The 68,244-nt window shown below is 42.7% G+C and overlaps 9 protein-coding genes across 12 annotated transcripts in view; 5 read left to right on the top strand and 4 right to left on the bottom strand.

Annotated features, from left to right (window-relative positions):
- LOC106660080 (protein SMG5) overlaps window positions 1–997 on the bottom strand; it is a 4,360-nt gene extending 3,363 nt beyond the window's left edge. The window contains exon 1 of the mRNA XM_014382914.2: window positions 583–997. Within this exon, the coding sequence (XP_014238400.1) occupies window positions 583–629 (47 nt within the window). The 5' untranslated portion in view covers window positions 630–997. The remainder of the gene's footprint in view (window positions 1–582) is intronic.
- Window positions 998–1,526: 529 nt separating this feature from the next.
- LOC106660063 (DNA repair endonuclease XPF) lies at window positions 1,527–6,308 on the top strand. 2 transcript variants are annotated; one of them, XM_014382894.2, is made up of 18 exons: window positions 1,527–1,809; window positions 1,874–2,001; window positions 2,069–2,185; window positions 2,252–2,403; window positions 2,572–2,644; window positions 2,729–2,908; window positions 3,030–3,210; window positions 3,272–3,424; window positions 3,502–3,615; window positions 3,705–3,853; window positions 3,922–4,076; window positions 4,133–4,572; window positions 4,645–4,950; window positions 5,025–5,246; window positions 5,319–5,492; window positions 5,554–5,694; window positions 5,760–5,960; window positions 6,036–6,308. In XM_014382894.2, the coding sequence occupies exons 1-18, from the start codon at window positions 1,780–1,782 to the stop codon at window positions 6,201–6,203; spliced, it is 3,084 nt and encodes a 1,027-aa protein (XP_014238380.1). In that variant the 5' UTR covers window positions 1,527–1,779; the 3' UTR covers window positions 6,204–6,308. The 2 variants fall into 2 exon arrangements, with proteins under 2 accessions (XP_014238380.1, XP_014238379.1); XM_014382893.2 differs by lacking the exons at window positions 1,527–1,809; window positions 1,874–2,001; window positions 2,069–2,185; window positions 2,572–2,644 and having other exon boundaries at window positions 2,281–2,414.
- Window positions 6,255–8,171, bottom strand: LOC106660065 (zinc finger protein 277). Of its 2 annotated transcripts, XM_014382896.2 has the most exons (8): window positions 8,085–8,171; window positions 7,789–8,014; window positions 7,523–7,712; window positions 7,254–7,456; window positions 7,016–7,181; window positions 6,727–6,936; window positions 6,481–6,623; window positions 6,255–6,415 (listed from the first exon to the last, which is right to left on the bottom strand). In XM_014382896.2, the coding sequence occupies exons 1-8, from the start codon at window positions 8,092–8,094 to the stop codon at window positions 6,304–6,306; spliced, it is 1,260 nt and encodes a 419-aa protein (XP_014238382.1). In that variant the 5' UTR covers window positions 8,095–8,171; the 3' UTR covers window positions 6,255–6,303. The 2 variants fall into 2 exon arrangements, with proteins under 2 accessions (XP_014238382.1, XP_014238381.1); XM_014382895.2 differs by having other exon boundaries at window positions 6,257–6,415; window positions 7,789–8,163.
- A 2,175-nt stretch (window positions 8,172–10,346) lies between these two features.
- LOC106660051 (daple-like protein) lies at window positions 10,347–15,821 on the top strand. The gene is made up of 3 exons (XM_014382871.2): window positions 10,347–10,858; window positions 11,497–11,585; window positions 11,676–15,821. Exons 1-3 carry the CDS (start codon window positions 10,805–10,807, stop codon window positions 15,190–15,192), a joined length of 3,660 nt encoding a protein of 1,219 aa, XP_014238357.1. The 5' UTR covers window positions 10,347–10,804; the 3' UTR covers window positions 15,193–15,821.
- A 371-nt stretch (window positions 15,822–16,192) lies between these two features.
- On the bottom strand, window positions 16,193–17,994 carry LOC106660221 (lethal(2)neighbour of Tid protein). Its single transcript, XM_014383144.2, has one exon. The coding sequence runs from the start codon at window positions 17,480–17,482 to the stop codon at window positions 16,193–16,195; it is 1,290 nt and encodes a 429-aa protein (XP_014238630.1). The 5' UTR covers window positions 17,483–17,994.
- A 46-nt stretch (window positions 17,995–18,040) lies between these two features.
- Window positions 18,041–26,109, top strand: LOC106660220 (death-associated protein kinase 1-like). Its single transcript, XM_014383143.2, has 17 exons — window positions 18,041–18,918; window positions 19,695–19,773; window positions 19,869–19,981; window positions 20,069–20,229; window positions 20,296–20,416; window positions 20,487–20,787; window positions 20,861–20,909; window positions 21,475–21,591; window positions 21,665–21,937; window positions 22,040–22,222; window positions 22,298–22,412; window positions 22,497–22,936; window positions 23,006–23,395; window positions 23,468–23,650; window positions 23,729–24,022; window positions 24,094–24,416; window positions 24,492–26,109. The coding sequence occupies exons 1-17, from the start codon at window positions 18,870–18,872 to the stop codon at window positions 24,652–24,654; spliced, it is 3,354 nt and encodes a 1,117-aa protein (XP_014238629.1). The 5' UTR covers window positions 18,041–18,869; the 3' UTR covers window positions 24,655–26,109.
- Window positions 26,110–26,716: 607 nt separating this feature from the next.
- LOC106660097 (tropomyosin-2-like) lies at window positions 26,717–28,593 on the top strand. The gene is made up of 5 exons (XM_014382941.2): window positions 26,717–27,168; window positions 27,257–27,390; window positions 27,470–27,734; window positions 27,800–27,932; window positions 28,012–28,593. The coding sequence occupies exons 1-5, from the start codon at window positions 26,929–26,931 to the stop codon at window positions 28,092–28,094; spliced, it is 855 nt and encodes a 284-aa protein (XP_014238427.1). The 5' UTR covers window positions 26,717–26,928; the 3' UTR covers window positions 28,095–28,593.
- A 625-nt stretch (window positions 28,594–29,218) lies between these two features.
- On the top strand, window positions 29,219–30,458 carry LOC106660144 (tropomyosin-2-like). Of its 2 annotated transcripts, none has more exons than XM_014382996.1 (4): window positions 29,219–29,458; window positions 29,541–29,863; window positions 29,952–30,160; window positions 30,244–30,458. In XM_014382996.1, exons 1-4 carry the CDS (start codon window positions 29,219–29,221, stop codon window positions 30,324–30,326), a joined length of 855 nt encoding a protein of 284 aa, XP_014238482.1. In that variant the 3' UTR covers window positions 30,327–30,458. The 2 variants fall into 2 exon arrangements, with proteins under 2 accessions (XP_014238482.1, XP_014238481.1); XM_014382995.1 differs by having other exon boundaries at window positions 29,219–29,464.
- A 237-nt stretch (window positions 30,459–30,695) lies between these two features.
- On the bottom strand, window positions 30,696–66,855 carry LOC106660025 (Down syndrome cell adhesion molecule-like protein Dscam2). The gene is made up of 22 exons (XM_023460377.1): window positions 66,509–66,855; window positions 55,617–55,967; window positions 54,290–54,719; window positions 53,864–54,025; window positions 52,093–52,521; window positions 50,490–50,641; window positions 49,710–49,982; window positions 49,145–49,429; window positions 42,191–42,310; window positions 41,845–42,018; window positions 40,449–41,369; window positions 40,200–40,369; window positions 39,909–40,047; window positions 39,547–39,664; window positions 38,275–38,729; window positions 37,912–38,093; window positions 36,209–36,752; window positions 35,868–36,038; window positions 35,508–35,719; window positions 34,848–34,992; window positions 34,664–34,766; window positions 30,696–33,854 (listed from the first exon to the last, which is right to left on the bottom strand). The coding sequence occupies exons 1-22, from the start codon at window positions 66,543–66,545 to the stop codon at window positions 33,593–33,595; spliced, it is 5,835 nt and encodes a 1,944-aa protein (XP_023316145.1). The 5' UTR covers window positions 66,546–66,855; the 3' UTR covers window positions 30,696–33,592.
- Between the last annotated feature and the right edge of the window lie 1,389 nt (window positions 66,856–68,244).

Raw genomic sequence — 68,244 nt, 5'->3', positions numbered from 1 at the left:
TATAAACAACCAGATGATTCGAATTTAAATTAACACTTCAGCGCTAAGTATTTTAATTTCAATTTCATTGATATTTCAACAATGAACAAAAATAAGAACAAAATGAAAGTTGATAGAGAAGAAATAGTATATTACATATCATATAGGTCGTTAAAAAAGGAAAAAAGAACGGGTATACGTATTATTGTCAGGTAAGGTTGATAAGCACGTGGTTCGAGGATTCGTTTTCTAGAAACCGGAATGCACGTGTGATATTTTTTGTAAATACTAGAATATGAATGTCTTTTTTTGACTGCAGGCCCAAAAATGTTAATTAAATCTGGGTCAGTAAGAAGGTTTAGATTACCTATTGATACACATTAATGCGCATAAATATTTGTATGTATCGATAATACGTAAATAACGTTATGCAATTTTAATGAACTTTCATAGTCAAACAAATATCAAATCAAAAAAGGTTATGTGAGAATTACCTATGTAAGCTATGCAAAACCAGAAAACATAAGAGTAGGTAATAATCTCGACAAACAACAGAAGAGATAAAGGTGTCGAAGATGATACGTAGAAAACAAATAAATTTACCTATGCAACCGTTTAGTATCGATAGCGTTGCTTGAAAAGTTGTTCATCTTGGTTTGATCGTTGGATCCCTATTATTTTGTAGAAAAATCCAACGTGGTTGAGTCACATATGTAATTCACTTTTTTAACTAATTTATCACGAGTAAAATTTTCTTCTATCGTAGACAAGATTGACTTGATAGTGTGTTTTGGTCCATGCAATGCGATTGTTGACAAAAGTTACTCTAAACATGGGTATCGATATGGCTGACCCTGAGCACTGGTCTCGATTCATCGATGGTGTTTGTAACACTGACTAAAGATCGCAGCCACAAGTCAGAATTTATATTGGACCGAACATTCGAGTGACAATGGGTGGCGTTGCGGTACGCTTCCACCAGTTACCCGCCAAATTTAAAATGCTCAGAGTTGGCTGATTACAACAAGTTGAAAAATATATCTGCTTGAAAATTGCTTCAACTACCTTTATTATTGATCGTAAAATTTTTTAAATTAATAAAAATCTTTGCTAACAAGAAACTTTACGGAACGAAGAAATTTTACGGAAATTCCCAATTTTTAAATTAATGTTGAAAAAAATTATTTCAATTAAGTATAAAAAGTATATTCACGTATAAAAGCTACATGATAAGATCAAAAAAATTTTCAACAAAAAATACAAATGACGATATCAAAATAAAGTTTTGTTTTTAAGTAAAGTTTTGGTCGACAGACACCTGTCAAGTTTATTTACGTCTAACATTTATATGTTCACACAATTCTTACCTGATCATTTTCACCCGATTTACTTCATAATAAGTTGATGTAAGAATCATGTGAATATCTAAGATTCAACCCCTCTCTTTTGATCTAGACTAGAATAATGCTTGTCGAGCGCGCGAATCACGACGTGCGCCTCGTCCCGACTAAACGCGAACGCACGCACACATTCGCAATACTACAATAATATAGTATGCGCGAGAGACGCGAATAAACAGCGCTTGAACAAGCGAATCGAATAAAATTTATCTTGTCGTGTTCTTGTCGGCGAAGCTACAAGTTCAATCCGATCTTATATTGCAAATGTTCCTCAATCATTTAATGTATAAATAGCATTTTACAAATGAGCATCTAGTCAGTGCGAGTTAACCGTTTGCCACACGATATTTATTTAATCATAAATTTAATAGCTGTGCTAAGGGGATCATGTTTTAATAATATGAAGAGATTTTTCGTCTTCTTAGTTTTTGTAAGTGAACGTTTTTTGTATTAAGGGTGAACAATTTGTTCAATCTTTTTTCACCTTTTTTTAGGTATATTTAGATACTGTATTGGCTAGTGAACATCTTCTTCACAATGTCATTGATGAAGTACAATCCGGTTCTTATAAATATTACAGTTTGACATACGATGGCCTTATCAAAATTCGACTGACTACCCAGTAATTATTGCACTGAAATAAATTTTTTTTTTATCATTTTAACTAAAAATTTAAAATATTCCATCAGGTTGGGGGATGCAGATATTTATGTTTCTCAAACTACTACCAAACCTACTTATGAACCAGATAATTATTGTTTGCAATCTACAACTTGTGGAGAAGACGTTGTCTATATACCACATAGGTAGTTTTTAATTTTTGGTTTACACTAAAAGATTTTGTAAAATTATACGTATATATCTTATTTTAGCTTTGTAAGACCAGTGAGTATTGGCGTGTATGGTCATCCGTCTTATGATACGAGTCGATATACTCTCTTGGTATATCAAGTAACAAATCCATCGGGAATTTATTTAGAATATCAAAATTTTCCAGATGATAATTTACCCACTCCAAAAAACCAGAACCAAAAAGTACGTTATAGATTAATTATTGTAAATTTTTTTGTGTAGCTTGTTTCTTGTAACTCAATTTGATTTTTCAGAGAGAGAAATCATCTTTTGTGCTGTCTTTGTTGTGGTCAATGATTGATATATTGTTTCACATATTGTTTTAGTAAAAATTATTTTTCAAACATGTTGGAGTACGAAAATCAAATGTTTTTGGAAATACTCCAAGAAGATGGGCTTGTTATTGCAGCAAAGTAATTTAACACCATCCTATATACTATAAATAACCCTTGTTTCATCTTATTAAATTTCAAGAATTGCATTAAACTTTGTTCTAGGGGCCTAGGGCTTGAAACAGTTTTCATGAATATACTTAAAGCTTACTCAGATCCAGGGCATCTTGTCCTTGTTCTAGGAACAGATGATTTTGAGGAAACTTTTTTCATCGAACAATTGAAAAATCAAGGTGTTAAACACTTACCTAGAGTAGTTTCTGCTCAAAGCCCAGCAGAAGAAAGGTATGATGCTCATTATTTTCAACTGATCACTTTATAGAAAAATATTGAATGTTTTAGTTATGTCACTTGAAGCAAGATATAAGAAAAATATGTAATTACCAAAATTTTTAACCCGTTACAGAGATATAATGTACTTAGAAGGAGGTGTATTATTTATATCAGGAAGAATATTAGTAGTAGATCTTTTGAAAAATAGAGTACCTTTAAATCTACTAAGCGGAATTCTTGTTTATAAAGCTCATTCTATTTTAACTTCTCATCAAGAATCATTTGCCCTTAGACTATACAGAAAAGGCAATAAGGTATTTACTTTTATTTTATAAAAAAACTTCATTTACTAAAATTTATAGTTTTGGATTTCAGACTGGTTTTGTTAAAGCATTCACGAATTCAGCAATTGCATTTACTGTCGGCATGTCTCAAGTAGAACAAGTGATGAAAAGACTATATGTTAAAAAATTAAATCTATGGCCTAGGTTTCATAAAACAGTTAATACTTGTTTAGCAAAGCACAAAGTGAGAAAAAATGATCTGCTGTTTAATTTCTTTTGTTTATAATGTTTCATCAATTAACTTATTTCTTTTCTTCATAGGTACAAGTTTTTGAGTTACACGTTAAACTAACTCCAAAAATGTTGAGTATACAGTCAGGACTTTTAGATGTTATGAATTCAATGGTTCAAGACTTGAAACGAAATAATAAATACGTAAGAAGTATTTATTGAATATCATAAATAATTTTACCATTTTTTTGTTTTTTATTATAACTCATGATGCTTCTGTATTTTGTCAACAGCTTGATTTAGATGAATTGACTGTAGAAAATGCTGTGGCTAATAAGTTCCATAAACAATTACAACTTCAATTAGATCCTGTTTGGGACCAATTAAGTTATAAGAGCAAACAGCTAATATCAGATTTAAAAACTCAGAGATCTTTACTGATGTAGGTCTCAATTTAATTAATTAATTTTCATTTGAAAATTGAGTTATACCAAAAATTTACTTTCGTAGGTGCTTAACTCATGATGATTCCGTTTCATTTTACGCGATGTTAAATAGTCTCCGAACTATGGAATATGCAATGAGAAGTAGTGGATGGACCATGTTAGATGTCGTTGACGATATGTTCAAAAATGCTAAATTACGAGTCTTTGCTGAGAATGGAGGTACGATAATTAAACTGTAAATCAAAATGTATACTTTATTTGTTGCTTTATTAAAGATCTAAAACCGGAACCTAATCCAAAGTGGACCGCTTTGTCTGAAATACTGCTAGAAATTGAAACAGACAGTGCAAAAAATAAAAAAAATAAAATCGTTCCAAAAATACTTATATTAACGAGGGATGGTAAAACTTGTCGTCAATTGAACAACTATCTGACTATGGGATCGAAAGAATATTTATTATACGAAGCGATGAAAAAATTGAAGCCAGATAAAATTCAAGCGGCAAAAAAACCTGAAATGAAAAAAAAAGAGACTTCAAAAAATGCGGAATCTAGTTGTGAAGCAGAATCTATCGAAAATTCAGAAGAAGAACGAGAAAGCTACGTGTTGACCATGACACAAAAAGCTGTCGATGAAGAGGACGAGGACAATGAAAAAAGCAACAGCTCTGATGGAAAAATTAATTCCAGTCAATGTTTTGAAGAGTGCTCGAAGGTGCCATATTACGCCATACTTGTAACAATAATATTATGAATATACATTTATTATATTTTTTAAAATTTTTAGCTTGAAGATTTAGATTCAACAACTTTGTCGGCAACTCAACCTCTTCTAGTTATCGAATCAATGAAGAGAAACGGGGATTCCATGTCTTTGCACAAACGTCTCGATGAAATGTCACCAAATTATGTTGTATTATATGCGGCCGATATTTCTGCTGTACGACAACTGGAAGTTTATCAAAATAAAAATCCATCTATTCCTCTCAAGGTTTATTTTTTAATTTATGGTGGTTCAGTTGAAGAGCAAGCCTATCTTACTTCTTTGCGAAGAGAAAAAGAAGCTTTTGAAAAACTTGTTATGGCCAAAACTGTAAGTTTTCAAATGAGTAGTCGAATGGATTTTCCAATAACATTTTGTTTGTAATCATGTTTTCTGTTTTATAGACCATGGTAATATCAGCAGAACAAGATGGAAAGAGTGAAGAAACAACTTCAACTGACCACGCTATAGAAGAAGAATCGAATAGTAGCACAAGAAAAGGGGGATTGAAAGAAGATCAACCAGAGGTTGTTAATAAAATTATTGTTGATATGCGAGAATTTAGAAGTGAACTTCCTTCAATGCTTCATCAACGTGGTATGGAAGTTGAACCGGTTACAATAACTGTAAGTCTTTTATTTGTATGAATTTAAAACTTGAATGATTGAAAAGTATTCATAGTATTATTTCATTTTTAGATAGGAGATTACATCTTGTCTCCAGATATTTGCGTAGAAAGAAAAAGTATCGCGGATTTAATTGGATCTCTTAATTCCGGAAGATTGTATAACCAGGCTGTTGCAATGACCAGGTACTATGCAAAGCCCATGCTGCTGATTGAATTTGATCAGAATAAACCATTTGGTCTGCAGGTAATTAAATAAAGTTTTTTAGATTAAAAATATGCATTTAAGCCAATCTATAACTTTTTAGGGTAATTATTATATTAGTAGAGGTATGAGGAGCCTCGATATAACTAATAAACTGCAACTGCTTACAATGCACTTTCCAAGATTGAAGTTAGTATGGTCGCCTAGTCCGACCGCTACTGCCCAACTTTTCGAGGAATTGAAGGTATTTGATTAATTTCGTTTATTCTGATTAAATGTATAAACCTATTTATTATGTTTGTTTATTAGCAAGGAAGACCACAGCCAGATGCAGCTAAAGCAGCACAAGTTGGAACTGAAGACGATATTGATGATGAAAATACAATGGCTGAAAAATATAATGTTCACATTCAAGATTTAATAGCAAAGTTGCCAGGTGTACATTCAAAAAATTTACGTGCGATTCTTAACAAGGGCATATCATTGGATCATTTGCTGACTCTTTCAAAGGTAGGGCTGTACAAAAATCATCTTTATTATGTTTTATACCTAGATTTATTTTGTAATGGGTTTTTAATTTTTCAGAGCGAGCTCAGTGAAATAATAAGCAATTCAAGTGATGCTGATTTATTATATAATGCTTTACATTCAAAAACTAAAGCCCCTAATGATGGTTCGTCTGCCAGTGGGATCAAACCCAACACTTCAAAAGTGAAAAAAAGAGGTCTATTTTTCAAGAAGAGAGGAAAATAAATTTGCTGCTAGAACTATAGTAAAAGTGAAAGTTAATAGTTTAAAATTGTTTAATTCTTCAATTTATAAAAATTACATTATATAAATAAAATTCATAAAATTATATTTCAATATTAGATATGTTATTCTTAAGTTCTGTTTCTATTTTTTCATCACTATCAGTATCTAAGTCACCTAAAATTTCATCGTTTTCTATAATTGGAAAAAAATATCTGTAACATAAAATCATTTGGTCAATAAACGTTATTTATTGATTTTCATATAATAGCTTACTTACTCAGGGAAGACCCAAATCTTTTCAATTGGTAATTTAAAATGATTTTGTTCTTTCATATGTGAGAGACAATCTGTTTGAACTTCTTCGCAATACATGCATTTTGATTCTCTCATTTGACGTCGTATATAATTAACTATTTTGACCTACATTATTTTATTGTGGCAATGAAATCAAGGAGTAATAAAAATTTTAAAATAAAACAATTGTGACTAAAAAATTGATAAAATTAATTGAAATTGTTCTCACCTTGTCATAATAATCGCGTCCTTGTGTTGCATCTTTCAAATCAAAATTGTGAACTAATTTCATATGATCCAAAATTGCATGAAAATCATCTGTTGTATGATTACAAAATAAGCAGTGTCTCACTTTGATGTATTCAGTTTTCCATGTTTCCCACTCATCACTTTTTTCTTCTTCACTTTCCTCATGTAAATCTTCATTAACTTCAACGTCCTGTAAAAAAATTTAATTTATCTTTCTAAATTTTAAAAGTTTCAACAAGGTTTAATATTAAAAAATCAGTATTGCTTACAACTTTGTTATGAGTCTGCCGATTGTCTGTTCGATAGTAACTTGTAAGATAAAATTTGTCATACACTTTGTTATTTGGATTGACTTTTTTGTGAAGTTTTTTGCGCATGTGTTCTTTCAATACAAGTCTATCTTTGAACTTTCCTTCGCAATAAATGCAAGTTAAACTAAAAATATTTTATTTAGTAAATCAAATTGAAACAAAATATTACTAAATTTTAGTGTTACTAAAATCTTACTTTTCAATACATTCTTCTAATTTATCAAGATATTCATCGATGAAAACTAGATTTTCTAGTTTCCCAAATATAATATTATGTTTTGAAGTTAGATGCTTTAAATATTCAATTCGAGAGCCAGCAAAATCTGTCCTGCAAAACATACATCCTCTTTTGAATGATGTATCCGACCTTTCTTTGACTTGTACAGCACAAACATATTCCTAAAATGTAATTATCATTATAATTCATCCTTCTAGCTACAATTCAATTAAATTAAAAAATTGTACCAGTTTTGCTCTACTTAATTCATCTCGTAATGCCTTATCTTCTGCCAAGCAGTCCGAGAGCATAAAATAATAGTCTGTTTTAAGTTGATTATCACCAGAGGAAGAATCTTTAGGTTTATCTTCTTTCAAAGTTGTACAAAACGTTGTAAGAAGTTGTCCTCTGAATCTCACTTTCCAATATCTAATATAGCTGTAAATAATTTCCAAAAATCAAAAAACTGCATTTAGAAATTGAAATATGATATTTCATTAGATTGTAAACTTACGATTTAAGACTAGCTATTTTATCAACATCTCCTATAATTAAGCTATGATCTTTCATTAAATGCTCCAAAAACTCCTGTTTATTTGTGGGTAATAAAAACATAGAATCACATAGTAAACAAGCCATTTCAGCCGGATTATCATCCAAATCGATGAATTGTGACTTGCAGGGTGTCGAGTGATTTTGCATCTTTGCTAATTTTAGAAAATTCTTTTCTCCGAAGTCAACTGGGATAAAAAATTGAATTATTATCATGAATAATCAACATCAGATTTTATAAATAATCTAATCTATTACGATTAGACATTAAAGAGTACACGTGCAGCCAGATACAACAATAAGCAGACGAAAATCAGCTTTTTTGAATGCCGATGCGATGCGCTGTGGCTTGATAACTAACCCTGAGTCAGCTGCTTGTTCTTCCAGTGCTGATCAAAAACAGCAAGAGTGAGCGCGAAACTCAAATTCTTGTAAAGATGTGTAATTTAAAATATCTGTTGTAAAAGATTTTTTAATAATTAAAAATATGATTACCACTCTAATATTTTATGCCAGCAATTATATTTTTAATTAAATGAATGCCAAAAAAAGTTTACAACTGATATTTTAGATCACATCTTTGCATAAATTTGAATTTCACACTCGTTTTTGCTGCTTTTGAGGGACAAGCTGGCTCGTGCAGACTGCAGTCCCATGATGTGTCACCGCTGAGTTTCATTAGTTGACAGACAGCGGTTTTAGTGATTAGACAGCAGACTCTAACCAAATAAAAACATTGCTATATTTGTAAGAATTATAACAAATAATTGAATACAAAATTTTAATGATAGAGCAAATAGAAAAAAAAAGTACGCAAAAAGCTGATAAAGCAAATGGAACAAAAAGACGCAAATACATGAAACGTTGAGTCTTTGTGAAAAGTGTATATTTTTAACAAATTACGTTCAGTTAAGAAATGATCCTTTTCAAAACATTTTGTACATAATTAATTTAGTTTACATTAAAAGTAATTTAAATATTAACATTATTATATTTTCTTAATTTTTTTCATTGCATCATCAACTGGAGCTTGTTAAACGAAAGACAATTCCTCTTGATATGATTCCAAACGGGGCTTTACCCCATGTTTCGTTTTAAGAAAGTAATAATAATAAAAATATCAATATTTTTATGGGAAAAAATCTGTTCTCAACAAGATAACGATTGCGCCTCATGAAATTGATGACACTCTGTTTACATCAGATGAACAAGCTGCAGAGTCTCTTGTCTCTTGGTTTCATTGAAAAGCAAGATCTAATTTTGAAAGAGATGCAAACTTTGAATGAGCAACTTCAGCAGAAATTGCTGAAGTCATCGAGACGAATTTGTAAAAACAATTCATGAAAGAAAAAAGTAATTTTAAAATTTTTTTTAGCCTGAATAACACCATTTTTCCCGTTTTCAAATATCGTTTCTTCGATAAAAAGCTCTTCTTTATCGATGAGAAATATTCCCAAGTGATTTTATATGAAAAAAATAATCCTGAAATGCTTTATTTTTAATTGTTGTACAACGACAATTGCGTGCATACATTTTTTTTCAGTTTTACTTATTACGAATCGATAATCGTGTATTGAGAATTCGTGACTGAGAAAGTATTTCCTTAAAACATGTCCCAACACATTGTTTTAAAGATATATATTTCATCAGCTTTAATATGTTTTAACTTTTTTTAATTTTCGAAGGCCTTCACCCGAATTTGAAGTTCCTATATCCCTCGTGAGTCCAAAAAACTACAGAAGTGTTCTCTAAAAAAATGAATTTTTTTATAGCAAAAAATCAAAATTTCACGAGACCATGTATTTGTACTTATTATCATCTTTTCACTACCTTTGATGCGATAAATACCAAACTGTCAGTTTCCATGAATAATCAGTTCCCAAAAGGAAGTTTTATCTCTAAAGAATTAACACGTTACTAAGAATAAGCGTTTGAAGCGATAGCGGTGTTTTTTTTTTCTTGAAAATTAGTCATTTTTTCGTAGAGTCACATAAGTTTTTTATACATTTGTTCATAAATTAAAAATAGCTAAGGTTCGAACGATAAATCGTTACGCAGCTAATTTGAATATTTTATTGTAATTACAAATGCAGTGTCGAAAGATGAGAGTCGTTTTAACTGCCTAATTTATATCAAATATCCATTACTGAATTTCTTGTATGTGTGAAGGATCAAGTTTTTACGATCATTTTAGCGAAGACCCGAGCCGCGGCAGCATGTTTACATGTATAGTAATAATTGTCATTAACTGTCGGCTTAATTACCATAATCATGATATACCGACAGGCCACGTGCGGGCCTCGCTTCGTGTTACATTCATGGCATGCTGCAGTGCGCGCGCGGCTATCCGCTTCCTAAACGTAAAAAGACCATCACCGCCGCTCTGCTATATGGTGTTTGCGTATGCCAGCCGCCCTCTACACATCCTTTTGTGGGCAGGCGCACTGTAGCATACCTATACATTAATAGCCATATATATGTGTATATAGTTGTCAGTCGATGCGTGCGCCTATACTGCAATGTTATGGGAGTCGTGTCCGTGTGCAGTCGCTGAAATTCGGTTAGTCACTTGGTCCATTCGAAGCGGCGCAGGTCTCTTTTCATCTCGTGGCTGCCGTCTATCACTCGTGCGCGCGTATAACACGATAAAAAGTCCTAAGTCAGCTTTGCTGCTCGCCGCATAGTTAGACTCTCGTTACAGTTCGTCAATATAGTTTGTGCTCTACTGCGCTCAACTCTCGAATATCTTCACACGATTCTTCGTGTACGCGATATACATAGGACTGCGAGTGCTCTGTGCCTCTGTGTGCGCGTGCATGTGTGTGTATGTGAATGCTCGTAACGTTCTATGCGCTGCTTCCTGCACCATCGCCCGTCGAGGTTCGAGGAGTTAATACATTTGTCGGAGTGTCGTTCAACATGACCTTATATCTTTGATTTCACTGTGGTTTCGGGAGATTCAATAACATCGGATAAACATGGCCAACGAAGTGGAAATCAACAAATTCGTGGAAAGTCCTGTGGTTGCATGGGTAAGTTTACAAGATTATAAGGTCCTGATTAAGTGTATAATTTTTTTCTCAAAAATTACATCTCTACAAAACCTTTTTTCAAGTTCTTGGGGCCTTTTTAATTTCATTTTTCCAATTTTACAATTGACTTGATTTTTTATGAAGTAGAATCACTCAAACAAATAATTGGTTTCTTGGTTTTTCGTCGAAAGAATAATACCTCAAGTTTTATCAGTTTTGTTTTGCTAACAATTTAGTCCTTTATTTTGTATGTTTAGAAATCATGAACAAATTTTTTTATTTATGCTAGAATTTATTATTAAGTAATTTCTTACATGCTGTAATATTTAATCGGTCCTACTCTGAATTATTGGGTTTTTGATAACGTTTTGACTTTTACCATAGGCGCATGAAAACACAAAAAAAATTTTTGTCGTCGAAACGTCTACGTGCAGGCGCCCACAGTTCTAACCTCAATTAAATTTTGTATACAAAGAAATGTCAATGAGAATTATTATTCTTCTAAAAATCCATTTTACCATTCATCTAAACGTTCATCTAATAATAAGAAAATTATTTACTCTGAAAATAATTTACAATTTTTTTACATTTTAATTATATGATAAAATGATTTAATTTTTATTCGTTTTGTTTTACAGCTGATCACATGCCTCGATGACCCGACTATTTTACTTAGCTACAATGATATAATTGATGGTGTGCTTCTACATAATGTATTTTTGCAAGTGTAAGTTTTTAATTAAAGAATTTTTTCATTTTATAGTCCACCTTCATGTGTTTATGAAACATAAAACATTAATTAAAACTTCTCTTACAGCGATCCTGAGGCATTGTATGATGGAGTTCAACATTCATGTGGAGACATTAAAATTCGTACTCGAAATTTAGAAATAGTTCTAAATAATATAAGGCAATATTATCATTGTCAATTAAAACAGTTAGTAATGGTCAGTCCTAACATTTATAAATTGGCCAAGGAACCAGAAAAAAATGTTAATGAAGCAAGAATGTTATTGATTTTATTATTGGGAGCTGCAGCTCAATGTCCACACAACCATCAATTCATTGATCGAATACAGGATATAAGGCATGAAAATGTTCAAATGGGAATTGCAGATTGCATCAAAGAAGTGACAAATGGTACTGGTATAGTAATTAAACCAGAAGTCATGGATAACGTAAATTTGGGTGCAGTTTTTACAAATATGCAGAATATTTTAAAAGAAAGAGATGAGTATCTTGCAGAGCTGCAAGAAATCAAAGCTCTTACCGTTGGTAATGACTTTGAGATGTCTATTTTAGATAAATCTGTAGACACCAGTGTGCAGGACTCAAGTTCAACTCTTAATAGAAGTTCTTCATCTTTCAAAAATTCTTTGAATTTATCTACTGTAAAAGACGATAGTGCATTCAACTTAGCTACCAAATATCAAGATACATCTAGAGAAGATTCACATATTGCTCTAGAGCTAGTTGAGTTGAAAACTAAAATAAGAAAACAACGACAAGAAATAGAAGAAAAAACAGAACAGATTGCAGAATGTAAAACAGAAATAACAAGTCGCGAAGAAATGATTATAAAATTACGTGAACAAAATCAGGAATTGAAAATGGCAGCTCGCAAAGGTAAGTCATATCAAGATGAGCTTGATGCAGCCATGGAAAAAGTATCCCAAGTGGACAAACTTGAAGTGGAGATGTCAAAATTTAAAGATATAGATTCAGAACTTGATTTTTACAAACGCCGAGTCAATGAGTTACGAGATGACAATCGTTTGCTCACAGAAGGTCGTGCGATTTTGGATGAAAAACTTGCAGCTCTGCAAAAACAAGTTAGCGTGGTGACAAAGCTTGAACAAGAAATTGAGGATTATAAAGCCAAGATGCAGGAAACGCACCACGAGCGAATGATCGAAAAAGTTCGTTATCAAGAGTTGTACGAAGAGAAAGAGCAGCTATTGAATATCATTAAAAGTAAATCGCCGATGCAGGAAATCCAAGCTAAAATAGAAGTTGACGAGATGAGCATGGAACTCGATCCAAACAGTTTCGACAACATCAAACCAACTGACAATAGATTATCAGACGAGTTAGAGCGTAGCGCTCAGAGTCAAGTTCTGAGGCTCGAATTGGAAAATACGAAGCTCCGTCATGCTATGGATTTGATCAAGGATCAGCAGTACGGAGAATACAAAACGAAGCTGTCGGAACTGAATCATGCCAATCTTGAGCTACGACTGTGCGTCAAACAATTGGAAGTAGCAAAAGAGAAGCTCGAGAACGAGAAAAAGACACTGCAGAGCACCATTGATTCCGGTAACAAGCGATGCGAGAAACTCGAGTCCAACGCCAAGAGTCAACTTGCTAAAATTGACTCTCTTCAGCAAGAAATAGAGAATCTGCGCCAGAGAATGATGGAAATCAATGCCAGTAACGAAGAAAAGCTGGAACGAGAGCGTCAGTATGCGAAAAACATGATTGCCATTTCGGAACGTCGTGCCGAGGAAACGGAAAATCTGTACAAAGACGAAATGGCCAATCTTGCTCGCTTGACCACGGAAAATCAGACGCAGCAGGAGCGAATTTTATCTCTCGAACGCTCGGCAGAGGCAAGTCACAACGAGCTGTTGAAGATCCGAGATCAGTTCAGCGACAAGGAGCGTCTCATCGACGAGGCCAACATGACCATCAAAGATCTTGAGCGTAAATTAAGCATGGCTCATTCGCGCATCGCCACCTTCGACGTGCAACTGGTTCGACTGGCCGAGCTCGAAACTATCCGGAAAGAGCTCGACGCCAAGGCTGCGGTAGATCGCGAGACCTTGGAAACTTTACAAGCCGACTTGATCGCGGAAAAACTCGCCGTCAAGCGCGCCAACGAACGCCTGGCCCAGCTGGCTGAAAGCCAGCCAAACTCGAACGAGTCGGACTTCGCCGCTGCCGACGAGGAACGCGCTCGTCTCCAAGTGACGGTTTCGCGGCTAGAGAGCGAAATCCACACGATGACGAGTCAGCAAGCCGAGACGCAGGCGGCCAATCGCGAGCTGGAGGCACGCTGCCAACGCCTCGAGACAGAGCTCGCCGCCTTGGAGAAGGCCCGCGACGAGCTGGTGACGGATCAGCGTCGACTTCAAACGTTGCACGATCAGCTCGGCTCGGAATACGAAGATCTGGAGAAAGAGCGGGAGAGTATGCGTGCGTCGTTGCGCGATGTCAGACAGGACGTCAGGCAGCTCAGGCAGAAGCTCGACCAAGCCGAAGCCAAAGTCCTCCAGGTACAGAGAGAGAAAGACAAGACTGTGGCCAATGCCACGAGCTTGGCGAATCTGCGTCTCGAGCATTCCAAGTTGAGAGACGATTTCCGATTTCTTTACAAAACTGCGGAAGGAGTCAAAGAACAAAATCGCGCGCTTTTGCTTGAAAATCACAAACTTCGTTCCGAGTGCTCGGCGAAGGGTATGCGAGTGGCCGAACTTCAGGGCGATCTTAGCGTCAACGAGCAGCGCTTGAGCAGACTCGAGGCGGACAAGAGCAAATTGGTGGAGCGCTTGGATATGATGACGCACACGAACAATGTTTTGGAGTCGGATCGTCGCAGTCTAATGGATCAAGTGACCCTGGTATTCACGCAATATCACGAACTGTTGCAACATTCGCTCGAAGATAGGGAGCAACACTACATGGAAGAAAAGATCTACACCGATAAAGTGAACCACCTGCATCGACAAAAAGAAAAGCTGGAAGAGAAGATCATGGACTATTATCGTAAAACCGAAAACGCAAACAAGAAAAAAGGCCTGGGAGCCAGTTTCGTTCGAAAAGTGCGCAAAGGACTGTTCGGTCGTGCCAGTTCTTCCAGGCGGGCTTCGTGGACCGGTGACAGCTTGAACAGGTGCGAGACACCTCCGAACAGTACCTGCGATTTGGAGGAGCGCAAAGCCACACCCGTCCATTCGAGGTCGTCCAGTAACGAGTTCGACGATTTACCAGCTGGCATTTACGAGCCTGGACTATCGTTACCAGGTACCAGACGAGGTGTGTACTACAACGACGTGTCTCCGCCCTCGTTGAGCCACAGCACGCCGAATCGTAGCCCACCGACGATCCATAGTCCAGAACCCAGCCCCCCAGAGTCCGACAGCGAGAGAAAGGATCCTCAATCTATCATAGTTTTCAACAAAGTCTCCGCTGTCATCAACGAGACCACTAGCTCGAACGTAGTGGCTCAGCAATCAACGTCTGAGCCACCACCCAAGACTAGCGACAACGAAGCGTCTAACGACAAAGACGAAAAATTGCCTAGTTCCATTTGGTACGAATACGGTTGCGTATAAAAAAAAACCGACGCTTGTTTTACGAATTTACTGTACAGAACTGATTTATTCTTATTAACGTTAGTGTTTTGACTATCGAGTATTTACATTTTCACATATTTAATCTCAAACGCCTTCGAATAGATTTTAAGATACGTTGCCTTACACTTAAAAGTAACAACGAAATGTTACGGAGATTTGCTTGTGCATAATTTTTAATTTTTTTACCAGTGCTTGTCAAACATTAAGCGTACAAAATGTTAATGTACTTGCCAGCCTTTAGGTCAGATCAAAATATATTCCGATTGCGGACTGAAAACTCGTATCCGTACGTTTTTTAACAATTCCGTCGTATTGTTATTGTTCCTAGTATTAATAATTGACAACTATTTTTTGATAGGCTACAATTTTTATAAATATTTTTATAAAGAGTTATAAATACGCGCATTTTTAGTAAGCATTTATACGTATGGTTGTAACGTTATTGACAATTTAACGTAAAATGCTTAAGATGCCTTTGTATAAACAAAACTTTTTTAGATTGATAATCGTGTGCTTTAATTTGGCGATTGTTTTTATAGATACTGATCTGAATGCATATAAATAATATGCAGTATTGAGCTATTGTATAATGTCATATTATATTCACTCAGGAGTGTAGAATTACATTTTTTATGTATAGTTTATTAGATAGTTACAATTTTTTGTATGATGGTTTACCCTTAAGTTTCAATAAATATACTTACTTGAAAATTAATTCAGTTCTGTTTATTTTTATTCCATTATTTACTTTTTACATTGCGTAACTGCTTTTGAGAAATAAAAATAAAAATAACAAATAAAGAAAAACTTTGATACAAGCAGATAATAATAATGCAAGAATTATATTTTTCAACAATTTTATTATATAAAATTTTTATATTATAATACATTTTAAATTAACAATTACTTTTATAAAATAATATAAATCAAAATCATTCACTTATTTTCAATTTTATTCACAATCATTCAAAATATTTTTTTAATTCGATTTATGGTGCTCCAAAGATTTAGTCATGTATTTGTCTAATCCATACAATATGATAAAGTGACAGATATGTAAGCACAAAGAGCTGTAAATAGTACTTGGATAAGTGTTCCAACACAATTCAATAAGTCCTAAAATGACCAATCGGGTGTGAGTCTTAAAATCACAAGTCCAAAGTAAATAAGGTAATGTATGATAATACCAAACATAAAATTGGTAATGCAAAGATCTGCTAAAAAGTATACCAAGAAAATTTGCCGTAAACATTGGTAATATAAATAGTGTACTTGCTACACTCATGTCAACTCTAGTCTTTCTATTAAACTGAGGCTTAAGATCTTTTTGAATAGTCATGAGTTTTTTGTAGGAAGTTAAATACTTGATCCATTTTGGAGCAAAATATATCAGCGTGATGATATGTAAAGCGAGTAAAGTTATGTGAAAGTATGGATTGACAAAGAAATCTTCAGACAAAAATCTCCAATTAACAGTCCACTTGAATTCAAATATTCTGCCTAAATTGAAAGCACCTTTGATGTATGCTATAGGATTAGTTATTAAAAATGGCAACCCTAAAACAAGTTGTATATTTGCGCATATGAACAAATGATAAATTGTGTTTATCCATCCCAAGTTTGTGATGTAAGCAGCTAGCAACGCTGGAGCATACAAGAGTATATTCATTTTCACAGATACCGCTAAACTGTACAAAACACTTCCTAAGTACCATTTATCATTCAAAAATGCAACAATAGCTCCATATAGTAAAATCACAGCCACTGGATCATTGAAAAGTCTCAAAACAAATATTGAGTGTATTCTATAAGAAGTTAAAAACACTAGAATCAAAACGTAAGGTGGTACTTTCTTTGCTCGCCTGTAAATGTCAAATACCAAAACAAGAAGTACATAGTAGAACACTGAGTATATGTACTGAGCAAGCTTGATGTAAGTTCCACGCAGAGTCACGTAGTAAAGGGCCATAAATATGTAAACAAATCCAGCTGGATAAACCAATGGTCCTGTATCGCCTTTCAATTGTGAGTAATCGAGAGTTCCATTGAGTACACCTTCAACCTCTTGCATATAAGCTTTCCAGTCGATTTCGGTGTAAGGCACTGTCTCGATCACGTAGGTGTTGAGTACCACTTCGAGGAGTAAAAACAAAAATGCTGGGACGGCGAGTTTTCTCGGATCCGTGGCATAGGACAAAAGTTCGCCCCATTTGTTTGGCGTCTTCTTGAACTGTCTGTAATACTGTCGAGCACTGTTGACGATGTGCATCTTGGTTGTTGTGCGTAATCAACTCGCCCTATCGATCACGAACTTGGTCGTCGGACTGAAACGTGGAAACGCGAGGCTCGCGAGTACGATATAGTTACACATGGGCCGCGATGCACCACAAATAGCAGCTCATTACCAAAATAGCACGGTAATGTAGGGTCCAGAGAGAGACAGAGAGTAAAGCTATGCGGTTAAAGTACTCGTGTACGTGTAATCGTACGTTCACACGCGCAGCTTTTCGTATATGCTAGCACAACAGACGACCGCGTGGCGTGACTCCCACAAATCACTCCAGCTTCGATGTATTATACTTCAAATTGTCACCGGTCTCGTTACTCATCGATACCGTTGTATGACGCACGTCTGGATCTGTTTATGTAAACATACACACACACTGAGATGTTTTTTCGTGACGTCGTAAATCGCCGAAGATGCAGCACGTGCCGAACTTGTCAATTTCAAGATAGTTTCTCTTCAGGCAAGATATTCGTATATATCGCCGTCGTCTGCTACGTACCACAGCACGAACTGGAATCGATTGTTTTGCGGTAACAGTTCTCGCAGAGCAGCATCGCACAGGCAGCGCGAGCGCGTGCGTTTTTCGCAGATAAGACATTTCTCGACGGAGCAGCGCAGTCAGTAGTGGGTAGGGTTGTCATAGTGCAATTTGCTGCTGCAGAGAGTGCAGTACCCGTGTCTGCCGGTATAACAGTTGCGGCAGTCCAAGTGCAGAGTCGGTGCAAATCGCGACGGTGTGCAGTATACTCCGCGAGAGCGAGAGAGAGCGAGAGAGAGAGAGAGAGAGAGAGAGGGAGAGAGTCTAAAGTGCACTACACTCTGCGTACGTACGGAGGCAGTCTAGTATATACAGAGCAGAAGTGCTCCTACAGCAGCTCTGTTATATGCAGTTTCGAGTGAGTCGCTGCTTCTTACATATGTGTGTAATGTACTGACTGCATGCGATATAACGTGTACAGTGTAGGTAATTAGACGTGTGTGCATGCATATGTACGTGTATACGGATTGTGGCGTATTACATACGCAGGCGATCAACCCGTCGGGACGACAGTGACAGAGAGAGAGAGAGAGAGAGAGAGAGAGGAAACGAGGAAGAGAGAGTGAGGGACGCAGCTACGGGACATCGAGGAGTCAGTTTGGCAATTGCTGCGCGCGTAGGCACACCACAGTCCGCACAGGCACTGTCTGACTCGACTGCAGTATATTGCCGACAGAGCGGAATCCGCGAGCCCGCGCGTGCGACCATGTCCGAGGGGACGAGAACGACTCGTACATCAACGTGTCATGCATAAGAGGTCCTGGCTGCAGCAGTGTCATCGTCGTGACAATTACCACAACATCTATCCTGCTGTTCCGATGAGAGCGGGAAATGATGCCGACGAACTCGCGGCTGCAATCGTCTGCAAATTGCAACGATGGTGAGCCTATTATGAGCTACCCTATAGTTACATACTATCGTAATGTTATACTTTTTAACCTTTTCACTTTGCACTCTACTTTTGCGCGTATACGAGCGATGTACGTACCTATATACCTGTACAGGTATAAATCACGCCGTGTTGTACACGGCACTTACATGCATTATATGCGTATATTGTATGTGGTGCAAACGGGCCTCGGAGTGAGAGCTATGCCGTTCTCGCGCTACATATAGCGCTGCTGCTCTATGTTGATATATCTAATGCATATATCCTCGTGCGCGGTTCCACTCCCACGCGCGCCTCTATGCATTCAATATTTCCTCCCAAAGATACGATCGTATCAGCAGCAACCTCCTGTTCTCTGCCTATGCGACTGACTGTCTGCCTATATATCTACATGCATATTATACATACATACACACGCAGTATATACACTATATATACACACACACTCGTACACCCGCGATACGCGTTTCGTGCACTAAATTAACGCACGATATATATACATGTACGTACTGCGCGAATGCACAGAAAACTTTTATCGCGACGATGCAGTTATTTCTTCGCGCGTATATTGCCCTCCTTACGTACGTTTAATCTCCTATCTCGTGATGCGAATAATACACTGCACCGAGAAGTAACGTCTCGCTTTTTTTTTCTTCCTCTTCTTTCGCTTTCGAGTTTTACGAGGCGATTTATATTCTTTCCTTTATTTTATGTACCCCTCTTTAGCGCTATAATATGTTTAATGTCTCGACTATTATTGCCCGTAGGATATGAATGGGACACATTGATGGAAGTTGTTCACGAGCCTATTGAGAAAAATTATACACTACTTGAAGAAATCGGAAAGTAAGTTCGATACTTCTTCCACTTTATCGATTTTTCTTTCTTTTTTTCTTTTTACTGCCGCGATTACTCATCCTTGCTGTTGGCTTATGTTGCAGAGGTCAATTTGCCGTTGTAAAAAAATGTGTGGAATTAAAGAGCGGTGCCAAATTCGCTGCGAAAATCATGAGGAAGAGAAGGGTAGCCAGGGGAGTGGCTGCAGCTGACATCGGTAAAATACATTTTCAAATGTTTATTTACTCTCTTTTTTATTCATGTAACTGTGCTACTATAATTTTTTTTCTTTCGTTTTTTGCAGCTCGTGAAGCTGGATTATTGGCCCAGCTGAGACATCCTAATATTGTATCTTTGCACAAAGTCATCGACACAGGCACCACCGTAGTATTATTACTGGAACTGATAACTGGAGGAGAATTATTTCATTGGGTGCCATCTAATGAAACTGAGGCTGCTCATGTGGTTGGTTGACTAACAGTTTCAATTGAAACTCTTTTATTTACCATTACTAACTACTTGTTATTCAAGGTTGGACAAGTTTTAAAAGCATTGAGTCACTTACATTCTCATCAAGTTGCACATTTAGACATCAAACCTGAAAATATTCTACTCTCAACTCCACCACCTATGCCCAATATTAAACTCATAGGTAATATCATCTCAGTATTACTTTGATACAAAGATTTAAATGTATCATTAACAAATTGACTTATTTTTAGATCTTGGTTTATCGCATCGATTAACTCCTGGCTCTGAACACAGAGCTTTATTTGGAACACCAGAATTTGTTGCACCTGAAATTGTTAATTATGAGCCATTGAGTTTGGGAACTGATTTATGGGCTGTTGGCGTTTTAACTTACATATTGCTTAGTGGTGCTTCTCCATTTTTAGGTGATGATAAACAGGAAACATATGCTAATGTGGCATCTTGTCAGTACCAATTTGATGAAAAGTATTTTGAAAATGTATCTGAATATGCTAAGAATTTTATACAGTCTCTATTAGTTAAAGATCCAAAGTAAGAATTTTATTGATATATATTTTACTCGATGTCTATTTATCCTTAAAAAATGATAAAATATTTTTTACAGAAAAAGAGGTACTGCAGAATCTTGTTTGGCACATCCATGGATTGTAACGGTGTGTTCCTTGTGTATTCCAGAAACTGAATAACTTTTTATTTTTTCTAAGTGCTTTTTATGATGTTTGTTTTTTGATTGATGTACTAATTACTTGTGTATATTAGTTTTTCGTTTTTAATCGTTTTTATTTGATTTGTATTTTTTTATTTCTGCACATTCTTTGTACAGTTTGCAATCTTAAACTAACAGTAGAGCCCGTTAAATGAACAGTGGATTCATATTATGTGAGAATGCATATTTCTCTCTTGTGACATTAGTTAGACTTATAAGACAAAGTTTTAGATTTAAAAAAAAAAAGAAACAAAATTATAATTTTGAAAAAATTCGTTAATAAAATGATAATGAAGTTAAATATTGCTGTAATAAGTATTATTTTTTTATAACACGAAAATTTGCTTGCGAGCACTAGCATTATATGCATTAAATGAAACCACTGGAAAATCGGGTGGATTGTGTGCTCAACTCACCTCCTTTTTTTAGTTTTCGACTTTGTAAGTTATTTTTTCGTTTTGTGTTATCTGTGAACGAGCGGCACATTTCTATAACTATAATAACATACGTAGGAATCGCAAGTCTGTCACGAATTAGGAGACGATATCATTTCGGCCGCGAAAGGAGGATGCATACAAACGGTATCGCAACTGCTTCAGCAAGGAGCTCCGGCAGGCGTACAGGATTTCGTATGTATCTTTCGCGTCTGCGTGCAATCGAATCTCAAACGATAATTCTCATAACGATTGAATAATGTTCTAGAATCAGGACACTCTGTTGCATATCGCGTGCAAGAACGGTGACGAGGGACTCGTTGCGTTGTTGATCGACCACGGCTTGGATCTAGACGCGACGAACAAGAGCGGCCAGACTCCGTTGCACGTCGCGGCCAAGCACGGACACATCGAGGTCGTCAGGCTTCTGTGCCAAGCTGGCTGCGACGTCGACAAAACGAATCGCGGCATCAGAGCCGATGTGACTGCCATCAAGTACGGCCATACAGACATAGCAAGTCTGCTCGACAAGTTGAGAAACGTGAGTGAGAGAAAGTAAAAAAACGAAGACGAGAAATAATTTCGTGAATGTATTATAATTCGTGAGAGGGTCCTCTTGAATGATGATTAATGACTTTTGCAGATGAATCAAAGAGAGGCATTTATTAAACAATTGCAGCCATCGCGACGGCCTATAGACTGTCTGCACGTACGCCTACTGGGCCACTGCGCGTCAGGCAAAAGCTCACTCGTCAATTCATTGCGGGCTGGAATTTTTAATTTCGGCTTCTTCAAAAGGGCTAAAAATCAAAATCAAAATACAAAGGTATGCGCACGCAATTAAAGATAAAGTTGAAGATAGATGAGTTAAAGATAATTGATAAAATATTATGACTTATAGCGCGATCCTAGTATTGAATTAGATGTCACAACGAAGCACGAATCACTTAGTTTTGAGCACAGTGACAACGAGTACGAAAGTACAATAGGTATCGAGATAAGTCGAGGTAACGTAGGTGAGCAACAAATACTTTTCAAATCGTATTCACCTCTCGATGTACAAGTCCACTTTAAAAATGGTCAATTGTTGGGCCTCTTAGGCGGTGAATGCGTATTTTGGGAATTCTGCGGACGAGAAGATTACCTGGTCTCCTATCATCGAGCTCTAATGGCTCATCAGCCTATGCAAGTCAATTTGATCACGATCAGTCTACGTCAGCCATTGAACGTGCAAATACAGCAGGCTCGATTCTGGCTGCGATTCATCGCGGATCGCATTAGGCCGAACAACATCGGTTTCGCGGGCAAATGCGCCGACGTGCAGGTCATACTGGTCGGCACCTACGCGCCCGAGCCTCCAATCGGTAACAATACGAACGGCAAAAATCTGTTGGAGCCTTTGCTGGCGTCGCTGAAGGAATTCATTCCGCTCTTGGGCGAGGAGTTCAAGTGCGTCGCTTTGGACGCCACGAGTCCATCCTGTCCGGGACTGAAGCAGCTGCGAGCGTACCTGAATCAGGCCAGGGGAAAATGTTTTGAGGTGAGCAGTGAAAACTGATTTAATTCCAGTGGGAAATTCACTTTACCATAATCGAGCAAAACTTATTAGAGTTCACACGATCTCTCGTGGAGTGGTTTAATGGAAGCCTGGAGAGCTCATACGCAATCTCTGGAAAATCCTCCCATGCTGCTGGACTTGAAGGGATTCGTTCGCGAAGTCAGACTCGTCAATCCACTGGTTTCCGTCGAGCACTGCAAGCACCTGGCAGAGCAATTACAAGCATTCGGAGAGTGCCTCATTCTCCCGGGAGATTTGTACGTTTTGAGCCTAGAATGGTTATGGAGAGACGCAATCGGCTGGCAATTGAATCCAGACCAAAAGAATCGTTTGGGATTCCGTACGACGGGCGTCTACACGGCGGAAGATTTTCAAGCTCGATGTCCGTGTCCAGCGAATCAAGCTTTGCAAGTTTTGCAGGCTTTTCACTTATGTGTACCTGTGAGTATTCAAAAATGTGATTGTTATTTCGTTAATTTAAAGTGATATGTCATTGAAAATCGTATTTAATAGTGCGAAGTTGACGACGAAGAAATTGAGTACGAAATTCCCTGTTTGAATCTTGTCGAACGGCTATCCGGCCTGTGGGAGCCTTGGCCATCGGCCCCTATGTCATTAACTCCACACGCGGGCTTTCGCCTTTTTCCAGTCGAAGCGCGTCTCTACAATTTGTTACCAATTTTTCCACACCTTCAAGTGAGCGTTTTAATGAAATATTATTTTATTTGAACTTAAAAATTACATCGTACTTGAATGCGTTACGTTTTGCACCAGGTACAATTACGAAAAACAACTCAGTCTTGGAACTGCCAAGAGTCCGACTTGTATCAGTGGTGGCGTGGCTCAAAATTGTGTCTCGGCCCGTGCGAGTGCATCGTCACTTTGGAGGAAGAGGAGCAAGGATGTATTCAAGTGTGGGTACGTGGCCCTCGTGGAACCGGAGCCCAATGCTTTAATTTGTTAGGAATCGTCTTGGACGCGGTTGATTCTGCTCTCGACATCGTTGCGCCAGGAATGTTGCTGGAAAGACACTGGCAGAGTCCAAGTCAATTAAGGGATTACGACGAAGTAAGCATCAACTTATATTCGCACATTTTTTTGTATAAACTGAGGCAAATCTCATGCCATTAACTATTTAGGTCATCCATTCGTGGGAGCCAACGACAATCAACAATGCTCTACTAGATCGAAATTTTCAAGAAGCTTTTTTCAAGAATCCCTTCAATGGCCAACGTGAAAGTGTTTGGCACATGATCGGTTGCGGATTGACTTCGATAGAGAATTGCATTCCTGGCGTAAAGCAGTCAATAAAGAGCATCAAGCCGGCGATTCAAAGACGATTGGCGCAATTGCTCGATCCTCCCGATTCATATGGTCGTGACTGGTGTTTACTCACGGTGAGACTTGGCCTTGGCGATCGAGTTGCTCAGTTTGACAGTACAATCAATAGCCCTACCTTAAGGTGAAATATTAACATTGAATAGTTATATAATGATTTTTAACGCAATGTAACTTGGGCGAATTTTCTCAATTTTAGAATTCTCAACTGCGCTGGAAACGATTGCACGGTCGGCACTTTGATAAAACAACTGCGTGCTTTGGGACGCGAAGACGCTGTAAAAGTTCTGCTAACCTTCACTCCGACGTATTTAATGTCAACACCCGTAGAATCTGATACGGGATCCAATCTTTCGAGATGACGGCCCTGCTCATTGTCTCTGAATAGCAACAATTTTTTTTTCAAACAAAAAGCTCGATAAGCACTTAAAAGCAGCGGCACATGCACACACTTTTTTATTGACACCGAAGAAAAATAATTTAGACTTTTCCATACGAGCAATTGTCCAAACTTTTTATTATATTGCTATATTCTATGTATTGTGAGCTTGTAAGAAACTGTATGTTTAGGCTATAGAATATAACGTGATATAAGTGCATAATATTCTACACTTTTACACTTTGTCAACGATGTAAGAGTATATGAAAAAAAAATTATAGATGCGAACGAATTGGGTTTTTCTCATTTTCTCATTTTGTGATAGATGATTCTGAATAATAACATAGTACATACACGTGACATACACGATGTGCGGACGAATGTTCTGCTGCTTAAAATGATAATTTTTTCAGTGAGCGCGCGCATCAGGATTAATTTTTTTAATACGATACAAATAAAAGCTCCTTTTTCAAATTTTTTCAATTTTTATAACGCCATAGAGTACAAGTTCTGGTAAATGTGTGTATGCGTACTCGTATAAATGCATAAACGATGTTTGTTACATAAGAGAATTTAATCAGAGTGAGATGTTTAATACATTATTACGATTGTAGCGTTTATTATCGTCATTATTACTATATTGAAACTATTATTATTATAAACATGTATGATAGATTTGTTAGACTCATTATTGCTATTGTCAAATTTATGAATGAGCGCAGGTGCTTATAATAAAGGGCATAGTACTTAGAAGTAGTATATATACGTATTTATTGGTATTGTGCCGCAACAAGTGTCTTTTGTACTTTAAACAAAGCAATGTTATAGTTATTCAAAGGCATGCGATCTATTGGACATTCTAATTCTCTTTATACAAAACATTGTATAGATATATAAATACATTATATAGTTATGATATACGATACATGGACTGCAAACAACAAAAACACATTTTTTCTATATTATTACGATACGATTTTAAGCGTCGTTGATTTTTTTCTCAAACGATTATTAGGATCGACACACGAATCAAGTCTGAGTGCGTAGATGTTATTTAAGTAGTTGAAATCGTTGACACAGCAGAATTCATTTCCATTAAAGAGAAAAAAACATTCCTACTTTTTTACATTCCTTCTCTCTATTATATGCTACGTCTCAAGAGTACGAGTCATATGATAATATTCACGCGCATTCCGTAAAACATTACCATAAAAAATATTGTAAATGAGTTTGTAATGCAGGTAATGATGCTAATTGTATGCTACGTACAGACATAAGTTACGAGAGAAATCTCGACTTTTTAATAATTCTGATACACAAAGATTTGTAATACACACTCGATTACTTATTGTTAATAGACTGGAACCACTTGTATAATAAAATAGAAAATATCTAGTATTACTGAAAAATAAAGCGAAACTCGAAACTAGAAAATGAACGATTTTTTGTCAATTTTTTCACGAGGGATGGGGTGATCTGTTTACAGAGCTGCAGCATTAGTGGCGGCAGATTCAAACTGTATAAGGCCCCTTGATCGCACCGACATCGAAGAAAAGAAAATCGTAAGTAAAGCGAGCAGCGAGTAAAAAAGACCAGTGTACGCATTATACGCATGGGAGACAGAGAAAAGAAGATGGAGAGAGGCTAAAATAGCCATTGTTATAAACGAGGTGTGCGCATAGGGCATATAGTTTCCATGTCGAGGCGATCGAATTTAGTTGTGTGCGCCCAGTGACGAGTCGGCATCGAGTGGAAGCGCATAATACGTAGTATTGCACTTGTTCGGGGCGAATAATTAAACGGAGGCACGATTGCCAGCGAGAAAAAAAGGAGAGAGACGGAGCAAGAGAAGAAAAAAAACTGGGACGTCGGCCAAGAAAATGAAATAGGCGCAAAGAAATAGCGTCCGAATCAATTTATAGACCTGTAAAGGGAGATTTTCGAGAGAGAAGTAGAAGAAATCGTCGATCGAGCGATTCTTCTTTGGTATAGTTTTATTTTAGCCTCGTCTAGCTTAGTAAGCCAGCGCAGAGAATTGTGCTGCGGGTTTGCTGTTGCAGCGTCAACCCCCCCGGATTTCGCGCGATCGCAAAGCAGCCGCCGTCGCCGCTGCTGCTGCTGCTTGTGGTGTGAATCGTTCGTAAAACACAGTGCGAGCAAAAAGAAAGAAGAAAATACGTCGATTTGCGCGTAGTTTATACGTTCGTCGAGTGCGATTCGAGTAAAAAAACAAGTGCGTCGATAAGAGCGTGGAAAAATGGAGGCGATAAAGAAGAAAATTGCCTCGCTGAAGCAGGAGATGGACCTGGCCAACGAGAAGGTCGAGGCGAACGAGGTGAAGGCCAAGCAGGAGAACACCCGCGCGGACATGATCTACGACGAGGTGCGCGACCTCGAGAAGAAGCTCGTCCAGATGGAGAAGGACTTTGTGACGGCCAAGGAGACCCTCGACGCCCAGACGGCCGAGCTCGAGCGCGTCGAGAAGGCCTACACAAAGGTACGTGGGTGATGCCCCCCCAGGCTGTGTGTGTGCGTGTGTCTGTGAACTCTTAACTACGGGACTGGCATGAGATCTGTTGTTGCAGGCTGAACAAAATCGGTCGAGCATGACGAAACGCGTGAGCGACATCGAGACCCAATTATTCAAAAAGGAAGAGCTGAGATTATCGGCGCAGATCAAACTGGCCCGAGCCACCGAGCTCAATGACGACGCTAGACGGTAAGTCGCGGCCCCCCCAAAAAAATCACCTTCTACCCCATCGAATGCCACCGATCCTCGTGTATACCGATTTTTCCAGTATGTGCAAGGTACTGGAGGAGCGCAACCGATTGGACGAGGAGCGCATGGAGAAGCTGACCAACGAGCTGAAAGACGCGCGTTTGATAGCCGAGGACGCCGACCAGAAATCCGACGACATCAGCACAAAGCTCTCGCTGGTCGAGGAGGCCGCCGAGGCAGCCGAGGAGCGCGTCAAGACCAGCGAGGCCAAGATCATCGAGCGCGAGGACGAGCTCTTTATCGTGCAGAACATTGTCAAGTCACTGGTAGTCTCCGAGGAGAAGGTGAGAGCGCGCGAGCTGAGCTCCCTGTTCGAGCTTTTGCTCAATCGGCTTATCTTTTGCTTTAGGCCAACGCTAGGGTGGCCGACATGAAGGAGCAGCTGAAAGAGCTGAAAAAGAGACTCAAAGAGGCGGAGAAACGAGCTATACTGGCTGAGCGCACCGTCAAGAAGCTACTCAAGGATGTCGATTTCAAAGAAGGTACGATTACAAATAGGCTTTTCGTCGCTTTGACCCCACGATTGATTTTTTCCTTTGTTTGTTTTATCCTTTTTCGCAGACGAGCTGCGGGAAGAGAAGGACAAATACAAGTCGCTGTGCCACGAGCTCGATGCCACCTTCGCCGAGCTCACGGGCTTCTAGAGATAAGTCATCGTCCTTATATTATACATTTGTATCCATCGCTGCTTCTTACACCGCCATTGAACAAAACAATCCCAACGCACATACGCATTTTTACGCGCTTTCGCCGTAATTGTAGCTTTCTCACTTTCGCACTATCTGCTCTCTGCTTTTGTCATTGTCTTGCTTATTTTTTTTTCATTTGCTTGCTGTATAAAATAAAAAAAAATAGAAAAAATAAAACCCAATTACGGCGTGTGTACACACGAGTGCGTGTGCGCGCATATGTGCGTGTGTATGTGCTTGATACCAAATGACTACACGTATTGCCAATCGACGACGAAAGAAAAATAAAAAAGCTCCGACCTCGTTCCACATCGAGAGAGACGACGATCACCGCCAGGACCACAGACGCCGCCAGCCACGACGACAACATCATCGCAATCATCGATCATCATCGGTTATTATTATTGTATTTATTTAAATTATAATTTTAATTATTATTATTAATGCTATTATTATACATAATTATGACACGAAAAAAATCATTAAGAAAGAGATAACAATATATTTGTCTATTCGTAATAAAAACTAATCAATCTGGCCAATTTTTTATTTATAAACACACGAAAGAGTCTTCGTCTGCGCGCGTAGATAAGTCTTATATAAAGCGCCGTGCGTATATAGTAGTTTATTTATGCACCGGATAAAAATCGTAACGAGGTGGGCTGTTGACCGATTCCCTCTCGGTGATGTGTTCTCGAGAAGAAGGGGGAGAGGGCAAAAATCTCGGCATTGCTTCAACGAAGAAAAATAGCATCGAGCAACGACATCTACTACTCTATCCGTCTATCTCTCTTTTTCTCGCGTATCTCCTTCTGCTTTTCCAAACGAGTTGCATACGCATCCAGTGTGCGCGCGCGTAAAAAAAGATCTCGTTAAAGGTTTCGGGCTATAATAAAGACTATCGAGCTTGATTCGCGCGACCGTTGCAGTGCACTAGACACAGTATATCCAGTTTGACGTGCTCAAAAGAGAGACAACTGTAATCGCGCTTGCAATCGGAGCGTAGAATTAATTCGATGCCACGCGATCCATGTGATTGACGATATTGTACGGGGGCCTGATCAACCAACCGACCGAGCATGAATGCCATCAAGAAAAAGCTGCAAACTTTGAAAATCGAGAAGGATCTGGCGATCGATCGCGCCGATGCCTGTGAGCAGCAGGCCAAAGAGGCCTGTCAGAGGGAGGACAGGCTCAAGGATCAGCTGAAGGAGCTCAAGAAGAAACTGGCGCAGATGAAGGGCGATCTGGACGTGAGCAGGCAGCAGCTCAGCGACGCCAATGCCGATCTCGACGACAAGGAAAAGTCTTACCTCATGGTTAGTGTGGCAATTGTTGTATACTTACTTTTGTAGTCGTGCTATATGTAACGATCGTTCGATGCACCTCTCGATCGAGTAGGTCCAATCGGAGCTGGCCATGTTGAATCGCAAGATGCAGCAGTGCGTGGAGAATCTGGAAAAGACCGAGGAGCGGCGCACGGTGGCGCAGACGAAGCTCGCCCAGGCCCTGCACACTTGCGAGGACGCCAAGAGGATGTGCAAGAATCTGGAGAACCGCAGCAAGCTCGACGAGGAGCGCATGGAGAGTCTCGTGAGCCAACTGAAGGAGGCGCGCTACCAAGCCGAGGATGCCGACAACAAGTCCGAGCAGATATCGCGACAGCTGGCCCTGGTCGAGGACGAGCTCGAGTCCGTCGAGGATAGGGTCAAACTCACCGAGGCGTAAGTGGAACACTTTGTACACATAAGTTTCTTCGTTGGGCGCGCTTTTGTTAACGATAAGTTTGTTCCATGGTGTACGCGTATACAGGCAGATAGCTGAAAAGGAAAACAAGCTGTTCATCGTCGGCAACATTCTCAAATCGCTCGAAGTTTCCGAGGAGAAGGCCAATCAGCGCGTCGACATATTCAAGAGCCAATTGAAGCATCTAAAAGCTCGACTGAAGGAAACGGAAAAGCGAGCCGTTTTCGCGGAAAAGTCCGTCAAGTCGTACGTCACGGAGCTTGATATGAGAGAAGGTATAAATAATGAAAGATCCAATAGCCGTGAATCAACGAGTCAATTTTTTTGTCTTTACTTAAAATCAATTTGTTCGTTGCAGATCGACTGCGCAAAGAGAAAGAAAAGTTCAAGTACATATGCGCCGACTTGGACTCGACGTTCGCCGAGTTGACCGGCTATTGAAGAATGAGAGGCCGAACTTTCTTCGTCTCGTTCTCTCGCTCTTTTTTTCTCATTCTTTATACGTGCTCGTTCGTAGTAAAACACGTTGGTTGATTCGGCGTGCACGCGCGGAGGCAGCAGCAACTATTTCTATTCTCGTCCCACACTGCAGCTCTGCAATCGATGACCAAGATTCTCTAATGTTTTTTTTCTGTACTTGTTATATACTCTTTGTATTTTTGTCAAATAAATCCACTGGAGCTCTATAAGAGGCGCACGTCTTTTGCCACCGTTTGGGATTGGATCGAGGGAGAAAGGGCTATTTGAAATAATAACTCAATCACAACACAGGGCCTTTTGGGCCGATTTTTGTTTGGTAATGATGTCAATTATTACTCGTGAACGCAGAATTGTTGTTACAATTTGTTTCGTTATCATTATTTTTGTTACATTAATTTTTTTTCCAGAGATAGAGATATCTTATGCATGTTTCTCCACTCGCAATTTTTGTCATTATAAGGTACAATTATTCGCTCGGAGACGCGCGATCGCGAGTACACTTTTTTTGTTACTTTTTTTTAATTAACAACTACACACTGTGGTCGTCTAGAAAAAAACAAAGAAAGGTGATGTTCATTTACCATCCTCCTCTCTAATCTCGTTTTTTCATTATTTTAGCACGTAAAGACGTCTATACACGTATAATATCAGCCTTCGAAAATCCATACCCAAGAGGTCAATCACTCTCCACCAATAAAACTATTAGGTTTATTTGATTCTATTGTAGATACGTATAAAAACGAAATTCGCTTGTCCAAGTCTTGTGTGTGTTTATGAATGAAAGTATAATAATATCGTGAGCACGTTACATCGTGTAAGTTGATCGGTGGACGTTTACACTTTTTAATTTTTTTAAAATTCCTTGCAGCTCGATCCTTTGTTATCAAAAATTGGTTTTGCGATAAAAAATTGGTATATTAGTTAATTAATTAAGCTTATTACGGCCAGTCTTTTCGGTTGTTGGAAGTTCAAGTTGTGTTTTGATAATAATTCAAGATATGTGTATCGTGTGTTGTATAACATTGGTAAGGTAAAAGGGTACGAAAAACGATATTTTTTGGCAGTTTACGCGTTCCCGTCGAGAACGTTTCTTCATTCTCTACTTCTTTTTTTGGCTTTAAATTGAATTACGAACAACGAGATTTTTTTTTCATTCTAAGAGTGATTAGTTCTTGGCTCAAATCTTTGGCACTTGAAATAGTCTTACATACAAGAAACAACATGATGTATAACGCGACATTCCTTACTAACTTTTTTTTTGATAATAATTATATTAATAAAATCCCTAACTTGGTAAATTTCATGCTTTTTTGTCTCATCAACAGCGCGTCACAATGTAAATCGACACAGAATTAACTCTCCTAACTTATTGTGTTAATATTTTTTCACGATAAAAGATTCTTTGTCTCGCGTTATAAAACCAATGATTCGTACAAAATAATCGAATATTCAACGGCATGTATATATAATAATGTAAAAACCATAAGCAATATCGTGTATAACAGCAGTTAATAATAAAAAATCAATCGAATCAACTAATTCGATCAAAATTGTTGGTTTTACGCTCGGAAGATCTCGTCGTGGTTCATTATCAATTAATAATTCATCCTTTCTTTATTGAATTAAAATCATCAGCCACGCGCATGAACAGGTACACAAACACACACACACAAACAAGTAATTCGTTTTTAATGAGTCGAGCGACCGCGAAAAAGTCATCTGGGGATCAATTATATTTACGCATTTATATCGCACACACACATATTTTCAATCGTTTCATGTTATTATATATATACCGTCGGACGCCGCCGCGTCACAAGCGGGGATAATATTATTTTATGCATTCATTCATATATATATAGAGAGAGGTTGTTGCGAATCGCTCGATCTCATCAATTTGTACAGATTATATTCTTCGCGTGAGCCTCGGCTTCGATAGCTGAACCGAGCATTAATGCGTCAATTATCTCGCACGCACACAAACAGATCCGTTCACGGCACGTATAGAAAATACTAATACACGATCGTTAAGTACATTATATCCCTATACATAATATATATCCATATAATCGCCTCTTAATTAATAAGTACAATACAATGATAAATTTATTAATTAGTTAATGATCGTAATGAAAAGTATCAACAGTCACAATAAATACACGTTTATGCCCTATTTTTTATTAACGCATATATATCGCATGTGTGCCCCATAATATATATTATGAGCCAAGAAACGAACGATCGCACACAAACCTTTGATTTTTTACTCGTTCACATTTTGTCACGCAAACCCCCACACACTATATGGCACAGCGCAAGTTCGTCGTGTGTTCATTCGCACAGTAATAATAGTAATATAACAACAGTCGCAATACGAGCCGTGGATTCCGATCAACACTCGCACACACCAACACATGGCACATGTTTCACATTGTCATCGATCATAAAACTTTTTCTTTTTTTTCCTGTTTCTTTTTTTTTGTTCAAATTCGTTCGGAATAAAACTTTACGCGCGTCACACGCACACCACCCCCGAGGCTCGGCTCGCAGAGCTTTCATTTGATTCGTATTATGCTACAACTTTTTTTCCACACTCAGATTCGTTTTTCATATACATATACAGAAAGATTCGTTAACTTTGTTGGTATTTATTGTATTTGGTTTACATGTATTATTATTTTATTGATATACGCGCGCATCGTCGAATGCCCATGGGTTTCGTGTATATTGTAGCGATACTTTGTCAATACATAAACGCGCGGATTTATTTATTTTTTTGTATTATGAGATATTTATATTTTTTTGAATAAAAATTTGAATGTATTTGGCTTTGCCCATTGCGTGATTCTGTGTCTCGCGTCAAAAGATTTATGTGAGTGTGGCTGTGCGTTTGCAATTTACAACTTTACTGATATTTACAAAAAACGTACATTTATTATTGAGGTAGATGTCGCTTAATAACTCTTTTTTTTTGTTCATTTTGTCCGTTACGAATGCGCGTCGTGTATTGTTCACTAATATACTTTCAAAGGGGTAAATTTCTCGAGAGGATATTTACACGTTTTATAGGCAGTGGGTTTATTTTATTTAATTATTAATAATCATTAGTAATTTTTTCTTTGGATGGGATCGAGGGGGATCGAGGGGTTTGTAATTTTTAATTTTTATTTTTAATAAGTTGGTCGGTACAGTAATCATCGGAAGTGGCGCGAAGGCCGACTTTTGAGCTAGACGGCGATCGAGTAGTCGGACGAGGCGTTGTTATTTCCACCGCCGCCTCCCTGCTGCTGCTGGTGCTGGGACGACGAGGCGGCCGGTCGCGACCACAAACTGCTCCTCAGGCCGAGCTTCAGCTTCTTGATACTGTCGAAGTCGCAGCTGTGTTCCTGCTGATGATGATGTTGCTGCTCGTCCTGGTTGAAGGGCGTTTCGGCCACCGTCATGGGCGGCAGTATCGTGCGCAACGAGCTCCTACTCGGTACGTGCCATCTTTTTTTCATTTAGGTGTTCGACGAATTGGTAGGTGGAAACGACATACGTTTTATCATAGTTAGACGTTGTTTAGAGTTGAGTTGTTCATTTGTGAGTCATTTGTGATTTTTTTTTAACAATTTTTTTTTCTTTTTTTTTTTATTATCGTTTAGTCCATATTTGCCAAGTATGTGTCATAATTAAGCAGACCCGAACACTTAAACCTGCTGCTGTCGAGAGAAAACAGACACGAGAACGATAATCTTAGTAATTCGATCATTACCGCGAGCATTATCATGAAAATTATCAAAAAATATTATGTTTGATTGTTCAACAAATCGGTAAGTGGATATAACTGAAAGATATAACTGTTGTTTTGATTTTGTTATTTATACATTGTCTTTCCAAGTATTTGTTAATAATAATAATAGTATAAAATATGTAAGATTCGTAAAAGAGCAAACGTATATGTTTATATACGGTTGAATGAGGTATCATTATGTAAATAGAAAAATCAAATTTTGTTGATTATATGCACAATAATTATATACATCATGAACGTTTGATATGCAAAGAGTTGATGAATGAAAAAAATGAAGAAAGATTTAGTAACAAATGAGCGTTCAAGTGTTCTGGCATGTTTTTAAGGGGGTATACACTACACTACAAAAACTAGCGAGGATCATGATTTCTCTACGTCAAGGGATGTTAAAAAGTCAAGTCAAAAAAATCATGGCAATGAATGGATGCATGAGTGTCCGTACGTGTGTAAATATATATGCGAATGATGAATGAGAGACAAAATTGTTACGAGAGATAAATCTCACCTGGATCGACCTCGTCGGGGCAGAGACTTTTGCTCGGACATGGGCGATATGTCCGAGGAAGTGCTCGAGGCTCCGTGGTACATGAAGTCCGACACGGCTCGAACTGCCAATGGGACACATAAAGTAGGTCATTTTTGGCTAAACGAGCTTTTAGCATAGGGTTTTGAGTACAGAAGATACCGACTGTGTTTGAGCTTGCCGGCGTCGAGCTGATTCGACGACTCGGTCCGCGAGCTCGTCAGCTGGTCGGCGTCAGACTCGCTCTCGTCGCTCTCGTCGCCCGGGTGCTTGCGCTGCTGTCGGCGCCTCGACGTCACGCTCTTCAGCGTCTGCACATGCGCGAGCAAACAAAAAAACAAAACCCAACGTGATTTAGAGAAAAGCAGTTTCAGTTTGTATTTATGTAATTATTTTCACTTTGTCTCTTGCAGATTTACAGATAAAGGTACTCGCCATCTAGCAGTGGTGACTAATAGTAATTTGATAAAATTTTTTAGCAATAAAGAATTAAATCTTTTTCGTTAATTTTTACATTGAAAATAATGTATACCACGAAGATTTTATTTGGAAGTATCTTGATTGAAATTTCAACTATTCTCGTTAATAATAAAGTCTGATCTTCCATTAAATCTGCGTTTTTTTAAGGTTGTGTAATTAGCAACTAAAGCTGAGCCTTTTCTATTTCTCGATCTAAATCGGTTCATATAATTGTTTACACCCAGTGTCTCGAAAGTCGCATTTCCGCATTACAGGACAACTGCTCGGGGGAAATATTCACTTTCGGACCACCGGTATGAAAACAAAAAAAAAAAAAGATTGGGAATATTATAAATCGTGATCTTACGGTAGTCCGAGGTGGGGGACTGGCACAGCCCTCGGTCATCGCGTGCTCGTGATACATGAAACTGTGCAGCAGCGTATTGTTGCCGTGTATGTTGGAGTGATCCTGATGGCCAGCCGTGGCCAGGGCGCCCAGACCGGCCAAACCGCCCAGGCCTCCCCCGGCCCCCTCCGACAGCTGAAACGTAGCGTACGGTGAGATGTCCTCCGCCGTCTCTGCAAGCAAACGCACATCCCATCGTGTTATTATATACATACGTATCCGTCTTCATCCTATCGATCGAGGCTGCAGCTGCAACTCGCATTCGTCTCATTCTCTCTCGAGTTAACTGCTCTATACCTATATAGGTATAAAATGTCATACCTGGTATCTTGTCGGGCTTGCCAGCAGCATTCGCTTGGAGGGCAACCTTGTGTATGGTCGCGTAGTATCTCTCCCGCTGGGTCTCGGCATTCTGCTGGTTCTCCTGGGACTCCTTGAGAGGCCTGCCCATGCGCTCGCTGCTGCGACGACCAGCAGCCGCCCCGGAGAATCCTGCAACGTGCGCGAGATTGGCGTGTGAGTCGAACCCTTTGCCGCCTCGGAGCGCTTATCAAGCTTGATACAACGCGCTCTCTCTGATATATGTGTTGCGCGCCCGTAATAAATAATATATACGAGCGCGTACAATAAAAGGGAATGTCTATGGGGGATATCGCACTCACTGTTGCGCCAGCGCGCCCCGATGCTCAGGGCGGCCAGCAGGAGGGCGGCCAGCGCCACCAGCACCGGCAGCAGCAGCCTCGAGTCGGCGTAGAAGGACCCGGCGCCGCCGGCCCCGCCGATCCCGCGCTCGGCCAACTCCGCCGGGGGCACACCCTCGCGCGTCAGCGTGACGAAGGTGAACTCGGCCTGGTTGCTGCCCGCCGCGCTGTAGGCCTCCACCTTGAGCTGATAGACCGAGCTCGGGGCCAGATTCGTCACCAGGAAGCGGCGCTGGGCGCGCACGTTGTTCGACACCAGGGTCCAGTGGAAGTCGTTGATGGGCCGGTACTGCACGACGAAGTACTCGATGGGGCAGCCGTTGTCGGGCCACGCGGCGAGTCGCAGCGCCAGCGAGCTCGAGTTGGGCGCCAGGAAGGCCGCGGCCGCGGGGATTCCCGGTGGCTGGCCCTGCGTGCGCACCGACAGAACCGGCGACGCGGCGCTGCTGCCTATCTTGTTGTGCGAGCTCAGGTACAGCTGGTAAGTGTTGCCGCACATGAGACCCTGTGAACCAGAGAAAAAGACGTTGAACGTGTTGTTGCACGGGATCGCGTGTACGAAAGCTCCCAAAAGAAATCGAAGGCTTCTACGCCGTGCATATTATTTTATATAAAAAGCCTTAGCAGAAACGAGCAACGTTTGGTGACTAATTCTTGGTCGGCAAAAATTTTCTTGGACAAAAAAAAAGAAATTGAAACATGAAATTTGTAACGAAAAATCGAGTACTTGATTCAAACTCGAGGAAACAACTCGAACTCGACGAGTCGAGTTTTTTCGAGTACTCGCATAGCCTTCCGCTGCACCAGAGATTGTGAGATTTTCAAAAAACCACTCTTTGACTTATACAGTTATTTTTACTTTGACACTTGCAGATTTACTGACGAAAGGTATTCGCCATCTAGTGGTGGAATTTTCAAGTTATTGGTATCGTTTGAAATAAATTTAATATTTTAAACATAAATGTAACAGAAAAATGACCAAAAATAAATCAACTTATGGGCATGTATCTTGAAAAATTTTAAAGAGTAAATTTTTGTCACGAAGCAATTAATCGTGTCGAGCATTGCCATCAGGGTAAATTTATATCAATGCAGCAAACTATTGATGCACAATCTTGGCATACATCGAATGCTCATATATTTTGCGATATTACTCGCGTCGTAGAATTTGTTTAAAGAAAATTCCCTTCAAAGAGACAAAAAAAAGAGAGAAGAAAAAAAACCTAGTGCATGAAAAAAGCTTCGCACAAACAGCCTCACGCGCGTATCAAAAAGCGATTGAAATTTTTCATTTTTATGAAAAGTCTGCGTCGGAAAGGTGCGAGAAAGTATGGCGCATATCGAAAAGGCTCTCGTGAAAATCGATCTTTTTTTTCTCGCAATTTTAAGATACCTATAAGCCCTTGATATAGGCCGAGCGTATATTATATGCGCGCGAGAGTATACATCATCAAAGGCCAATTTGCAAATGGGTCGCCGTGTATAACGCGTGCGACGATAAAAAGCAGCAGCAGCATCGTATGTATACGTAGGCGTGTAGAAGGTAGCCGCTCAGCTCGAGCTTTGCGTTTAATCTCTCTACTCTGGTGCGCGACGACGACGAGCTGCGGGAGGGAGCTTTAAACTCGCACACGCACACACTATGCTATATAGGATATACGTACCTTGAGCTCGTGGCTGGTCGATCTGCGCGAGAGCTGCATCTCCTCGAGGGTGCCGTGAGTGGTGCGATAATGCAGAGTGTACTTGGTGAGGGGCGCGCCGCCATTGTGGCCGGGCTTCCAGTGCAGCAAGATGCTGGACGACGTCGAGCTCGACACGTAGAGCACAGGTGCGCTCGGCGGCACTGCAATATCATATGTATTACACACGTGGCCATTCGTCATTCGTCGTCCTCGTCGTACATAATGTATACGTAACGCGTTACGAAATCGCGATTCAGAGGCTCGTAATGTATCGTCGCTTCGAGACTACCATCTCTATGAATAAATTAGGGCTTGCGTAATATAATGCCAAATCTCTCTCACCTTGCACGACCAGATGATAGTGAACGCGATCGCTGCCCTGCGAGTTCTCCACCTGGCACGTGTAATTGCCCGCGTCCTGGGGCTGCATCGACGAGAACACGAGCTCGCCGCTCTGCAGTATCTGTATGTTGCGGCTCGAGTCCGTGTGCACCTGCTCCAGGTTGGACTTGTACCAGTCGCGACTCGTGGGATCGCCCACGGCGCTGCACTGCAGCGTCGCCGAGCCGCGCCACGGCCTCACCACCTGGCCGCCGAACGAGGTGATACGGGCCGGGACCCGATTGGTGGGCACCTGGGCGGCCACCTTGGAGTTTTGGCCCTCGCCCACGCGAGTGCTGGCCGTCACCCAGAACTGGTACTCGACGTGCTGCTGCAGGCCCGTCGCTTCGAAGTACGTGTCCGCGGCGGGCAGCGTCCGTTTGCCGTGATTCAGCTCCTGTCGGCCGTCCACGACTCTGCGCACACACACCAACAGACAGGAGCACGCGTCAATCGTAAATATATCAACGTACACGTCGAGTTTCGCGAGTTAGATAGATATAGAGTTGCGCCAAGAGCGAGAGAGACGTGTAGACAGCGCGGCGCATTGATATTCATGAGCATCTCCGCTGGTACGTGCACGCCCGCGCGTTACCTACAGCAGCAGTGTAACATGTAGCGGGCGGAGAGTTGCGCATCTCGAAGCTATATAGCTGCTGCCTAGACAATGGCTCATTGTTCGGCCCGACAGAAATGCCATTTAGTCATTATATTCTATATATCAACGTTTCTTCTCTCGCTCCCGAATTCTGCTGCTGGCGAAAGCTCTGTGCAGTGCCGCGCGAGAGAGAGCAGCATCTGCTATATAGGCTGCCACTCTACTCGCGCTCGCTTCTGCCTTGGTTCGAGTTCCATTTCGCGCTCGACCCACCCTCGACTGCTACTACACATCGGCTACAATTGGGAGCGATAAATCATACAACGTATACGCGCGCGAGCGCAAAAAAATAAGAGGGAAGAGAGAGAGAGAGATCGATCGCTTTTTCTTCAACTCGCCAGTTTATATAGAAAGTATTAGTACTGTGCGCGTCGCGCGCGGTAAGCAACCGGCAAAAAGGATAGAGAGAAAGAAGATGGAGAAGAAGAAGAAAAAAAGGTAAGCGCGCGAGTGGTATAACAGGAAGTTGGGAGTGGAAGGAAAAATATCGAAGCGAAGGAAAATAAATGTATTGGTATAGAAGAAGAAGAGAGCAGAAGAGTGAGAGAGGTATATAAAGTTGCGGGTGCACGTACCTGGTGTATAGGTTGTACTTGGTTATCAGTCCATTGGGCTCGACCGGTGGCAGCCAAGAGATAAATAGAGCTTGCGGCGAGCTTACGACCACTTTAATGTCCGCCGGACTGCCTGGAACTGTATATCAGTGCCACCCACACATAGAAAATCGATTAGTTGTTTGTATAGATATAAGCTCACACACATACAGCACACAAATCTCTCTGGAGGACTACTCGTGCGGTGCTGCACTTCTTCCTCTCTCCCTCTCGCGCGCACATGTGCCATGTGTGTGTGTGTATTTTGTAAAAGGACACACATGAGAGAGGAAGAGAGGAAGAACGACAAAGAAATTGCGCAAATGCTGCTGTATAAAACGTACCGTCTTCCTCCGTGTGACAATAGAAAACTCGGCTGGCCGCGCCGTCGCCCACTCGCGTGTAAGCCAACACCTGGATGCTGTAGTTGGTGTATTTGCGAAGCCCATTTACCACCATGGTCAGGGCGCTCGTTTTTCTCACCTGCTCGGCGCGTGTAACAAACGAATAAACACAGACAAGTGAAAAAAAAAAAAAAAAAGAAAAACAGAGGAAGCAGAAGAAGAAGTAGAAGAAGAGGAAATTAATCGAATCCAACTGTGTGTGCAAGCACTACAGCTAGCTTATGGCCTCACCTCCATCTCGTCGACGCTGGGATGGGACTCGCCGAGGATGGGCTCGTAATTGAGTTTGTAGCCCTGGACTATGCCGTTGGCGTAGCTGCTCGGCGGCGGCTGCCACGAGACTTGCAGCGACTCCGAAGTCAGCGCGACGCAGCGAACGTCCTCCGGCGGCATTCCCGGAACTGTGTGAAGCAAATGATGGTGGGTTTGCGCGGGGGGAATTTTAATTATGGACAGGATAAATCAAGCATCGACACTCACCATCTTCGAGGGTCTGCGTCGTGAGGGGTTCCGAGAGCGGACCCGAGCCCACCTGATTGTAAGCCTGAACGACGAGGCTGTAGCGCGTGAAAGGCCTCAAGCCGGCCAGTCTCAGCTCGGCGCCTCCTTCCTCGCCGTCGCCCGGCACCGAGGTGAAATTGAACGAAGGACTGCTGGCCGAGCTTTCACGGTAACCCACGTTGAAGCCCTCGATGTCGCCATGTCGCAGCTCGGCCATCGGCGGCAGCCAACTGAGCAGCAGCTCCGTCGAGGACAGAGCTCGAGCGGCCAGGTTGACGGGCGGTCCCGCGGGTCGCTGGGGCTCGGTACGCACCACCAGCTCGGCACTGGGCGCCGATCTACCCGCGGGGCCCTCGGCTATCACCCGGATCACGTAGCGGGTCGCGGGCTTGAGATCGTCGATCAGGGCGGCGTAGGGCAGAGGCGGGCCCACGAGCTCTTGCTGCTGCCACATGCCCTCGGGGCCACTGGACAGCTCCTTGTACTGCAGTATGTAACGGCTGATCTCGCTCGAGTCCTGGGCCTTGTGCTGCCACTTGACGTTGACACTGCGACTGGCCAGCATGGCCGTCTCGAGCTGGACCGGCGCCTGGGGTGGCTCCTGCACCAAAAGCTGGACCAACTGCTGGTCCCGACCGTAGAGATTGCTCGCCTGGCAGAAGTAGGCGCCGCTGTCGGTGGCCTCGGCCGACGAGATCTGCAGCTGGGCCACGACGCCGTCCGGGGTCGACTCCTGTTTGACGGCTACCCGATAGTTGGTCGACGGATTCATCTCGTCCTTGCCGCCCTTGAACCAGCTCACGGTGACGGGCTTGTCGCCGTGAACCTCGCAGTGCAGCGTGGCCGTGTCGGCTTTCTTCACCGTCACGAGGCGCGACGGTGCGGCGAAGAAGGGTGCAGCTACACGACGAGCACGATGAGAAAAGAAAAGAGAGCATGAGCGTTTGCGAACACGCTTATTGCGAGTATTACCGCGAGGCTATTTGCAAGTTTTTCCTCGCGCCTCTTGGCGTTATTATTATATATATACGTGGCGAGAACACGCGGCGCGCGGATATCTATATGATTGGGGCCGAGCAGCAGCGACTATGCGCGCGCTATGGACGTGGCCAAGTACATAATGAAGAAAGTTTGATTGAGATGGGGATGGAGTTGGTTATTCCCCCGAGGCGTCCTTACAGCGTAGCTCGGCAAGCTTGCCTTAACCTACTAGGAAAGGTAAGTCGTGACAAGGGAGCCGCAGGGCTGCGAAGGAGGCTTACTACCAGCTACAGTTATAATATCGGCGACGTGCGTCTACCACCGACGTATATATATAGTTATATAAAACGTATTAAGTAACGGGGGAAGGGGGCTGTGCTGTGTTGGGGCTTACAATTGACTTTGAGCTGGATGACTTTGCCGATGCCGGAGCCAATGCCGTTGCTCGCTTGGCACAGGTAGAAGCCCTCGCGGTCTTCCTTAACGTGCTGCAGCACCAGTGTGCCGTTGGCCAAGATCTTGGTGTAGGGTCGCTCGCGCAGCTCCTCGTACTCGCCAGACTTGGCACCTGTGTCGATGATTTCGTTTTGTTTTTTTTTTTTTTACGAAGAAGGAGGCAAGAAAAGGGAGAAAAGACATTAAAACAAGAGACATCTCGAATTGGAGCTGCTGCGATGCTTTATATATAAAATATATATAGCAAAGCTGCAACGCGAGGCGAAGGAAATACAATACTTTACCGGTGGCTTTTTTCCACACGATGTTCGGGGCTGGTACGCCCTGAGCCTGACAGTGCAGGGCTACGTGACGGTTACGCTCGACGCTCGTGTCGCTCGGCTCGACGATCCAGCGCGGCGGCACTGAAATTGCCAGACGTTCGCACTTTACTACTTTACGCGTCCCTAACCTGCCTCAGAGCTCGTCGTTCAGCTTTTCTTATATACATATACGTACTATGTAGCATGTACACAGTTAAACGCATTGTTGCAAGAGAAAGAGAAAGAGAGAGTAGAGTAGAGAGAGAGAGAGAGAAAGAGGTAAAGCAAATAACTAAATGTGCCACGTTTATATATACGAAATATCGATTGCGTCTCCGTTGCACTTTTAGCTTAGGTACACATACAACAACTATGCGTAAGCGCGAGAGAGAAAGTTTGTTCTTGCCTCTCGCTCGTTTGCGCACAGTTGTTGTTGAACGTTTTGGATTTTCTTTTTCATTTACTCGTTTTTTTTCTTTTCTTTTTTTTTTTTTTTTTTTTTTTTTTTTTTTTTATTTATTTAGACTGACTGAGGCAGGTAGAGACGAAGCGAGAAAAAGTATAAATTGCATTAGTGAATAAGAGATGAGAGCATTTTTTGAACGCTATTTCGTTCAATTATTTATATAATGGATTATATATTTACAAGTTTTTTTTTCATTTGTACAAAATATATTACACTCTTAAACATTTATTGTATCAAAAAGAAGTAGAGTTGAAAATATGGAAATCAAAAAAATTATATATTAAGTAAATCTGAAAATTTTATAAGAGAAAAGAGAATTGTTTTTTTTTCTTTTTTTTTTGAAATTTTTTGAAATTTTTTTATAATAAAATATAATGGAAAAAAATTTTTTTTTTCGAATAATATTCATTAAATTCAACAATTAAAATTTTTAAATTTGAATGACAATGAGATAAAGATAATTTCAAAAATATTTTTTATGTTATATTAATAAGTAGAAGAAGAGGATAAAAATGTAATCATATAAAAGTTAATTTGAGACAAAAACTCTGAAGCGAGTTTTGAATTAAATTTGAAAGATTCGTACGTGACGAAAGTTTTAATTAAATTTTCAAAACTGCACAATGTTCCATGATAATATAGAAAATTTTAATTTAAATATTTTTTGAGGTATTCAGAGTGATAGAATGATAGATTGTAGGAATCGAGTCATCTGCAAGACATTTTAACTGAATCATGCTCTCGCGCTTTATTATCTGTTAGAATGCACAAGATCCGTAAATGGTAGGAAGCAGAGAGAAAAGTGACAAATTTTTAGAGAATAAATCATGTTAAAATGACTTGCATCAAAAGTCTGAGAAATCGTGTTTTTCCAGGTGTGTACGTGTTCAAGTGAGCTACTTGGTTACGATATTGCGAGTATTATATACGCTGCGACAAGCGAGATTTACAAATATTTTATATGAACATCGGTGATTTATCAAAATCCAGTGAATAAAATTCAAACAAACGTACAATAAGCAAAATAATGTTTTAAATTAAATAAATATATAATTCATGACAAAAAGATATGAAAAAGAAAAGCAGGATTTAAAAAGCAAAATGCATATCACAAAAAAATATAAATATGGCTCGTTAGACTCGGAAAGGTAATACCACGGAATATCGCCGGTGCATTTATATATCTGAAAAAGTCATTATTCATCTCTAATGCGTTTTCCTGAGGATTTAAAGGGATCAGCCAGGATTTGGCTAATTATTATTTATTTTCATTTCTGCAAAGCCAACCGCGCGCTGTACTATATTCCGCACCCCAACGAGCCGTACGTATTTATAATATTGTACATCCTTCGCTGCTCAACTCAGCTGCATACCGCGCGCCACGTTTTATCATTACATTTATAATAGAAATTAAGCCAAAAGTGCTTTTCCCGGAATGAAAATAAGTATACACGAAAACTGATACGTTAGTTTATATTATATGTAGGCAACAAAATCGTACATTATTGTATTTGCGATCGTTCGCATCGTTTAAAATTGAGCGTGTACGAGATGTTCGGCTCGCGTATATATTTTTTTAAAAGCTCCAAGAGAAATGGAATTACGATCGCGCTTGGCCTGCGCCGTGCTAGAAGCGAAAAATATAATGGAAAATCGGAAAAAAAGATGTTGAAATAAAGTGCATTCAAAAAATGGATGTAAAAAAATTAGCAAGAGGACCAGCGAAAGCGAAAAAACAGCAATAGAGTATAATAAAATTATTAAAGAAAAAACCATCTAAGCTTGAAAATCGATATCGATAAATACTGTGAGATAAGAAAAAATGTTTATAGCCAATGTTTAAAGAGAAAAAGAGAGAGAAAGAGAAAACGTGAATATATAAGATATATAAAATTCAAAAAAGATGCGACTGTAGTAATACAATTTGCAAGAGACATAACAGAGAGATTAAAAAGAGATTCGTAAATGTAATATGCATTTTAGAAAAAAAAGTAAGGAAAATCATGCGAAAAAAAGGTGCGACGTTGCGTCGATCTCCAGAATGTCCAGCCGTGATTTATTGCATCCCCAAACGTATATTATATGTACACATCTAAACCCGGGAGCATTGCAGGCATCGACTACGAAAGTCGTTTGGCATACAAGCTCTTGACTATGTATGTATTATATACACACCCGTACATGAGAGTGTACGTATCAGTAAGGGTATATAATGTACACACATACACGCTCGCGCACATACACACACTCACACGTATTATGTACATAGAGATTTTTATATTATTATGCAAAATATCGATCATGCTTGAAGTATATAGCTACGAGAGACAGGTGAGTGATAAAAATAGAAATATTACTGCTATGTATATAAATATACGTAATTCATAATATTATATAAAGTGACTTGAAAGGGCGTCGAAGGGTGCCTCTTATCGTTTTATAAACCCTATGTCATGCATAATAATTAAAGATAGTATGTACAATATATGATGGCAATATATAATATGTATACAATATATACATATAGAGAGAGAAAGAGAGAGGTGAGAAGTGAGAGGAAAAGAGAGAAAAAAAAAGAGAGAAAACGAAGAGAGGCTGCTGACTCCAATGAAAAAAAGTGAGAGAAGGTATATAGGTGGTGGTGGTGTGCTGCAATTTCATTACCTTGATCGAGCGATCGGACTTTCTGATTGTACAAAAAGAGAGAGAATTAAAAAAAACAAGCAAAACCTTCGATCTGCGTGAGTGGATTGATCATATAATAAGGGCGTGTATGCGGTGGTGGATCCATCGATGATAACAGTAAAAATCATCACACGCACGCACTCGGATGGACATGAATATTATATAAATAGCTCTTTTTTTCCTTATAATGTACTCTAATAAAATATGTCGGCAATCAGTGAATAAAGAAACTATAAGATAGAGCTGATAAGTGATATTCATATATATAGAGAGAGAGATAATATAATAGAGGCAAAAGCATCAACGTTTAATCAATGTAATGCGTGTGTGAGTGACGATCATATTATGCGAGAGGGTATATACGATGTTTTGGTGCGCGCGAAGCTTGATTGGAAAACACGTCGAGGCTTCTTTGTTGCTGTTGTTGTTATTGTGGTTGTTGTTGTTGTTTTTGTAGCTGATGATGATGGTGATGATGGTGATGACGATGGTGACGATAATCGTGAGGATAATGACGACGATGTTGTTGATGTTATCGTTGGTTTTGACTGAGGGATGACGATGCGACGATCAGGAGCATTGCAGCACTGCGTCGATGATTGGAATTTGTCGGGGAAAAAGCTCGGATACGTGCCCATAGGCGCTCCACGATACGCAATCACGAAAACACAGTGAAATTTTCCGGAATCGATCACGTCGCGAGCATAAAGCGTATATACATCCGTCGGAACGCCGTAGGAATATACTATATACGCACGCACGATCAGGTCGAAAGGAAAATTAATCTCTCATTGTTCATCGGCACGGATGATCTGTCGCGCGCGTGCCTGGCGAATATAACTCCGAGAGCCGGTGATAGGAGAGAAAAAAAACGATGACGGCAAGTCGCGATAAGTAACTCGTTCGATTTTCCACTGCCATGCACATACACTCGCACACACATGCTCTCAATATATAGAGTGAGAGAAAGAGAGAGAGAGAGAGAGCTCAGGACGCGGAGGAAATGGTCCAGCGTGTTTGTTGAACGTAGTCAATATTTACCCTGTCCTTCTCACGCGCTATCTCTCTCTCACCTACGCTATTGCGAAAACTAGTTTTCTAGCAGGTGAATCTACAGCGATATAGCTCTAGGACGTATACACACACGGGAGCGCGTATATAATAGTTAGCAGCCCCCCCACGTAGGTAACACCCGCGCGCGCGAGCGAGCTCGTCTACACGCCGGCCAATTAGTTTCTCGCCTCGCTGAGTATTTGGAACTATATAACGAGCAGTCCCGAAAAGCTCCGAATAATCGCTGCATATCATCTCTCGCTTTTGCTGCTTGCCGCTGCTGCTACTGCTACTACTGCTGTTGCGAACAATCTACAAAGTTTCGCGCGTATTATGTGTGCTTGCGCGCCTGTATATGGGTAAGTGTGGTGGTAATATGTGGGACTCTGTTTCGAGGATAGAGAGGGAGAGAGAGACAGAAAAGAAGAAAGAAAAGAAAAGAGCAGAGTATGTCACGATCTCGGAACACAAGAGAGAGTGACACGTGTGTGGGCCGGGTACAACAGAAAGAATCGAGCGCGAAAGATAGATATAGAGAATAGAGAATAGAGATAGAGAAAGAGAGAGAGAGAGAGAGAGAAGGAGGTGTTAGTTACCTTTGACCTGGAGCTTGGCGGTGTACCTGACTTCGGCTGCGGGGTTCGCGGCTACGCAAGTGTAATCGCCCGAGTGCTCGGCCGCCAGATTGGATATGCTCAAGAGGCTGGAATAAGGATCTAATTGGGACACATTGACGACCGAGGCTAATTTCGAGGGCAGGGGAAACGGCGATTGGCCGTCTTTCAGCCAGGATATGCTGAGGGGCGGATCGCCGGCCGCGACCCCGCACACCGTCCTCGTCCTCATGCCCTCCGACAGACCCTCTTGGAAGTTAAACGGCTCGATAATAGGGGGTACTGGTGACAGTAGTGGTGACAGTGGTGGTTGGTTGGTGTGGTCGGCAAGAGACAGACAAAAAAAAAGAAAAAAAAAAGAGAGAAGAGCACAGAGCCACTCGTGAGATATACTTTCAGAAAGAGAGACAACACGCTAAATATATACATATTCGTCATATGTCATGTATGCATATAATCATTTGTTATATATCTATGACTGCACCCCCGCGTCGTCCGATGGCACCCACTCTGCCCTGCTAAAGATTTTTTTGTCTTTTTTTTCAATTGCACCTTCGATTCAAGCCCTTACATCATTTTAGAAGTATGTATTCATCTAAATTTCATGATGCAGAAAATCTAAGAGAGATCTTTAATAATATGTAAAAAAAAGTAGTCACATGCGTGCGGCTATTTATATAATATCATCGTGCAATGCAAGGGCTTGCCTCATAAAATTAGCTCCTTCAAATTGTATATTTACAATGGTCGTATAATTCTTATTAATATGTAACAGCTTATGAGTTAATGCTATTTGCTAAAAATAATATTTATATAATAGATATTTATATATTTATAGGTATAATAGAAAATATATTTATATTATATGTATATTCGTATTTTTATGGTTCAAATTTTAAAAAGGTAAAAAAGAGGTGGACGAACAAAGAGAAAAGAGAGATAGAGATAGAGACAAAAAGAGAAATATTATTTACAATAGATATAAATATATGTATAAAAGCTTAAAAATAATTAATATGTACAAAAATATATGTTATTTGTCAACGATCAAACATACACACACACATACATGTATATTTTATATATAGTTCGAAATATTAAAAGTATAGAGTGTAATAACGAAGAATATAATAGTAAGTAATTAATAGTAGTAGATAATAACAGTGGCCATAACAAACACAGTAGAGTATAAAGTTGAAATAGAATAGCAATGTAGATTCAAAAAAGATGTATATAGTAGTATCGAAGAAATTTTGGCTCCAAAACAGACGGAGAGCCCAGTTCAGCCCCTTTTGAATAATGTAAATATATACACAGACATACGTACGATTTACACACGTATAAACAGAAAGTATATAACGTAAAGTATATAAAGAGAAATATGTATAAAAGTTATTTACATATACAATTATAGTGTATAAGGCCTGCGAGAGTCGCAAAGGCGAAATTTATTGCAACGTAAACAGTCGTAAAAGAAGCATATAAAACGCACACACGCCTTTACTCTCTTTCCTTGCGCCCACATATATACCCATTCGTTCATTTTGTACACATACATATACACAGAGAGAGAAGGAAAGAGAAGAGAATCTATATATCGTAAAAGTCGCTAAAATCTCTAGATCATGTCACATATTGTCGAGAAGATCACGATGCCAAAGTGATACATATCAATATACGTACGTACATGCTCGGGTGTGCTGCTGACGCTCGTTCCTCGGCAGCTCTCCTGGGCTCCATCGATAGACATATCGCGTGTCGGCAGAGAGGCATGCATTAATATCATAACAGAACGTCCCACAAGATGCAACGCACCCACACTCTCACACTCGCACCCACACGCATACGCATTCGCAGAAAATAATCGTACGTGAACAACGAAACAGTAGAAGTAATAGTATTCATAAAAAAAAGGTAAAAAAATCAAGAGAAGTTATAGAAAAAGTCAAAGTGTGTAACGTAATATTATAAAGATGCACCAGGGGCTGAGACAGGCTCGATCCGTCTGATAATCGGAGCGCTTATTTTTTCTGCTCTTTTTTTTTTGCTCATAAAAAGAGTCCGATCGTGATTTCGGCTAGCAAAATCACGCATTGCGGAATGCGGCTTGAGAATTACCATGAACCATGAGTCGTTGGGTGTGCGACACCTCGGCCGCGGCATTGCGCGCCACGCACGAGTAATTGCCGTTGTGGTCCTGAGTGAGGGCCTCGATCATCAGGATGGAGTTGAACTGATCGACGCTGGTGACGGTGACGCGCTCGGACGGGCCCATGCTGCGGCCGTCCTTCAACCAAAATATCGTGAGGGGCAGATCGCCCCGCGACACCGAGCAGGTGAGCGTCGTGCGCTCGCCAAGGTGCAGGTCCTGGTCGGCCGTGAACGGGCTTATTTTCGGCGGTACTGAAACGTCACACAGAAAAATTCGGCCGGTAAGCTCGGTTGGGCTCTACCTACTCTTAAGCGCGACACATGGACCGTGGACGAACGCGTTGATTGTCATCCTCTCTGCTTGACACTCAGCTCAGCATGCCCAAGTCTCCGAGCCCTTTAGCTTGGTACCTAGACGCCTGCTTAAATAATGGAAACGGCATGCAGAGAAAAAAGAAAGGACCAAAAAAAGAGAGAGAGAGAGAGAAAAGGGAGGATCACTACGTGTAAAAAGTCAGATCGGTCGACTCACCGATTACCGCGACGTCGCCGCTGCGACGGGCCGTGTGGCCCTGCTTGTTCTTGGCCCAGCAGGTGTAGACGCCGCTGTCGACGGACTTCTGGACGCTCGATATGACGAGGGTGCCGTCCGGCTGGACCTTCTGGCGCAGATCGTCGGGCAGCTCGCGGCCCGCCCGCTCCCAGCGGATCTCCTCGATGGGATAGCCTGCCACGGGACACTTGAGGCGCAGCGTCTCGCCCGCGACGGCCGTCACTTTCGGGATCAGCCTTATGTACGGTAGACCTGCGCTCCGAGAACGAGAGAGAAATGTGAAAGTTTTCGAGAGAGAGAAGCGTTGACGTTATATAAAACTGGGACAGTCCGTGAGAGAGCTGCCTGACAGCTGGAGAGGCAACGAGTTGGCGAGAGAGAAAGAGCAACTTTTGCCGAGCAATATCAAATGTTCATAATGCGTCGCGCGCAAGAATGAAGATGAGCCCTCGACGAGAATGAGCAAGTTTTCAGCTCGCACTCGGGGACCAGGCGCTACCGAGCGCGCACAGCCCCAGCACGCATATATTCTATATAAACTTGGAAAGTGAAAAGTTGCTTTTCTTTACTTTGATATTCATTCTCAATCCCGCTTAAAGCTCTCTCTCTCTCACCAACTCCGTCATTCATTCTCTGATATAAATGTGCTCCGCGCGCTTTTGACCCAGAGAAATTCATCTTCGTCCTTTTCTCCAACTCGGCTTCTAGCTTCACTACCGAGTATAAAGTATAAGTAAGTAATGCAAGAAAAATATTTACCATAGATGTTGAGCCTGGCCGAGTGGCTAACCTTGCCGGCGCGATTCTCCGCCGTGCAGGCGTACTCGCCGCCGTCCTCTACCACCACGTGGCTGATGTTCACGTGCGATATCACGTCGCCGTGCACCGTCACGTACTGGCCTATCACGAACCTAGAGCCAACATAGCGGACAAATTTTTTAACACACAGCCTATACGTATGGTATATGTGCTTGTAAAGCTCGTATACCTATACACGCGATGCTCTTCCTCTTTTTTTTTGTACGTACGTACGTACGTCCGTTTGTTTTTTGGCAAAGTATCAAAAAGATCGAGACTGACCGCAGGATAATAAAAAAGGAAAAAAAGTAAAGGCCATCGCGAGCAAACAAAAGATATAGGCATCGCACGTGTACAGTGGTACCTCTCTCGGCCCCGCGCACGGCCGCCTGTCGCTATCCGATATACTGCTCAGCCTTTAATTTTCCATCGAATTTTTCATTTCTCGTGCAAACTTTTTTTTTGCCAGCTCTCTCTCTCTTTCTCTCGCACCCGAGTCCCCGGGAACGCGCGCAGCTGGCATGCAGAATTCAGACTCGCGCAGAGCTGCTCTATTATTACAACAGTTATAACGATGCATAATTTCCGAGGAAAAACTCGAGCGCATAAAGGGAGTACTTTCTTTTAAAAGCAGTTTTAGCAGTCCATTTTACGTCGCTCTCTTGCTCTTTATCTGTGTGTGTGTCTTATGTGTGTGCGTGCGTTCTCTGTGTGTGTTTGCTGTTTCTTTTTTAGCCGCACCCAGGCGAGGCTAATACGAGCAAACTTTTTGCAGCCTCAAAACTTTTAGCGGGATAAAAAAAAAGCGGGGAAAAAAATCGAATAGCCCCAGCACCGAGGCGGACAAGGGGGAGGAGTAAGGGCATCCACTACATCATAGTGTATACCAAAATAATGTACGCGCGAGTGTGTCTGTGTGGCACAAATAGACGCGCGAGAGAGAAAGCTGGCCCGCTATCACGTGCGATATCGAGGAGCGCGTTACGCGCGCCATATGATGCCACGCAAGCTGCGACGTATACGCTCCTCGTAATCATCGTAGAGCTGACAATTTTCCAACTACAATGCGAATGGCTTTTTATCATTTATCGAGATTAACTTTCATTCAACCCGATAGTGGTGATGTAGTTATTTATGTGTACACAACTTCAACTCATAGTCGAATGGCCGTATCAACTTACGCACACATGCGAAATTAAAATATACTCCCGTTTCGGCATTAAAAATATAGTAAAATTCTGCCTTTTCTCTTGTGGCTTCTGAGAATTCGCTAATGCGCCATCTAGCAGTAACTTGAGTACTATATGATGTTTCGCTTAGTAAGAATGAGACTGACTTAAGCTTCAGAAAATACTTACAACAATACGTATTTCTGATGCTCGAATTAATATTTATCTAATTATTCGTTATTTACCAAGATGCCTGGAACCTCGTTCCTCGCGTTATGAAAGATTATTTGTACCAAAAAAATTAAAAAAACTATATCTCTTCGAATACATTCGCGCGCTCTAGATAACGATCATTATATAAACTTAAAAAATTTACGGGGGGCAGCAGCACTTACCTGGCAACCGTGGGCAGTGGAAATCCGTCGAGGGTCCAGGTGATCTGGGGCGTGGGATTGCCCGCGGCGGAGCACTTGAGCGAGACCGCGGGCCCGGGCTGCAAGGTTTGCTCGATGAACGAGTAGAGAAAGACGGGCGGGGCGTCGCCCAGCTGCAGCTCGGCGGCGGCCTGCGCCGTGTCGCCCTCGGAGCGTCGCACGATGCACTGGTACATGCCCCGGTCCTCGCGGCCGATGCTGCTTATCCTCAGCAGCTCGCTCTGACGCCCGGTGCCGGGCAGCTGTCTGCCGTCCTTGTACCAGGTGACGAAGTGCGGGCCCGCCTGGGGATGCGAGCCGATCTCGCAGCGGAACTCGGCGCTGCCGCCGAGGTGCACGCTCAGCAGCGCCGGCGACACCTCGACGTGCAGGGGTGCCGTGACGACCAACCTACGACGTGGACAGAATAACACCGAGTCATACGGTGCACCATAAATATACTAAGAGATATATATGGCGAACATCGTCATTGCTGTATTATGGAGCATCGTATAGGCAAAGGTGCGCTCGTACACACGCACTTTTTCATTTGTCTTTTGTTTCCTCCTTCTTTTCTTCTCGGCTATATTCTCGGGGTGCGCTCGTTCGCTCGTGCCGTATAACTACGCGCTGCCATAGACGTAGCATAGTCAGGCAGGCTGCTGCCACGTAAAATTGCGCGCGCGCTGCACACGCTGCACGATGAGAAATTGCGCTCGGCTGCACGAAAAAAAAATCGCGCGCGCGCTCGGGAAAAAGGCGCAGCGAGCTGCACGTATATAATAGAAAGGCTGCTGCTGCTGCTACGCGAAAGCGGGGATGAAGCAGGAACGAGCGAGAGAGAAGCCGACGCCGCGCCCAAGCAGCAGCAGCAGCAGTGCGGCGCCCGTTGAACGTAAAATGAACGTCATATTTTTCACGGCTCGTGCACACGCGAAACAGAATACTTGCGTTTTTCAACTTCGGGAACGTACTCGTACAGCAGGCAAGTGTGCGCCGAGCTAGCTGCAGAGCTTCGAGTATGGGAAAAGAGAGAAATGAATTTCTCCTTTTTATTGTTGCTCGGCTACATAGCTATACACTTACAAGCCTGGTGGTACACCTTTTGCGAGAGAGCTAAGAGAGATAGCTCTCGATCGTCGTCCGCGTGTGCAGCGCCGAGAGTATGGTTATACCTATACCGCACTCGCTTAACATATAGATACAAGACAGCCCTTCTTTTTCTCCGCAAAGATTTTCTCCGCAATTCGAGTCGATTTATACATAGTAGTAGAAGATATATACTATAGGTACGTGCACATACCGACTTCCCGCATATATATACGAGAGAGGAGAGAGAGCTACGCGCGGTCAAGATCGATGAGACGCGCGCGCGCGCTTGCTTCTCTCTACTCTATATCTCTCCGCCACGGTATGGTTCAGCTCTTCCGCAGTAGTAGCGCAGCGCGTACGGTCAGACGTGCAAGCTCAATGGCTCGTCAGCAGCAGCAGCAATAGTAGTAGTAATAGCAGCAGCGCGCCGTACATATCTCAACGGCAGATTGTATACCACGCACATTTCGCTTCTCTCTCTCTCTCTTTTTACTCTCTCGATTTCAGTCAACGCTCTGAACGATGATGATGGACGTATCTACTTTCAGGAAGCTTTTGCGCTCCCCCCACTTGAACTCAGCTCACCCCCGTCGAGTGCACCACACGATATAGTACGCGAACGACAAACAAACGAAAAAAAAATAATATGAACGTCACTCACCTGACTTCGGCGCTGGCCTCGCCGCCGGGATTGGACGAGGCGCAACGATAGACGCCGCTGTCCTCGAGGGTGACCGCTTCGATGGCCAGCACCGGTCCCAACAGTCTCGTCCTAGGCCCGGGCAACACCAGCATCGGCTCGGCTCCCGTTTGAGCGTACCATCTGTAACACAGGCGTGCACAGAAATCCATCATTGATAAATGTAGGTCACGTGTGTGACGCCGAAGCGCCGAGAGCAAATAGCTTTGACATGCTCGCGACAGAGAGGCTGCTGTTGGTATTTATGGATAGAGAAGAGCGCCCGGTCAATATACATATAGAATATATCGACGAAAGCGTGTCACGGACAGTCGTTGATGTTGTGTACGTTATATCCTCCGATCGCGCGAAACTACAACAAAGAACGTAGTCACATATAGTACGTACCTGTACTCGGGCGTGGGACAGGCCTGAGCCACACAGACGAGCGACGTAGACTCGTCCTGGCCTACGTAGACGTTCTCCGAGTGATCCAGTATGATGGGCGGCATCACACCCCGATGATCGGCTATCCTCACGTTGGCGACCGAGCTCACCACCACTTGGTGCGTCAGCCTGTGCATGGTGCGGCAGCGATAGCCCGGCACCTGGTCGGCGAACTCCAGGCCGTGCACCAGGAGCTCGCCCGTGGGCAGCAGATGGAACTTGCCGTCGCCCTGCAGCGACGGATAGATGTAGAAGGCCGGCTCCTGCAGCCAGCTGACCACCTTCACGAGATCGCGGACGAAGCTCGGCACGACGCACCTGAGCACGGCCGTGCAGCCGCGCGAGGCACCTCCGATCACCTCGACCTCCACTTTGTACGCTTGGGCCACGACTATAGAAAGAGAAGAGAAGTAAAAAGAACAAATGACATTTTAGATATCGCATTTTCTCTACATTTGTATGATCGCGGCTGCGGGTATGCCACCGCGACGGCACGTCCAACTTATAAAAGCAACTTTTTTCGCTGCGCTGCGAGCTCCCTCGAGCTCCTCCGCAACTCTTTTATGCAATATTATACGACTCTCGCGCTCGAGTTCTTCGGATCGCGCGATGTTTGCTCACTGCTGCTACCCGCTAGGGTCCCGAAGTTCTTTTCCGTATTCATACCGTTCATTAGCGCGACTCTCTCGTGCAGCAGCAGCAGCAGTAGAGTTCGAAGGAAAAATAAAAAAGCGCCAACGTCGCCAACTTTTTTATACACTCTGCTTGTCCGGAGCGAGAGCAGCAAAACGCGCACCGCGTCGCAGGCCGCTCCATCGTCGTAGTCAACGTCGTCGTCGTCGTCCCGCAAATTCTCGATTGATTTTCTCGCCTAGTTTTTTATCCCTCTTTTTTTCATTGCAGCTGCTACTGCAGCTACAGCGCCCTCAGTTTTTTCTCCCTTTCTACTTCTTCTTCTCCGTCGTTGCGAAAAACCCGAACGTAGCGTCAGTAATCGCACGAGTCAATGATTCTTTTACGGGTCGTTCCTTTTTTTTCTCTTTGCTTCTTCGTTCGCTTCCATCCACAGCTCGAACTGCTGTACTACGACACGTATCTAGCTCTCGACTCGAACGCGAGATTGAATTTGCGTTTCTCGTGGTAAGGAAAAGCAAATTGATTCCTCTGCACGCGGTCAAACGCGCTTACACGGAAATCGATCCTCGAGCTCAAAAAATGTTTCCCGAACTTTTTTCATTTCTTCCGTCTTTCGAATCGTATGAGATATGGTAAAATAATGTGTACTCACCAGCTCGAACCTGGACGTCGCGGCTGAGCACTCGGCCCACGGAGTTGCTGGCGACGCATCGGTAGGTGGCGCTGTGCACATCCTGCCTGTAGGCCGAGGCTGGGAAGGGCAGCAGCACGAGGGTGCCGTTCTTGAGGAGGCGTCGGATGCCGGGCACCTCGAGGGCCGGCAGACCGTCGGCCGTCGACCAGTCGACGTTGGGCGGCGGACTGCCGGTGGCGGCGCAGTCCAGCCAGGCGCCGCTCGAATTCGAGAACTCGACCCTCGAGGCTGGCTCGATGAGGAAGCTCGGGCCGCGCTGGTGCGCGTCGAAGCCTCGGCTGCAGCTCGCGATGATCAGCAGCAGTACGCCTGTGTAACAACGAAACAATTACGATGACGATACAGCTTGACTCAGATACCAACATTATAGAGAAGGTATTTGGAGCGAATTGAGTTTTCAATAGTTGCAGGGGTGTTGCGTGTGTGCGCACGAGGCTGGAGCTCGCTCGAGCATAATGCAACAAGTTACAACACGACGACGGCGGCTAAACGAAATTTTCCAAGTCCCCGCTATATGTATGGCGAATGCTTACAGGCTTACCTAGTGGCTCTACCCACGTATATGCGTGTATGCTGTATGTGTGCTGGGTGGGTAAAGGTAGTATACTACCGCGGAGACGCGGGCAACAAGTCTGCTGTGCTGTGCTTGCGATAGAGAGAGAGAGAGGACCGGAGCGACAAAACTTTATCGGCCTCGGGCTGTTTGAAAAACTTGCCAACTTATATACACGAAGGCAGGAGGGAGATTTACTGTGTCGTGGGGAGCTTATGTACTCTTTCTCTCTCTCTCGCTTACTCTTCGTGTGTATTCTCGTCTTGTATTCTTATTTCCAGCGAGGTTGCCGCTGCTCGCTGGTGTACGATCTATATACATAAACAGACTATACAGAGCTCTAGGCCCCGCCGAACGCGGGAATAAATTGCGCCTCGGAGTTCGCGAGAGCTGCGCGGAGGGATAAATCGACAACTTTTCCTATTACTTTTGCTGACGCTCGCGCTAATATTTGTTTTCCGTTGCATCTCTTTCGCCCAGGCCCCCCCTCCTCGCTCAAAAACTTACTCCGCATAATATATATACAAGCGAGTACATAATATTTTATGAATAAATCCAGCACGCGTCAAAAGGCTTTGCACCGCTACACGTAGCGTATAAGCGTCTCTCTTCATTACTAAAAATTTTCAAAAATGATCCTCGCGTAGTAAACAAAAGCGGCGCGGGGAATGCATCGCTCAACAACGACGACGACGACGTGGCTTCTGATCCTCGCGGGGCTGTTGCCTCCTGCTGCTGCCTGCAGCCAGACGCATCCAGCAGGCGCCGCCAGTGTGGCGGGGCGCATCGCGAAAGGATCAAAAGTTTCGCAATTCGCTCGTTAAGAGGCTTATTATAGCCCCCCGACTCGAGCGAGAGCTTGCAATCGCTCGGCATGGGTTGAAAAGAGAGAGAGAGAGAGGAGAGAAAGAGCCGCAAGTGGTTACATGCCATTCTGTGCATAGCTATATATAATACGACACGCGATAGTCGGCGCAGCTATTTTGGAAAGTGCAGGCAGTGTATGGATATGTGAGGGAATGTCTCGTTGGCTATATATTACCACTGCGCTGCAACGTCGCGAGGCAGGCGCGACAGAGAGACAGAGTTCAACGATCTGTCACTCGGCATGCTCCATCTCTCGCTCTCTCGCGCGATATCGATCTCTCATATATACATGTACGTACGTATAACGTATATATATCTATATACACATGCACGAAGGCTCGAGGCTTCCTCGGAGCGATTCCCAATGTGTATCCAGCAACGTGTATATAATGAGAAAAGGCGCGCATACCGCAGGCACAACAGCAGCAGCAGCGGCGGCATAGATAGATACGGATTGGCAAGTCAATGGCCTCGCTGAGAAATGCAAAACACAAGCTCTATATAACATGGAGAAAGAAAGAGAGAGAGAGAGAGAGAGAGAGAGACACGCTTGCAAGGAGCTGCCGAAGCGAGAGAGAAGGAGAGTCGAGCTTGCGATAAATTGAAGGTTAATTTAAGCGCGTCGAAGCTGTCAAGAGTCTTGAGACTCTATATATGCCTTCCTCTCTCTCTTTCTCACTCACTCGCTGTATACCGTTGTTGAAATCTCAGGGATACAACGTCGTCTTCGGAGCAATGCTCCGCCGACTGACTCTGCTGCTGCTGCGCTCGGAATATGATTGGAAAGTTATAGCGATTAGATAAGAGCTCGTGTGCAAATGAACTGGTCTTCTCCTCCTTTGCCTCTCTCTCTCTCTCTCTCTCTCTCTCTGTCTTTCTGCAGCCTGTTCGGTGCAGTTGCAAGAAAATCAATCTTCAAAGAGAGCAAACGAGAATACGAGCGGCGCTAGCTGGCAGACGTCTCTTTCTCTTATTCTGAATGCGTCTTCATCTCGCCCGTCTACATTATTCAAAGCCGTACATATATACGCAGAGAGACAGATATACATTGTATGTGTGTGTGTGTGTGTATGTGCATGGGTATTATATGACCGTATACTCGTGGCGCGCCCGTACGTGCGACTCGACGTGGCCTCTCTCTGTGCTAGGCTACATACATATACCGTGTCTCACTGTTTATTTCGTGCCACTGTCGCTGGCTGCTGCAGTATTATTCCTTTGCGCACGACAGATACAAGAGAGAAAACGTAAAAAGACTTGGACAGTACTGCTGCATGCCCTCCTGCAGTGTGTGTGTGTGTGTGTGCGGGCAGCAGCTCTGTGTTATACATAGGAGGGTCTACAGCAGCCCCTACGAACGTCTGATGTCCAAGCAAAGCCTCTCTGGTCCTGTGTAAACACCTCGATGTATATATGTACTGCCACTGCCATTGCTACTGCTGCTGCTGCTGCTGCCTGTGCTGCAGTCAACGACTTTCAGGAGTCGCGTATACTAAAGCTCCGAGTCGTCGTCGCCGTAGCGTCGTTTGTAGTGGCCTCTCGAGTACGCGTAAAATGCAATTTTTCAGTGTGGGCGGCTATGCACTGCGTCTGATCGTATAATATATTATACGTATGAAAAGAAAAGGGCAAAATCGATCTCGGAAGACGCAAAGCGCCCCCCGATTATAAATGCGCGAGCTGACGTAGACTCGACGTCGCCCACCTATACTTTTGATCATCGGCTTTCAAGAGACAATTAGGGACTTTGTTACTGATCGTGCAGCAGTAGAAGCACATACGTATTATTCGTGAAAATTATTCGCTCAGCCAAGGAGAAGAAACGAGCCGAGTCTCGTCGGGGAAGAGGACTACGAAGATGACGACGACGACGACGACGGCGCTAGGGTGAGCTTTACTTTCAATGCGCAGTATATACGAGAGCACGAACAGCAGCAGTAGCAGTAGCTGTAGCAGCCCCACCCGCCCGCAAGTAAGAAGAAGCCGAGCAGCAGTAGCAGCAGCAGCAGCAGCAAAAGAAGAAGAAGAAGCACTCAAGAGAGCCGCGCCTCGGGGGGTCATTGTACCTCTCCGCGCGCGCGAGCGAGCGACTATGCTGCTACTGCTGCTGCAGAGAGAAAAGCTGTGCAGCAGCAGCAGCTGAAGGGGTGGGGTTTATAAGAGGAGCTAGAGGCGAAAAATTTAGCAGTAATCTCTCGAGGCATGCCTGCCTGCCTGCCTGCCTGCCTACCTATCTGCCTTGCTTGCGACTCTGTGCAGCACAGCTCGTGGACTGTGTAGCTGTTGCCGAGGAACGAGAGTGAGCTAGCGAGCGAGCGTGGGCCAAAAGGCGGGAGGAGTACGTGGGGGAGAAGAGACCGGCCGTGCCAGTGGCGCAAAGCAATTCTACCGCAGCCTCCAACGATGCTCGCTTTATGGTCTTTCTTCGCTTTAGAGATATGTCTACACAGCTCGACGATGCACACGGGCAGTACAGCAACTCCTCCGACCCTCCCCTGGCTCGCGTAGTTGTGCCATCAAACCAGTCTTATAGCAGTAGCTCTATGCTTTGTGTGCTGAGAGAGAGAAAGAGAGAGATTCGTCCTTTCATCGCGAGCCAAGACGACGACGACGCTGGGTACACGGCGGAGCTATCCCTCATTATGCTCGGCGCTCACGCGAGCATATAAAACAAAGATGAAGCCGGCTCGTCGTCGAGAGTAAAGTCGGCGCAGCTAGTCATTACTCGTTGTCTATTCGAGTCCGACGACTCGCTCTCGTGCTACATATTTATTATGGGAGGCATGGAGGCAGGTAATAGTCAAAAAATCCGTAGCGGCGGTGGCCGTGCTGGTATAATATTCGCCATGGGCGCGCACCCGACACTGCACCGAGCTGGCCTAGGCCTATACAGGTGGCGCGAGGTGGTGTGAGTTTTGTATGTATACCTATATCCAGGCGAATATATTACTTTCACTGCGGCACGCGGCGCGACGAGCTAATGAAGCATGAAGCTTTATACCAGATGTGAAATATATAACGTCCTCTGTGTGCATATTGTAGCAGGGCTAGGCTGTGGTGGTGGGATCAGCTGCGCGACACTATTGTACATCGTTGGCGTAGATCTATATACATTGCACTGTTGCAGTATCACGCAGAGCATGCAGAGAGAGAGAGAGAGAGAGAGACAGAAAGTCAAGCTCGAACGTATCGCGTCGAATTAATCGAGCGCTCGACATGGCATATAATACCTGCTCTCTTGTAACTATAGCTATATCTATACGCCCGATAGGTATATACCGCTCACACGGTTGAGTGTGTAGACCACTGCAGCATGAGCCAATCCGGCCCTGGGTACATTCTGGTTATTATATAGGTACAAGCTCATAAATGAGAGGATCCAATACGCGTATGAGAGCGTTCATGCACACATCTATCTCTCTCTCTCTCTCTCTTTCTCTCTCTCTGCCTCTGCTTCCTCTCTTCCTCGTTAATATAACGCTACTGAAAGAGAAAGCAGCCTCGCATGTGTGTGTGTGTGTGTGTGTGTGTGTGTGTGTGTAAATGTACGTGTGTGGCATCGGCAAAGTCACTCACAAGCTCTCCCTCATCATACACTTCGAAATCTTCTTTAAATTACTCGCTAGTCGGGTATACAACATAGGTACAGCTGCAACAGATAGTAAGCGAGCGCTGCAAGCACGAGAGTATATAGAGCTTACTCGATGCTCGGGAGGGCGGGTGCGCGCAGCAACTCTTCACTTACATCGCGATGTGCAGTAGCAATAGGTGCAGTTGAAACGAACAAATTGTCACAAAGTCTTTTCTCCCCTCTTTCCCCCCCTCGATGACTTTTTTTCCTCCTTCTTCTTTTTTTTTTAGTCGTTTTTGCTTTTCTCTGTGGCGCTGCGGCAGCAGGCCCTCGCTACCGTTTTTCAAAGCGAAGCTTCCTTTTCTGTCTTTTCACTTCGTTATACGTATATATCGTGCAACAGCAGCGACGGTGCAACGCGCTTACTCATCTTTGCAAGAGAGAGAGAGAGAAATGAGATTGCACCGAAACAAGAACTAGGCGGATGTTATTATCGTTTTTCTTTTTTTTCCTTTTTTTCCTTTTTTTTGCCTCGCACAGAGAGAGAGAGTACGTTTGAGAAACGCAATAATATGCTAAATTCAATGGGCCAAAGCGTTGGCAGTGTAGCGCTGCCTCTGCCGTCGCTGATGATGATGATGAAGCTCTTTGTAAATCGTAACTTTAATCAGATATTCAAGAGAATATAATTCATAATCATGCCAGCAGAGAGCCAATGCAATTTCGCTGCTGCTGCCTGCTTGTGTCAGCTACAGAGAGTAGGAGAGAGAGAAAGAGAAAAGAGTCCGACGAGAGCTATTTATCCTAAGAATTAAACAGCCCTTCCAGCAACTCTCTCTTTCTCTCTCTCTCTCTCTCTCTCGCGCTATACGCGTTAGCTAGCCTGACTTTCGACTGCTGTGAAGAAGAAGCGAGAATAAGAAGCCCGGAGAGTTGTAGAAGAAAAAGGAAAAGTTTCTGCGCAAGAAACAGCAGAAGCAGAAGAGTCGTAATCGTGTCCGCACGCTCGAGCCTCGGGATATAAAATATCTCCTCGCTCCCTCCCCCGCGTGCACTACTGGACTCTCTCTACATACTTTTAGGTATAGGTATAGCTCGTTCTCGAGGTTCTCGTCAAGGAGCTTTTGCTCGCCGCTGCGTAAGTAAGAGCGATACCTTTGAATTTGTGCATACATAAAGACCTACCTGTGCCGATGGCCTCTTCACTGTGAGGGAATGCACCCGCGTTTGTATTTGGATACGATGCATTTTTTTTATTTTATTTTTTTTTTCCAGGGCGACAAACGAGGAATCGCATTACTACTAGGTGTTTATATAAACGTTGTACATGTACTGCGCAGGTAGGTGCCATATACGACATATATATACACAGTATCGAATTTAACGAGACGAAGTCAAACAAAAGGGGAAAAATATATACGTGGGCGCAGCGTATACGCTCGCTAATTGATCTCAAATTATTCAGCGTTATATATAATATGCTGCCGCTGCTGCTACGACATCAACATTCATCAGGGCTCGCGCGAGCTTTGCTGCGTTCGCGCAAAAAACTGACGCGCAATATATCTATATACTCGTTTGCGCAGCGAATAAATAAATATGCACTCTCTCACTCCAACGTGTATATAAAAAAAAAAGAGCGAGAGAGAGAGGGTAGATAGGGGGTGTGAGAGCGAGTGAGAGAAATTTAATTAAAACTAGAGACGACGCTGACGACGACTACACATATTTTAAAATGCATCGGTGAAATATACCGCGCGTGCCCGAGTGTGAGTGCGCACTGCATAGAGAGGAAAGGGTAGCAGTAGCAGCAGCAGTAGGTATAGAAGCTAACGAAATGCATTAACTCTCGGGAGAGGATAAAAGTGCCGCTCTCTCGCGCTCGCTCGCTGCTGGTGCCAGTAGTACTGCATTCAATGTATCGGATGTGAAAATTCATTTTATATGCAGTAGCTGCTGCCGCAGCCGCGCACACCATGCCCCTCCCGCAACTTTAATGCGCTACTACATGTGTGCGAGTGAGAGAGAAATACATATCATGTAGAAATACAAATACATAGCAGCGGTAGCAGCGGTAGCAGTGCAGAGAGCTGCTCGACACATAACTGGTGTTGTACGTATAGGGTGCACAGACGGCGCGCCCCAGTTGAAAAGTAATTAGCTCGTTAGCGCGTATATACACGCGCACTGGTGTTACACGTTATATATTATTATATATGCTATACCCTTTTCGCGCGCGCGTAATCGTGTAACAGACGCGAGCGCTCCGATATCTATAGGTACGATGTAGCTATATAGGCCTGGTATGCGGCATACGCGCGCGGCGACAACACGTATAACGACGACGCGACGCAATCTGTGCCGCGCTGCCGCCTATAACTACGTCATAGCAAACATGGGAATCGTTAAAGTACTTCTCTCTCTCTCCCGATAGGCTGCATATATGCAGGCACGATCGTCGCAATTTAGCGCTCGGGCACGGAAATACGACCGAGCGAATGAGTGAGTGAAGTGAGAGAGAGACAGAGAGAAAGAGATCGCCATGCACACATGCCATGGTCACATGCGGGCCAATTGCTTAGAGCTCGCGTGCGCGGACAAGCGTTGCAGCGCCAGGTGAGAGTCATTAATCGACGTTTTCATCTTCTATTTACGCTTTTTCAACGGCTACGCTGTAGCGGGTATGTAGGCTGGTCGATCAGGATGAGCAGCAGCATCTGTACTCGCACTCACACCCGCGAGCGAGCCCTGGCAAATGTAGTTATCGCCACACGCTAGCTAGTGTGTAACTCGGCTGGACCTGCTCCATATATATATACATCTATGTACTCTCGTTGTAGGGCAGCTGCGAACGAAGCAGAGAACGAGAGAGAAAGAGAGAGAACACAACGTGATCAATGAGAGCTAGTAGCGTAGAGCATCCGTGCGTGGTATACCCTGTATATATACGCTTACAGGTAGTCGCGCTACTGACGCGTATCCTCTCCCTCGTAGCCCCCCTACCCTACCCAAACTCTTGCCCCCGCGCGCGCGTCCACGTCGTTGTTTTTGATTAACTTGGCCCTGTTTATTCGGGTCAGTGGAGGCAAGCGCGCAGCCGGAAGTGCAGTAACAGCAGCAGCAGCACCAGCTCGTTGCAACTGTAGCAACCCTGTACCAGCTCGATGAGTTTAAAAAAAAAAAAAAAAAGAAAACAACCAGCAGACTGCGCGATATATATACTGGGATACAAATTGAATTCAGTACTGCGTTAAATTGGAAAAAAAGCACCGGAGTGTATGCTATACACGTGTAAAATTCGACAATCCTGTACTGCACTGCATATAGCAGTATACGGGCTGGGGGAAGTGATACACACGTATCGCGCGCGCGCGAGAGTATGTATTTTTCTATTTACTCTCGACTATTTCTCGCTCTCTTTCTTACAGCTGCTATCCACGTCGCAAGGGTAAGCTTTCCGGGGGAATTTTTTCGTCAAGAAGGAAAATAAGACGACGACGACGACGACGAAGAACGAAGAAGAAGCGACTGCGATTACACCGTCGACGACGACGACGACGACGATAAAGGGAATGGAAAGAAGAAACGTCACGGCTGTGTGTACGTATATACATTGCACCATCCACGCGCAGCAGCCGAGTGTCTGGGAAAATGCAGCAGCAGGCGGATTTGCGCAGTCTCATGAATAGGCAGAAGAGAGAAAAAGAGAGAGAGAGCCTGGTAATCGCGAGCGAGCGCCCAGCAAGCGTACAACTTTTTTTTCTCTCTCTCTCTGTGCAGTGCAGACTCGGCGAGAGGGATGGGCGCGCAGCACGAGCTTTCAAAAGGAGAGAGAGAGCTGGATGGGTGGCTGGGTTCACAGAGAGATGCATATATATCATCGTCATTATTGTGATGTATGTGTGTGTGTGTGTGTGTGTGTGTGTGTGTATGTGCGTATGTACCGCTAGGCTGGCTGCATCACACGCGGCGTATATTTCGAAAAGTATACTCTCTGTACACCGTATATGCGCTCTGCACTCGTCGTCGTCGTCGTCGTCTCTGTGTATACTCGCACATAGTCACGTATATATGCCGGTCTGACATACACGCGCGGAGGAAAGCTGCACGTAATTAATCTTTCAGGCGGCGTTTAAAGATTTCTTTTCCGTCTCTCTTTCTCTCGTGCATCCTTGCAGCTATATCGTGCTATCTCTTTTCAGCAGCTATATCAAAAATGCTGTCGTATACGCATCGTTTTCTGCCGTACTGCAATTTTTAAGAATCTCTCCTCTTTCTTTTCATTGCTCTCTCTCAGCTCTTCTGTATAACGGCGAAATTCCTCGATACGATTGACAGCTTCTCGCTCTATTGCTGTATACCTATAAGCTCGCTCGCGCGCTTGCATGCCACGAGGCGAATGATTTTTCTAACAGCGCGTCTCGCATAACTCGGATGGGATTCCAGGCGCTCTTTTGCACCCCGACTCTCTCTCTCTCTCTCTCTCTCTCTCTCTTGTGAACTTCCACCAGTAACGGGGGCTAGTTATTCGTGCCTCGTATATACGAGCGATTGAATAGCTGCGAATTCTTGACGTCTGTTATACACGTCGTATTATATACAAACGGGTGCAAGCTCGGATTTCGCAAAGTCCGCCTCGAGCTTTGCACTCTCCCATAGTTCTCCTTGCTCCACAGATTCTGAACAATATGTTCACTGTTTACGAGTATAGTGTGTATGAATGCGGCCAATTAGAATTCATATTTACCAACGATACACAAGCGCACGGCGAGCATCTCTCATCCGATCGAGTCGAGAGAGAGAGAGAGAGAGAAAGAGAGAGAAAATATTATTATGCATGTGGAACACGTCGTCGTGAGCTTTGCCTTTCGGGACGCGCGCGCGAGATCGAGTTTTTCCTTCCTTGCGCGTCCGTGGGCGCCGGGGGAGAGAGCTTTCAGAGACTTTGCTCTCTCTCTGTCGCGCGCGCTCGAATATCTCTTCGAAAATATCGATAGAGGGAAGGTGGAGAGAAGCGCGCGCGAGAGAGAACATGTGCATGTGTCAAGAAGCGCATAGTTACACGTACCTACATCCTCCTATATACAGCAGGATATTATACATAGGTATATGCAGGAGGCATGGCAGGCAGACAGGCGGCAGAGAGTGAGAGAGAGAGAGAGAGAGCCTGGCAACACGGCATCTGATTTTATAGCTCTAGGCAGCATTGTAAACTTGGAATAGTCGATCAGATAAATATTTGCATGCGGTGAAAGCTCGTCCGAGACTACTATATATGCGACGAAAAGTTTGCCCTCTCACGTGTGCGTATGTATCTGTGGGTATGTGTGTCTGTGTACGTACGTAAACCGTACGTAGGTACGTCGGAAGCTGCTTTCACAGGCAGCTCGCGTTTCTCTCTCTTTCTCTCGCTCTCTCTACTTGCAGGCATAGTTTCCTCCTCCTCCTCCTCTACCCTATGTAGGTAAACGTAAACGCGCGTGCTGTATATGGTATAGATGTGTGAGAGATGCGAGAGAGAGAGAGAGAGCTTGCACATTGGGTTATGTGCATACTCTCGAGTGTGCCACTCACTCTCCCTACCCCCTACCCTCTCTCTCTTTCATCGATGCGCTACGTGTGAACGTGCACGAATATTGTACATGTATACACACTACGACGACTATCGAACTTTGACGCGGTTTCTCGCGCTCGCGTGTGCGGTCTTCACTCACGAGAGTTCGACGTGTGTCTAACTCGAGTAAATGCACGATACGTCTTCTATCGTATAATCACGCACGTAAATTATTATCAAGATGTATTACAACGTGTACGCAATGCGATGTCTTAATTAATACAATAATAATAACAATACGTTACCAGTTGCGAGGAGGGTCGTGTGGCCGTTGGTCAGCATGATGCTTCTCTCTTATCTCGGCTTGTCTCGAGCTTATCAATCTCCTTCAGCGCCTCTAACTGACGCGCTGATGGTCCTCTTGCTACAAAGACGGCTGGCAGCACCACGCGCAGCCGTCGGCACATCGAGGTCTCTCGTGCTTCGACTGCGCTACACGATCCTCTCTATAGCCAGCTGCTTCTGCTTCTCTTACACTTTATCAATTACATCTTGTTTTTTCTTTTACCTTTCTTCATACTGCACTCGGAAACGACATTATTCTACTCTCCCTCCGTCCGAACGAGGTCGAGAGAGAGAGAGAGAGGAACGAAAAAACAAACAGAAACAACAACAATAACAACAAGCACACACTGTTTCTATACGTATATGTATGTATAAGGAGTAGTCTTGGTGCACTGTAATATCCCTGCTGCTCTACTATCTCGTGTATACGTGTATAAAGGGGGTGGCAAAAGCACCGTGTGCCGCCGGCTCCGCAACTGAAAACTGAGCTCCAGAGCTCCGCAGCAGCACAGCCAACGCCGCCGCCGCCGCCGCCGTTGCTTTATCGGCTCGATGCTCGCGCACGCGTCCCACGATCCGCCGCTGCGCGTATAATACTATAGCCCACGCTACACACCCCCGGACAGGTGCAACGAACGAACGTTCGTATACCTCCGGGCTCTCTCCTCTCTCGCTCTGGCTCTCTCTCACTTTGCCATCTCTCTAAAGCTCTGAGGCTGCTGCTGCTGCTGCTGCTGCTGCTGTGACTCTCCTTTCTCGGCTTGGCAGTTATAGCTTCTTTATTCTATATAGAAGCGGGTCTCTTTCTCTCTCTCTCTCTCACGGAGATAGGGTAGTGCATGTATACTCACACAGAGGTGCATGCAGGTAGTCCAGCAACAGTTAGTGACTCTCTCTCACTCCAACTTGTATAGTAGTAGTGGTAGCAGCAGCGGCTCTAGTAGTACTACTACTAGCTAGTAGTAGTATAGTCTACTTCCACCTGCAACGGCTCTCCGCATCCACCTTATAGACCCTCGCCTCGCGTGGCTATATCTCTATCTCTCGCATTTTTCAATGAAACTTTTAATAAATCCAGTGGAAAACTTTTGATTTCATCCGAGCTTCCCATCGTTTTCTCGATTTCTCTCTTCTTCTACCACAAGCTAATCCCCTGTGCGCACACGATGCGCATAGTTCTGCATGATTTTTCCACAACCGCCGCCTCGCCTCGCGCATACAACTCATGCGTTCGCGAATTAATAACGAACAAAAAAAAAAGAGAAAAAGAGAGGGGAGAAAAGGGGTATAAAGGAAAAGCAGGAAAAAAGTATTGCCACTAATTAAAATGGTTCGCCGCAACGAAGCGATGATACCTCTCTCGCATCAGTTGCCATGCTGTCTGTGACTTTGTCTGTTCGTGTGCCCCTTCTGCACTCAACTTATATATCATATCCTTACAGAAGTTCCATCGTACAGTTTTTTTTTCGAGGGAGTATAATGGCGAGCTTTCTCATCTCGCTCACGCACGCGATCATCGCTCCTATATATATCTACTCGGGCAACAATTAAAAGTAGCTTGGGTATATACGATACTATAAAAGGTTACAAGTACCGCAGTGATCGACGAGCTGCTCTGCAGAGCCTTGTGTATAGCCAACATTGGCACAATATTAATATATAGTTACCTTCTCGGCTCTCTGTCTTGCTCTTGCTC

This window comes from Trichogramma pretiosum, unplaced genomic scaffold (assembly GCF_000599845.2).
Source record: "Trichogramma pretiosum strain Unisexual culture from Peru unplaced genomic scaffold, Tpre_2.0 scaffold29, whole genome shotgun sequence".
Lineage (NCBI taxonomy): Eukaryota > Metazoa > Arthropoda > Insecta > Hymenoptera > Trichogrammatidae > Trichogramma > Trichogramma pretiosum.
The sequence above is the reverse complement of the archived record's forward strand: the minus strand, read 5'-3'. Positions and strand labels throughout refer to the sequence as shown.

Excerpts from the sequence above, each read along its gene's own strand:
- LOC106660144 (XM_014382995.1), top strand. The coding sequence starts at position 29,219 with ATGAATGCCATCAAGAAAAAGCTGCAAACTTTGAAAATCGAGAAGGAT. Across the intron at positions 29,465-29,540 it reads AGTCTTACCTCATGGTTAGT|GTCCAATCGGAGCTGGCCAT; the intron begins GTGGCAATTGTT and ends TCGATCGAGTAG. Across the intron at positions 29,864-29,951 it reads AGGGTCAAACTCACCGAGGC|GCAGATAGCTGAAAAGGAAA; the intron begins GTAAGTGGAACA and ends ACGCGTATACAG.
- LOC106660097 (XM_014382941.2), top strand. The coding sequence starts at position 26,929 with ATGGAGGCGATAAAGAAGAAAATTGCCTCGCTGAAGCAGGAGATGGAC. Across the intron at positions 27,169-27,256 it reads TCGAGAAGGCCTACACAAAG|GCTGAACAAAATCGGTCGAG; the intron begins GTACGTGGGTGA and ends CTGTTGTTGCAG. Across the intron at positions 27,735-27,799 it reads TGGTAGTCTCCGAGGAGAAG|GCCAACGCTAGGGTGGCCGA; the intron begins GTGAGAGCGCGC and ends CTTTTGCTTTAG.
- LOC106660025 (XM_023460377.1), bottom strand. The coding sequence starts at position 66,545 with ATGCTGACCAACGGCCACACGACCCTCCTCGCAACTG. Across the intron at positions 55,968-66,508 it reads CACGACCCTCCTCGCAACTG|GCGTACTGCTGCTGATCATC; the intron begins GTAACGTATTGT and ends GTTGTTACACAG. Across the intron at positions 50,642-52,092 it reads CCACTGCCCACGGTTGCCAG|GTTCGTGATAGGCCAGTACG; the intron begins GTAAGTGCTGCT and ends TGTTGGCTCTAG.
- LOC106660220 (XM_014383143.2), top strand. The coding sequence starts at position 18,870 with ATGATGCCGACGAACTCGCGGCTGCAATCGTCTGCAAATTGCAACGAT. Across the intron at positions 18,919-19,694 it reads GTCTGCAAATTGCAACGATG|GATATGAATGGGACACATTG; the intron begins GTGAGCCTATTA and ends TATTGCCCGTAG. Across the intron at positions 20,230-20,295 it reads AAACTGAGGCTGCTCATGTG|GTTGGACAAGTTTTAAAAGC; the intron begins GTTGGTTGACTA and ends TTGTTATTCAAG.
- LOC106660221 (XM_014383144.2), bottom strand. The coding sequence starts at position 17,482 with ATGCACATCGTCAACAGTGCTCGACAGTATTACAGACAGTTCAAGAAG.
- LOC106660051 (XM_014382871.2), top strand. The coding sequence starts at position 10,805 with ATGGCCAACGAAGTGGAAATCAACAAATTCGTGGAAAGTCCTGTGGTT. Across the intron at positions 10,859-11,496 it reads AAAGTCCTGTGGTTGCATGG|CTGATCACATGCCTCGATGA; the intron begins GTAAGTTTACAA and ends TTTGTTTTACAG. Across the intron at positions 11,586-11,675 it reads CATAATGTATTTTTGCAAGT|CGATCCTGAGGCATTGTATG; the intron begins GTAAGTTTTTAA and ends CTTCTCTTACAG.
- LOC106660063 (XM_014382894.2), top strand. The coding sequence starts at position 1,780 with ATGAAGAGATTTTTCGTCTTCTTAGTTTTT. Across the intron at positions 3,211-3,271 it reads TATACAGAAAAGGCAATAAG|ACTGGTTTTGTTAAAGCATT; the intron begins GTATTTACTTTT and ends TTTGGATTTCAG. Across the intron at positions 5,961-6,035 it reads ATTTGCTGACTCTTTCAAAG|AGCGAGCTCAGTGAAATAAT; the intron begins GTAGGGCTGTAC and ends TTAATTTTTCAG.
- LOC106660065 (XM_014382895.2), bottom strand. The coding sequence starts at position 8,042 with ATGATAATAATTCAATTTTTTATCCCAGTTGACTTCGGAGAAAAGAAT. Across the intron at positions 7,457-7,522 it reads AATTAAGTAGAGCAAAACTG|GAATATGTTTGTGCTGTACA; the intron begins GTACAATTTTTT and ends ATTACATTTTAG. Across the intron at positions 6,937-7,015 it reads GGCAGACTCATAACAAAGTT|GACGTTGAAGTTAATGAAGA; the intron begins GTAAGCAATACT and ends ATTTTTTTACAG.